This window comes from Nicotiana tabacum, chromosome 23 (assembly GCF_000715075.1).
Source record: "Nicotiana tabacum cultivar K326 chromosome 23, ASM71507v2, whole genome shotgun sequence".
NCBI lineage: Eukaryota > Viridiplantae > Streptophyta > Magnoliopsida > Solanales > Solanaceae > Nicotiana > Nicotiana tabacum.
In genome coordinates, this window is record NC_134102.1 from 97475394 (window position 1) to 97547482 (window position 72089).

Consider the following 72089-nt stretch of genomic DNA (forward strand, 5'->3'; position numbering starts at 1 on the left):
GACAGTTGTATTTAGAAGTTTTCTAGCAAACACCTTGTAGAGCTTATGACTGTACTATCTATTTTGGGAATTTTAAGAGATTCTATTTAAATAATGTTATTTTAATTATTGTTAGGCTTACCTAGTCCCTAAGACTAGGTGCCATCACGATACCCAAACGGAGGAAAAATTGGGTCGTGACAGGTATGAAACCCCGGATTTTTGTATAATTCTACTATTTTGAGGTGACGCACATGCTAGGTGACAGGCATGTGGGTGTACACTATTGGGGATTGTGACTTGGTCCGTCCCGTAGCAATTGTAAAGTTGCATATTTTGTGGAAATTATATGATACTTGTATGTTTTAGAAAGAGTTTCTGTAAATTGGGCTGAATGCCATGTTTGGGCCTTATGCCACTGTTGTTTGGACCCTTAGGGGCCTTTTATTACTATCCTCTCTCTGTTTTCGATTGAAAATCTATACTCAGCCATGATTATACTTGTTTACTGCATAACTCAGTTTTATGACTCTATTTTGATGCATATAAATATTCTTTTGGGTTGAATGCCCTTTTTTTTACTGAAATGCCCGGATGGCTTGAGAGGTTTATGACTGAGTGAGGCCGAGGGCCTGGTTTGTAAGGATATTTATGGGATCGGGTTGCACGCCGCAGCATGTTTGATATAGGCTGAGGGCCTGAGTGATTTATGCCATGATTTGGCTTGATATAGCGCTTGGGCTGAAGGAGTCCCTCCGGAGTTTGTACACACCCCCAGTGAGCGCAGGTACCTACTGAGTGCGAGTGCCGAGTACTGAGTGACTGTGAGTCATGAGTGATTGTGAGGTATGCCTGAGTGGCAAGAGTGATGGTGAGGCATGCTCGAGTGGCAAGAGTGATTATGAGGTATGCCCGAGTGGCACGAGTGACTGCGAGGTTTGCCCGATGGGCTGTTTATGATTTTATCATTTTTGCTCACCTTTGCATTGAGCCTTTGTTTGAAAAACTGTTGAAAAATATCTTTAAATGATTTTTACTGGAACCGGGTTTAAACGAGATGATTTGATTCAAACACTGATTTTTAAAGCATGCCGTACTTTACTGATTTTTTGTGATATGAACTTGATATGCTTTATTGCTCGTCACTACCGCTCAATCTTTATTTATTGTTGTTACTTGCTGAGTTGGCGTACTCACGTTACTCCCTGCACCTTGTGTGCAGATCCAGGTGTAGCTGGATACGGTAGCGGTTGTTGATTATTCTGGTTGCAGATTTTCTCGGGAATAGCAAGGTAGCTACTTGGCGACCGCAACCCCTGCTCTTCTCCCTCTTATCTTCCTTTAGTTGTATTTAGCTATTTTCCAGACTATGTTAGTCTTGATATTGTCAAATAAATGGTAGTAGACGTTCATGACTAGTGACACCCCGATGTCGGACTTTTCTTTTTCGCACTTTTGTTTTGATTTGAACTCCTTTACGAAGATTTTTATGTTGAATAGCATTGAAATTTATCTTTGAAATGAAAATATCGGTTTGTTTTGGAAATGAGTCGGCTTACCTAGTTTCACGATAGGCCATCACGATAGGGGTTAGTTTGGGTCGTGACAGATTGGTATCAGAGCCTGGGTTACATAGGTCTCACGAGTCATGAGCGGGTTTAGTAGAGTCTTGCAGATCGGTACGGAGACGTCTGTACTTATCTTCGAGAAGATGCAGAACCATTAGGAAGATTCCACATTCTTGAATTCTTATCGTGCAAATCTGTTGATTCTAGTAACTAAACATCTGTTGTTTCATTCTCTCACAGATGGTGAGGACTTGTACTACCGGTCAGGAGGGCCAGCCACCAGTACCACCAGCCAGGGCCGTGAGAGGCCGAGTCTGCGGTAGAGGTCATGGTAGGGGCAGAGGTGCAACTCGTACAACAGTTGGGGTAGTACCTGCAGATCCACCAGTTGTTTCAGGTCAGGACCAGGTGTCACGACCCCAAATTACCTCCGTAGGATGTCGTGATGGGACCTAGTCTCTAAGACTAGGTAAGCCTATCAATGCAGAATAATAATAAATATCTGAAATAAATAAACTACAATTCAAACAATTTCAACTCCCAAAACCCGGTAGAAATAAGTCACAAGCTTCTAAGAATTTATTCTCAATGTCTCTATATGTCAAGGTCTAGATAAAATATAAGGAAGCAACATAAAATGATAGAAGGGGACTCCGGAGTCTGCGGACGCTGGCAGATATACCTCGAAGTCTCCGTGCGCAGGTAACTCAATGACGTCTAGGCTGGTAAAATGTACTTGAATCTGCACAAAAAGATGTGCAGAAGCGTAGTATGAGTACACCACAGCGGTACCCAGTAAGTGCCAAGCCTAACCTCAGTAGAGTAGTGACGAGGTCAGGTGAGGCCCTACTGGAATATAATAATGGCATGGTAAAATATTTATCAATGTAGTAAAATAAAATGACATTGAAAATGATCAAATAGTATGTCACATTTAATGACACCAAATAATTGCAAATAATATCTCGTGAAAATCAAAACAGAATTTCCTTCAACTTTATGAAAATCACAATAATAATCAAAGGCAACTACGGCCATAAATCAATATCAACAAGGGCACTCCTGAGGTACCGCCTCGTAGTCCCAAATCATAAATAAATTCACAATATCTCATTTTCTTATATCACCACGGGAGCCTTCACAATTTATTTAAAGAAAATATTTTTCCCGAAATAGCATCCCGCGTTTTAGCCACCCTTATCACACCGCATGACTTCTAGTAGTTCCCCTACTAGCCACGCGTATCAAGCCACCCTTATCTCACCGCATGCGTTTCAACACTCAGACCTTATATAACCGCATGCGTATCAATATCACAATATATCACAATTTGCACCTCAAGTGCTCAAATAATTTAACTTGCCAAAATAATTCAACAACAATATTTTTTTACAATAAAGAGCTCACGACTCATGCCAAAATAAATCATCAATAATAGTTTGCCACAATAAAGAGCTCACGGCTCATGCCAAAATAAATAATCAATAATAGTTTGCCACAATAAAGAGCTCACGGCTCATGCCAAAATAAATCATCAATAATAGTTTTCCATAATAAAGAGCTCACAGCTCATGTCAAAATAATTCATCAATAATATTCTTCCACAATAAAGAGCTCACGGCTCCCTCACAATGAGTATAAAAATATTCAGGAGTAAATAATTTAGGAAAATAATATTTCAAAATCTTTACTACGTTGCTTCAATATCAAATTTAAAAATGTCAAATACTTCATATTAATAATATTTAATTTAAAGAAAATCAACCTTCAAATAATGCACATAATAAAAGAAACCAAGTTTCAACTAAACAGGTAAAACAATTAGTAAGAAAAGATCAAACAAATTTGAAGTATATATCTCACATCAATGATAAAGAATATAACAAGATAAAATAATTTAATAAATGCGCAACAGTGATCTACACAATTTAAAAATATAATCTTTCGCAATTTAACCCGTGTACACACTCGCCACCTCGTGCACACGACTTTCAACATATTTTTAATAATCACATCAATACCAATCCTAGGGAAAATTTCCCCCACACAAGGTTAGACAAGTCACTTACCTCGACTTGCTCCAATTTGACCAAGTATTATGCTTTTTCCTCGAATTTCCAACTCCGATCGACTCGTATCTAGTCATAATTAATTCGATACAGTCAAAAAAAATTATAGTAATCACTTTCATAAGAAAATATTATATTTTCATTAAAATCCGAAATTAGCTCAAAATTTGTCCGCGGGGCCCACATCTCGGAATCCGGCGAAACTTATAAAATCCGACAACCCATTCAATCACGAGTCCACCCATACCAATTTTACCAAAATCCGATAACAACTCGACCTCCAAATCTTAAATTTTCGTTTTTGGAAGATTTTGCAAAAATCTTTATTTCTTCCATTTAAATCCGAAATAAATGATGAATATGACCATGGATTTATGAAATATAATCACATTTGGATATAGAACACTTACCCAAGTTGAAGTCTTGAAGAAATCCTCAAAATCGCCCAAGAACCGTGCTCCAAAACTCCAAAACGAAATGAAGGAAATAACCATTTTTGGTCCTTAAGTTTCTGCCCCAAAAACACTATTCCGGTCACTAAAAGTCCAATCCCGTCGCTAAAAGTGTCACATCTGGTCGCTAAAGGTGCACACCAAGACTATTTACACCAACAGTTTTATTTCACTAAAAAGGCTCTAACTCCATCATACGAACTCGGAATTCGACGATTCTTGTTCCTATGAGTCACAAATAAAACTACAAACCCATTCGTTCAATAGAAACTCAATTCGGAGCTCATTTGCTCAATGTGATACCAATTTCGCTCGTTAAACAATTAACTCATATTTTCCGCTTAAAACTCAATCTCGACTTGATGAAATTAGACCAACCTTTCCAGATCACTCCTATAATTCATTATCAAAATGTCAAAAGTCTGAAAAAATCGAATTTCGATCTCTAGAACTAAAAATGGACTTTTGGATCATTACATGCTTATGTTGAAAATATCAAACTCTTCCTCGATAGCCTGTAGTGTATCAATCATAACTTCTTGTACTCAACTCCAACTGCCAAACGGTTTAAAGTTCTGCAAATTAGATACAAAGTACTACAACTTTTATGTTTTGCTCATCGCCCAGCTCCTTATAGATTGCGAGATATAAGCTCCCAAAGTCAACCCTGTGCAGCAGAAATTTCTGGCGATGCACACTGCTGTAGCAAAAATCTGCAGTAGCAGCTTTAGTCAATCGATCATAACATTTTGTATAAATGTCTGAATGATAAATGGTTTATCATTCCGGAAATTAGAATCAAAGGGCTACAACTTTCATGTTTTGAAAATGTTCAGATTCCTTATAGATTTCGAGATATAAGCTTCCAAAGTCAGCTCTGCGATTGCACCGGTTGCTGTCCAAAAACAGCTTCTGCAGCAGAAAAATTCCAGCAACTCCTTTTTGTCCGAAATTCATTCCGTTAACCTTACGAAATCCACCCGAGGCCCTCGGTACCTTAACCAAATATACCAACATGTCCCAAAATACAATATGAACTTAGTTGAGGCTTCAAACCATGCCAAACAACGCCGAAATTATGAATCGCGCATCGAATCGAATTATGAGTTTTCAAATCTTCCAACTTCTATATTTTGCGCTGAAACATATCAAATCAATTCTGATTGACCTCAAATTTTGCACACAAGTCATAAATGACATAATGGATTTATAAAAAATTTCAGAATCGGATTTCGACCCCGATATCAAAAAGTCAACCCCTCGGTCAAACTTCCCAAAAATTCAACTTTCGGCATTTCAAGCCTAATTCTACTACGGACTTCCAAATAAAATTCCGATCACGCTCCTAAGTCCAAAATCACCATACGGAGCTGTTGGAATCATCAAAATTCTATTCCGGGGTCGTTTGCACATAATTTGACATCTGGTCACTATTTGAACTTAAACTTGTTAATTTTTCATCAAAATTCCATATCTCTGGCTAGGGACCTCGGAATTTGATTCCGGGCATATACCTAAGTCCCAAATCACGATACAGACCTACCAAAATTGTCAAAACACTGATCCGAGTCTGTTTTCTCAAAATGTTGACCAAAGTCAACTCAGTTGAGTTTTAAAGCTCTAATTCACATTTTAATCCATTTTTCACCTGAAAACTTTTTTGAAATTTTTTTACGGACTGCACACTCAAGTAGAGTAATGGTAAATAGTGCTTAGATCACATAATTAATCATTAAATTTAACGATGACATTTTGGGTCATCACATTCTCTACCTTTAAAACAAACGTTCGTCCTCGAACGGAGTTAGAAAAAGTACCTGAGCTGGTGAATAAGTGTGGATAGCAGGTGCGTAAATCATTCTCGACCTCCCAAGTCGCCTCCTCGACCGGATGACCCCTCCACTGAACCTTTACAGAAGCAATATTCTTTGACCTCAGCTTTCGACCCTGCCTATCTAAAATAGCCACTGGTTCCTCAACATAAGATAGATCCTTGTCCAACTGAATCGAACTGAAGTCTAACACATGAGACGGATCGCCATGATATTTCCGAAGCATAGAAACATGGAATAACGGATGACCGGCAAGGAGACTAGGTGGTAGTGCAAGTTTGTAAGCCACTTCTCCAACTCTCTCAAGAATCTCAAAAGACCCAGTATACCTAGGGCTCAAATTGCCCTTCTTTCCGAACCTCATCACACCCTTCATAGGCGAAACCCGGAGCAATACCCGCTCACCAACCATGAATGCAACATCACGAAACTTCCGATCCGCATAACTCTTCTGTCTAGATTGGGCTGTACGAAGTCGATCCTGAATCAACTTAACCTTTTCCAAGGCATCCTGAACCAAGTCTGTACCCAAAAGTCTAGCCTCGCCTGGTTCGAACCAACCCACCGGAGACCGGCACCGCCTACCATACAAGGCCTCATACGGAGCCATCTGGATGCTTGACTGGTAACTGTTATTGTAAGCAAACTCCGCAAATGGTAAGAACTGATCCCAAGCACCTATCACACACGCACGAAGCATATCCTCTAGTATTTGAATAGTGCGTTCGGACTGCCCGTCCGTCTGAGGGTGAAATGTTGTACTCAACTCCACACGAGTACCTAACCCTCTATGTAAAGCCCTCCAAAACCGTAAGGTAAACTGTGTACCCCGGTCAGAGATGATGGATATCGGTACACCGTGAAGTCTGACAATCTCGCGAATATATACCTGAGCCAGCTGCTCTGAAGAGTAAGTAGTAATCACAGGAATAAAATGAGCTGACTTAGTCAATCTATCCACAATCACCCAAACTGCATTGAACTTCCTCCGAGTCCGTAGGAGCCCAACAACGAAATCCGTAGTGATTTGCTCCCATTTCCATTCTGGATGCTCATATTTCACCTGCTGACAATATAGGCACCGAGCTACATATTTCATTATGTCTTTCTTCATCCGCCTCCACCAATAGTGTTGTCTCAAGTCTTGCTACATCTTCGTAGCACCCGAATGTATGGAGTACCGCAAACTGTGAGCCTCCCGGAGAATCAATTCACGAAAACTATTTATATTTGGCACACATAGCCTGCCCTACATCCGTAATACATCTTCATCTCCAATAGTGACTTCCTTGGTATTGCCATGCTGAACTGTGTCCTTAAGGACAAGTAGATGGGGGTCATCATACTGACATTCCCTGATACGATCATAAAGAGAAGACTGAGAAACCACACAAGCCAAAACTCGACTCGGCTCGAAAACATCCAAACTGACAAACTGGTTGGCCAAGGCCTGAACATCCAAGGCCAAAGGCCTCTCTGCTACCGGTAAATATGCTAAGCTGCCTAAACTCTCCGCCTTACGACTCAAGGCATCGGCCACCACATTGGCCTTCCCAGGATGATAGAGAATGGTGATATCATAATCCTTAAGCAACTCCAACCACCTCTGCTGCCGCAAATTAAGATCATTATGTTTAAATAAATGTTATAGACTTCGGTGATCGGTGTAGACCTCACAATGGACACCGTACAAATAATGCCGCCAAAATTTTAAGGCATGAACAATAGTTGCTAACTCCACGTCATGTACATGATAATTCTTCTCATGCACTTTTAACTATCTGGACGCGTAGGCAATCACCCTACCGTCTTGCATCAACATCGCGCCGAGACCAATACGCGATGCGTCACAATACACAGTATAAGACCTTGAATATGTAACTAATACCAACGCTTGTGTCGGAGTCAAAGTGATCTTGAGCTTCTGAAAGCTTAACTCACACTCGTCTGACCCTGTAAATGAGGCACCCTCTTGGATCAATTTGGTCTTAATAGTTGTTCATAATCAATTACAGAATCGTCATTTAACCTCATGTTAACAAAAATCTCGTTGCAAACCTTCACAATACTGATAACTAGATGCGAGGCATGAAGACTTCATAATTATTTACTCAAATTAACGAGTCACATTTAACGCCACCTAGGCGGGCACCTACCTCATAGGTTAAAAATTAATAATTACAGCACGAATTTGAAAACTATGCATAGAGAATTTCATATAAGAATTTTCAAATAAGCCTAACATGCCTGACTCCCTATTAGTACTATAGTACAAATTTAATTTCATAAGGGACAACTTAAACATAAGAATTTTCCTCACAAGGATCTCGTCCTTATATAACTTCTACCGCAGCTCGTAGCCCGGTTTAAACATATCAATTTACATAAAAATGTGAGGATCTCGTCCTCAGTTCTGAATCACAAGTAATATGCACATCGTGCCAATTGAAAATTTCTATTTTCTCCTTTTAAATAATTTCGGTTACACCAAATCACAACACATAATGAACCCCACACCGGTAGGGCATATAATTCATAATTTGCAATTAATTATTCGAAATTTACATAAAAATTTACCGAAATGAGTAACAGAAAGCCACATTTAGCCTCGCAGCTCTTATTAGTGACCAACACGAAATGATAGGCGTAGTTATCTCCATAAAATCTCCCAACAGGGGTAAACACATAAGTAGATTATAGAATTATGAAGCTCACTCATAAGTGGAGCACAATAGGAAGACTCGTTTCGATATTGAGAACCGAATCAACTTAAGGAAATTATTCCTTTATATTAAATCGAGGTCGTACCTGTAACGACACCATCTGATGTAGCGACCTCCGCCATACCGTAAAACAAATATATCAACGGCTGGGTCTCCACCTCTAGGACGCCTTTTACTCATATGACCTTCACCCCTAACTGGTCGTGTGGGTGGTGTAGTAACTGCAATGGGGCACGTAGCCTGAGTGCTTTGATGAAATAAGTCTCTCCTAAGTTTTTGACAATTTTTCTCATGATGTGCCTAGTATCACCATATTCATAACAACTCCTTTGCGGGTTAGGCTGCTCATATTGAGTCTGTGCCAGATAACAGAAATAACCATTGTAGGAACTCATGTCGGTGGTGCATTAAAAGAACTTGCTGGAGCACCCCGAGTAATCCGATGTGTAGACTGGGCTGGACGACTGCCTGAGCCAAGTGGGCGGTGTTGCATTGGCTGGTCTGCCCTCTTCATAGGCTTACCACGAACACTGGTGGAGAATTATATCTCCCAAGGCAAATTTCTTCTTTTGTTATGCTGACTCAACACTGTTGAGCTGACCCATTTCTTAACATACTCTTTGATTCTTCTTTGGGGTAACCCTTACCCCTATTTATACATAACGATCACAAAAGTAGAGCTCCATACAGACAAATCTTGGCACGAACCACATAGTCCAGAATCTCGTCAACAACTATACTTACTCCGAAGCACTCCAAAATCCACAACAATGACGTCCACGCTGAGTAGATCTTCTACAAATTTAGAGTTGTTTCTATAACTCCTTTGCTATTGAAGTATAGTATTATTAAGGAGGCGGACATACCGCAAGTCCCAACCTTATCCTCTACAAAATTTCAGGTCTTAAACATGTGTAAATTTAGGGAACCTTTCAGTACCACATATATACATTTCAGGCCAAAACTGATATAATACATGACCCCGCAATCCACCCATTGGTAGTGGACTCCCCCTACTCAGCGCGAAGTCATAGGTCACAACGTCCGATAATCCACAATAATAATCTTCACCGCTTGTATAAATCAACCAGACGCCAATGTCCGTTGCACCCCGTACATGATTCACTAGGTGATCTCTCAATATGCCCACATCTTCAGTTGGAACCACACGTTAAGGAAATGTTTGAGCATCTCTGGCTCCCTCGTAGTCCATCTGCGGCATCACGAACTGTCGACACACAACTGATATTGAGTGCGCAATGTCATATACGAGTGGATACAAAGGAATATGAGATATATGTTTCACGCTAAATCAATGCCGCACGATAAGGAATCAAGGAAGTGAATATTTTCTTAATAGTTCCATAGCCTCCCGAAGATAAGTACAGACGTCTCCGTACCGATCCACAAGACTCTACTAAACCTGCTTGTGACTCACAACACCTATGAACCTAGTGCTCTGATACCAACTTGTCACGACCCCAAATTCCCTCCGTAGGATGTCGTGATGGCACCTAGTCTCTAAGACTAGGTAAGCCTATCAATGCGGAATAATAATAAATATCTGAAATAAATAAACTACAATTCAAACAATTTCAACTCCCAAAACCCGGTAGAAATAAGTCACAAGCTTCTAAGAATTTATTCTCAATGTCTCTATATGTCAAGGTCTAGATAAAATATAAGGAAGCAACATAAAATGATAGAAGGGGACTCCGGAGTCTGCGGACACTGGCAGATATACCTCGAAGTCTCCGTGCGCAGGTAACTCAATAACGTCTAGGCTGGTAAAATATACTTGGATCTGCATAAAAAGATGTGCAGAAGCGTAGTATGAGTACACCACAGCGGTACCCAGTAAGTGCCAAGCCTAACCTCAGTAGAGTAGTGACGAGGCCAGGTGAGGCCCTACTGGAATATAATAATGGCATGGTAAAATGTTTATCAATGTAGTAAAATAAAATGACATTGAAAATGAATCAAATAGTATGTCACATTTAATGACACCAAATAATTGCAAATAATATCTCGTGGAAATCAAAACAGAATTTCCTTCAACTTTATGAAAATCACAATAATAATCAAAGGCAACTATGGCCATAAATCAATATCAACAAGGGCACTCCCGAGGTACCGCCTCGTAGTCTCAAATCATAAATAAATTCACAATATCTCATTTTCTTATATCACCGCGGGAGCCTTCACAATTTATTTAAAGAAAACATTTATCCCGAAATAGCATCTCGCGTTTTAGCCACCCTTATCATACCGCATGACTTCTAGTAGTTCCCCTACTAGCCACGCGTATCAAGCCACCCTTATCTCACCGCATGCGTTTCAACACCCAGATCTTATACCACCGCATGCGTATCAATATCACAATATATCACAATTTGCACCTCAAGTGCTCAAATAATTTAACTTGCCAAAATAATTCAACAACAATATTTTTTCACAATAAAGAGCTCACGGCTCATGCCAAAATAAATTATCAATAATAGTTTGCCACAATAAAGAGCTCACGGCTTATGCCAAAATAAATCATCAATAATAGTTTGCCACAATAAAGAGCTCACGGCTCATGCCAAAATAAATCATCAATAATAGTTTTCCATAATAAAGAGCTCACAGCTCATGTCAAAATAATTCATCAATAATATTCTTCCACAATAAAGAGCTCACGGCTCCCTCACAATGAGTATAAAAATATTCAGGAGTAAATAATTTAGGAAAATAATATTTCAAAATTTTTACTACGTTGCTTCAATATCAAAGTTTAAAAATGTCAAATACTTCATATTAATAATATTTAATTTAAAGAAAATCAACCTTCAAATAATGCACAGAATAAAAGAAACCAAGTTTCAACTAAACAGGTAAAACAATTAGTAAGAAAAGATCAAACAAATTTGAAGTATATATCTCACATCAATGATGAAGAATATAACAAGATAAAATAATTTAATAAATGCGCAACAGTGATCTACACAATTTAAAAATATAATCTTTCGCAATTTAACCCGTGTACACACTCGCCACCTCGTGCACACGACTTTCAACATATTTTAATAATCACATCAATACCAATCCTAGGGGAAATTTTCCCCACACAAGGTTAGACAAGTCACTATCTCGACTTGCTCCAATTTGACCAAGTATTATGCTTTTTCCTCGAATTTCCGACTCCGATCGACTCGTATCTAGTCATAATTAATTCGATACAGTCAAAAAAAATTATAGTAATCACTTTCATAAGAAAATATTACATTTTCATTAAAATCCGAAATTAGCTCAAAATTTGCCCGTGGGGCACACATCTCGGAATCCGGCAAAACTTATAAAATCCGACAACCCATTCAATTACGAGTCCACCCATACGAATTTTACCAAAATCCGATAACAACTCGACCTCCAAATCTTAAATTTTTGTTTTTGGAAGATTTTGCAATAATCTTTATTTCTTCCATTTAAATCCGAAATAAATGATGAATATAACCATGGATTTATGAAATATAATCACATTTGGATATAGAACACTTACCCAAGTTGAAGTCTTGAAGAAATCCTCAAAATCGCCCAAGAACCGTGCTCCAAAACTCCAAAACGAAATGAAGGAAATGACCATTTTTGGTCCTTAAGTTTCTGCCCTAAAAACACTATTCCGGTCGCTAAAAGTCCAATCCCGTCACTAAAAGTGTCACATCTGGTCGCTAAAGGTGCACACCAGGACTATTTACACCAACAGTTTTATTTCACTAAAAAGGCTCTAACTCCATCATACGAACTCGGAGCTCATTTGCTCAATGTGATACCAATTTCGCTCGTTAAACAATTAACTCATACTTTCCGCTTAAAACTCAATCTCGACTTGATGAAATTAGACCAACCTTTCCAGATCACTCCTATAATTCATTATCAAAATGTCGAAAGTCTCGAAATCGAATTTCGATCTCTAGAACTAAAAATGGACTTTTGGATCATTACATGCTTATGTTGAAAACATCAAACTCTTCCTCGACAGCCTGTAGTGTATCAATCATAACTTCTTATACTCAACTCCAACTGCCAAACGGTTTAAAGTTCTGCAAATTAGATATAAAGTACTACAACTTTTATGTTTTTCTCATCGCCCAGCTCCTTATAGATTGTGAGATATAAGCTCCCAAAGTCAGCCCTGTGCAGCAGAAATTTCTGGCGATGCACACTGCTGTAGCAAAAATCTGCAGTAGCAGCTTTAGTCAATCGATCATAACATTTTGTATAAATGTCTGAATGATAAATGGTTTATCATTCTGGAAATTAGAATCAAAGGGCTACAACTTTCATATTTTGAAAATGTTCAGATTCCTTATAGATTTCGAGATATAAGCTTTCAAAGTCAGCTCTGCGATTGCATCGGTTGCTGTCCAAAAACAGCTTCTGCAGCAGAAACATTCCAGCAGCTCCTTTTTGTCCGAAATTCATTCCGTTAACCTTCCGAAATCCACCCGAGGCACTCGATACCTTAACCAAATATACCAACATGTCCCAAAATACAATATGAACTTAGTTGAGGCTTCAAACCATGCCAAACAAAGCCGAAATTACGAATCGCACATCGAATCGAATTATGAGTTTTTAAATCTTCCAACTTCTATATTTTGCGCCGAAACATATCAAATCAATTCCGATTGACCTCAAATTTTGCACACAAGTCATAAATGACATAATGGATTTATAAAAAATTTCAGAATCGGATTTCGACCCCGATATCAAAAAGTCAACCCCTCGGTCAAACTTCCCAAAAATTCAACTTTCGGCATTTCAAGTCTAATTCTACTACGGACTTCCAAATAAAATTCCGATCACGCTACTAAGTCCAAAATCACCATACGGAGCTGTTGGAATCATCAAAATTCTATTCCGGGGTCGTTTGCACATAATTTGATATCCGATCACTATTTGAACTTAAACTTTTAATTTTTCATCAAAATTCCATATCTCTGGCTAGGGACCTCGGAATTTTATTCCGGGCATACACCTAAGTCCCAAATCACGATGCAGACCTACCAAAATTGTTAAAATACTGATCCGAGTCTGTTTGCTCAAAATATTGACCAAAGTCAACTTAGTTGAGTTTTAAAGCTCTAATTCATATTTTAATCCATTTTTCACCTGAAAACTTTTCCGAAATTTTTTTACGGACTGCACACTCAAGTAGAGTAATGGTAAATAGTGCTTAGATCACATAATTAATCATTAAATTTAACGATGACATTTTGGGTCATCACATTCTCTACCTTTAAAACAAACGTTCGTCCTCGAACTGTGCCTATTGTGATTCCAGGCCTTCAGGAGGCCCTAGCTTAAATTCTGATAGCGTGTACTGGCCTTGCTCAGGCGGTCTCTATCTCGACGGCCGCAACCACTTCTCGGGCCAGGGGAGGCACCCAGACTCCCGTTGCTCGCACACCCGAGCAGGTTGTTCAGGAACTTCAGACACTGGAGGCACCACCAGCCCAGCCAGTTGCAGTTGCTCAGAATTATGTGGTTCCTGCTATGCCTGAGGATGATCAGCATAAGTTGGAGAGGTTTGGGAGAATCCAGCCACCACCTTTCAGTGGCACAGAGAGAGAGAGAGGATGCTCAGGACTTTTTGGACATGTGTCAGAGGATACTCCGTACTGCTGGTATTCTGGAGACTTGTGGGGTCTCCTTCACTACTTTTCAGTTTTCTGGGGCTGCACTCAGATGGTGGGAGACTTACGAGAGGCGTAGGCCTGTTGGCACAACAGTTCTCCATGGTCTTTTTGGAGAAGTTCGTGCCTCGATCCCGCAGAGAGGAGCTGCGCAGACAGTTTGAGCGGCTTCGCCAGGGTGATATGTCTGTGACTCAATATGAGATGCGATTATTAGAGTTGGCCCATCATGCTATCTGGTTGGTTCCCACGGACAGGGAGAGGGTCATGAGGTTTATTGATGGTCTCACTTATCAGCTACAATTGCTCATGACCAGAGAGAGGGTTTCGGGTGCTACTTTTGATGAGGTTGTCGACATTGCTCAGCAGATTGAGATGGTTCGCGGTCAGGAGAGGGTTGAGAGGGAGACCAAGAGGCCCCGTGGTCAGGGTGGATTCAGCGGTGCTCCTTTTGGGGGTCAGTTCCAGCACGGTAGAGGTCATCATTTTAGACAGGCTCAGTCAGCTCGACCATTTCACTGAGGTGCATCATCTGGCCATGGTTCTTACAGTTCTCATCAGGGCCACTCATCACTTAGTTCCCTTCCACCTTAGAGTTCGTCCCATGCTCCACCTGTTTAGGGCTCTTCCATGCCAGGTTCTTCTACCAGTTATCCCGGTGCTAGGGGTTCCCTTCAGTTCCCGCCACCAGTACTAGAGAGTTATTTTGAGTGTGGGGAGTTTGGGCATATGTGGAGGCATTGTCCTCATCATCATAGAGGTCTATCTCAGCAGAAGAGTCAACCTCCGACATCAGCACCAGTTACCTCACCACCCGCCCAGTCAGCTCGGGGTGGAGGTCAGTCAGCTAGGGTCGCCCTAGAGGGGGAGGCAGATCAGGGGGAGGCAGATCAGGGGTGGCCAGGCCCGTTTCTATGCCCTCCCTGCCAGACCAGACGCTATTGCTTTAGATGCTATGATTACAGGTATTGTCTTAGTTTTTCACCGAGATGCCTCAATATTATTTGACCCTAGTTCCACGTATTCATATGTTTTCTCGTATTTTGCCTATTTTCTGGATATGCTCCGTGAGCCTCTAGTTTCTTCTGTTCATGTATTTACTCCTGTGGGAGATACTATTATTGTGGACCACGTATATCGGTCATGTGTGGTGACTATTGGGGGTCTGGAGACCCAAGTGGACCTTTTGTTGCTCAATATGGTTGGCTTTGATATGATATTGAGTATGGATTGGTTATCTCTATGTCATGTTGTTATAGATTGTCACGCTAAGACGGTGACGTTGGCTATGCCGGAAATTCTGAGGGTTAAGTGGAGCGTTTTTGTAGATTATGTACCAAGTAGGGTGATTTCATATTTGAAGGCTCAGCGCATGGTTGAGAAGGGTTGCCTATCTTATTTGGCTTTTGTGAGGGATGTTAGTGCAGAGACTCTTGTTATTGATTTTGTTCCGATGGTACGTGATTTTCTGGATGTGTTTCCTGCAGACCTGTCGGGCATGCCGCCTGACAGGGATATTGACTTCGGTATCGATTTGGTGCCGGACACTCAGCCCATTTCTATTTCACTGTATCGTATGGCACCGACGGGGTTGAAGGAATTGAAAGAACAGCTTCAAGAACTCCTTGATAAGGGGTTTATTCGGCCTAGTATTTCACCTTGGGGTGCACCGGTTCTATTTGTGAAGAAGAAGGACGGTTCCATGAGAATGTGTATTGATTATAGGCAGTTGAACAAGGTCACAGTCAAGAACAAGTATCCTTTACCTCGTATTGATGATTTATTTGGAAAGATTTAGGGAGCGAGGGTGTTCTCCAAGATTGATTTGAGGTCCGGTTATCACCAACTAAAGATTCGAGATTCAGATAATCTTAAGACGGCTTTCAGGACCCGATATGGCCACTATGAGTTCTTAGTGATGTCTTTTGGGCTGACCAATGCCCCAGCAGCGTTCATGCATTTGATGAACAATGTATTCCAGCCCTATTTGGACTCATTCGTTGTTGTATTCATTGATGACATCCTGGTGTACTCTCGTAGCCAGGAGGAGCACACTCAACATTTGAGGATTGTATTACAGAGATTGAGGGAGGATAAGCATTATGCAAAGTTCTCCAAGTATGAGTTTTGGATCAGTTCAGTAGCATTCTTGGTACACGTGGTGTCCAGTGAGGTGGATCCGAAGAAGATAAAGGCGGTGCAGAGTTGGCCTAGACCATCCTCAGCCACGGAGATTAGGAGCTTCCTTGGTTTGGAAGGTTATTACCGTCGCTTTGTTGAGAGATTTTCATCTATTGCATCGCCTTTGACCAAATTGACCCAAAAGGGTGCTCCATTCAGGTGGTCAAATGAATGTGAGGATAGCTTTCAGAAGCTCAAGAATACTTTGACCACAGCTCCAGTGTTAGTTCTGCCATCAGCTTTAGGTTCTTATACCGTGTATTGTGCTGCCTCGAGGATATGCATTGATTGTGTTTTGATGCAGGAGGGTAGGGTGATTGCCTACGCCTCGTGCCAGTTGAAGACCCATAAGAAGAACTATCATGTTCATGACCTTGAGTTGGCAGCCATTGTTCACGCCTTGAAGATTTGACGTCATTATTTATATGGGGTTCATTGTGAGATCTATACTGATCACCGGAGCCTGCAACATCTGTTCAAGCAGAAGGATCTTAATTTGCATTAGCGGAGATGGTTGGAGCTTCTTAAGGACTATGATATCACTATTTTGTACCACCCGGGGAAGGCCAGTGTGGTGGCCGATGCTTTGAATCGCCGGGCAGAGAGTTTGGGGAGCTTAGCATACCTTCCAGCAGCAGAAAGACCTTTGGCATTGGATGTTCAGGCCTTAGCGGGCCAGCTTGTGAGATTGGATATTTCGGAGCCTAGTCGGGTATTGGCTTGTGTGGTCTCTAGGTCTTCTCTTTATGACCGTATTAGGGAACATCAGTATGATGACCCCCACTTGATCGTTCTTCAGGACAGGGTTCAGAGAGGTTATACTAGGGATGTGACTATTGGTGATGACGGCGTGTTGAGGATGCAGGGCCGGATATGTGTGCCTAATGTAGATGGGCTTCGAGATTCTTGAGGAGGCCCATAGCTCGCGGTATTCTATCTATCCGGGTGCCGTGAAGATGTACCAGGATTTGAGACAACACTATTGGTGGAGGCGGATGAAGAAGGATATAGTTGGGTTTGTAGCTCGGTGTCTCAACTGTCAGTAGGTTAAGTATGATCATCAAAGACCGGGTGGCTTGCTTCAGAGATTAGACATTCCGGAGTGGAAGTGGGAGCGGATCACCATGGACTTTGTAGTTAGGCTCCCACGGACTTCGAGGATGTTCGATGCTATTTGGGTTATTGTGGATCGGCTGATCAAGTCCGCGCACTTCATTCCAGTTGGTACTACTTACACTTCATAGCGGTTGGCTGAGATTTACATCCGAGAGATTGTTCGCCTGCATGTTATCCCAGTTTCCATCATTTTCAGATAGGGGTACCCAGTTCACATCGCAGTTTTAAAGGGTCGTGCAGCGTGAGTTGGGTACTCAGGTTGAGTTGAGCACAACTTTTCACCCTCAGACGGATGAGCAGCCCGAGCGCACTATTCATATATTGGAGGACATGTTGTGCGCTTGTGTCATTGACTTTGGGGGTTCATGGGACCAGTTTCTGCCACTCGCGGAGTTTGCATATAACAACAGTTATCAATTGAGTATTCATATGGCTCCGTACAAGGTTTTACATGGGAAGAGGTGTAGATCTCCGGTTTGATGGTTTGAGCCGGGTGAGGCTAGGCTCTTGGGTATAAACTTGGTCCAGGATGCATTAGATAAGGTGAAACTGATTCAGGATCGGCTTCACACGGCGCAGTCTAGGCAGAAGAGTTATGCGGACAAGAAGGTCCGTGATGTATCTTTCATGGTTGGGAAGAAGGTTTTGTTGAAGGTATCAGCCATGACGTGTGTTATGAGGTTTGGGAAGAGGGGCAAGTTGAGCCCCCGGTTCATTGGGCCTTTTGAGGTGCTTCAGAGGATTGGGGAGGTGGCTTATAAGCTTGCCTTGTCACCCAGCTTGTCGAGTGTGCATCCAGTATTTCATGTTTCCATGCTCCGGAAGTATATTGGAGATCTGTCCCATGTTTTGGACTTCAGCACGGTTCAGTTGTAGGGTGATATGACTTATGATGTGGAGCCGGTGGCTATTTTGGATCGGCATGTTCGAATGTTGAGGTCAAAGGATATAACTTCAGTGAAGGTGCAGTGGAGAGGTCATCATGTGGAGGAGGCCACCTGGGAGACCAAGCGGGAGATGCGAAGCAGATATCCACGCCTATTCGAGACTCCATTTATGTTTCTAGACGCGTTCGAGGACGAACGGTTGTTTAAGAGGGGGAGGATGTAACAATCCGGCCGGTCGTTTTAGGAGTTATAGCCCCATTTTCTCCATTTATATTTCCTTTATGCTCTTAAGGTATATTATGATATACCGGGTTAGTTGATTCGGGTCCAGAGTGGAATGAGACACTTAGCCTCTTATTAGAACCTTAAATTGAAAAAGTCAACAAGATGTTGACTTTTGTGTAAACAATCTCGGATTTGAATTCGGATGGTTCTGTTAGCTCTGTTAGGTGATTTTGGACTAAAGAGTGCGTCCGGAATGTGATTTAGAGGTCCGTAGTAGAATTAGGCTTGAATTAGCGAAATTGAAAATTTGGCGATTTCGATCGGCAATGGAAAATTTGATATCGGGGACGGAATGGAATTTCGAAAGTTGGAGTAGGTTCATAGTGTCATTTGTGACGTGTATGCAAAATTTGAGGTCATTCAGACGTGGTTTGGTTGGTTTCGGCATCGGTTGCCGAATTTGAAAATTTAGAAGTCCTTAGGCTTGAATCCGAGGGTAATTTGGTGTTTCAATGTTGTTTTGAGTGATTCGAAGGTTCGACTAAGTTTGTATGTTGATATATAACTTGTTGGTATTTTTGGTTGAGGTCCCTAGGGCCTCGGGGTGATTCCGGGTGGTTAACAGATTTGTCGAAGTTGGAAGATGCAGCTGAAGCTGCTACTTCTGCTATTTCCGCACCTGCGGAAGAAAGAATCGCAGGTGCGGGGCCGCTGGTGCGTATGGGGGTTCGTAGGCGCGGGCAATGCTGGGCCAGGTAGGATGCGCAAGTGCGAGAAGGCTATTGCATCTGCGAGCTCGTAGGTGCGAGACCTGGGGAGCAGATGCGGAAGGAAGGAAGAAGGTTGGCTTCGCAGATGCGGCGCGCCACGCGCAGGTGCGCAAGCATAGGTGCGACAGGTTGGCCGCAGATGCGGAACCTGGGCGTTTAAGTGACTTGCACAGGTGCGGTCATGCGGGTGCGAGTAAAAGGTCGCAGGTGCGATCAGCCTGGGCAGGAGGTACATATTGCACACTTCGCGAATTTTGGTGCATTCTTCACCATTTCTATTCGGTTTTGGAGCTTTTGGGAGAGATTTGAAGAGGGAGTCAAGGGAATTTTCATTGAGGTAAGTTACTTGAGCCCTAATACTCGTATATATGGTGATTTTCCGTTGTTTAATCATATAATTAGTGAAAATGAGGGGTTAGGGCTTGGGATTGTTGGAGAAGTAATTTAAAGATTTGAAGGACCAAACGATGTCGTATTTTTATGAATTTGGTATGGTTAGACTCGTGAGTGAATGGTCTTTCTAGTTTTGCAAATTTTGTCGGATTTTGATACGTGGGCCCGAGGGCCGAGTTTGAGCCAATTTTGGGTTTTGCTCTAATTTTATAACTTTTCTTGTGGAATTCATTCCATTACCGCATATTGATGGTATTGTACTGATTGTGAATAGATTCGGAGCATTTGGAGGCCGATTCCAGAGGCAAAAGCATTGCAGGGTAGAGATTTGACCGATTTGTGGTAAGTATCGATTGTAAATCTAGTCCTAAGGATATGAAACCCCGGATTTTTGTATCATTCTACTATTTTGAGGTGACACACATGCTAGGTGACGGGCGTGTGGGCGTGCACTGTTGGGGATTGTGACTTGGTCCGTCCCGTAGCAACTGTAAAGTTGCATATTTTGTGGAAATTATATGATACTTATATGTTTTAGAAAGAGTTTCTGTAAATTGGGCTGAATGCCATGTTTGGGCCTTGTGCCACTGTTGTTTGGACCCTTAGGGGCCTTTATTACTATCCTTCTCTCTGTTTTCGATTGAAAATCTTTACTCAGTCATGGTTATACTTGTTTACTGCATAACTTAGTTTTATGACTCTATTTTGATGCATATAAATGTTCTTTTGGGCCGAATGCCCTATTTTTTTTTTTTTTTACTAAAATGCCCGAGTGGCTTGAGAGGTTTATGACTGAGTGAGGCCGAGGGGCTGGTTTGTGAGGATATTTATGGGATCGGGCTGTACGCCGCAACATGTTTGATATAGGCCGAGGGCCTGAGTGATTTATGCCATGATTTGGCTTGATATAGCGTTTGGGCTGAAGGAGCCCCTCCGGAGTCTGTACAAACCCCCAGTGAGCGCAGGTACCTACTGAGTGCGAGTGCCGAGTGCTGAGTGAATGTGAGGCATGAGTGATTGTGAGGTATGCCCGAGTGGCAAGAGTGATGGTGAGGCATGCCCGAGTGGTAAGAGTGATTGTGAGGTATGCCCGAGTGGCACGAGTGACTGTGAGGTTTGCCCGAGGGGCTGTTTATAATTTCATCATTTTTGCTCACCTTTGCATTGAGCCTTTGTTTGAAAAACTGTTGAAAAATATCTTTAAATGATTTTTACTGGAACCGGATTTAAACGAGATGATTTGATTCAAACACTGATTTTTAAAGCATGTTGTACTTTACTAATTTTTTTTGTGATATGAACTTGATATGCTTTATTGCTCGTCACTACCGCTCAGTCTTTATTTATTATTGTTACTTGCTGAGTTGGCGTACTCACGTTACTCCCTGCACCTTGTGTGCAGATCCAGGTGTAGCTGGACACGATAGCGGTTATTGATTATTCTGGTTGCAAATTTTCTCGGGGATAGCAAGGTAGCTGCTTGGCGACCGCAGCCCCTGCTCTTCTCCCTCTTATCTTCCTTTAGTTGTATTTAGCTATTTTCCAGACTATGTTAGTCTTAATATTGTCAGACAAATGGTAGTAGATGCTCATGACTAGTGACACCCCGATGTCGGATTTTTCTTTTCCGCACTTTTGTTTTGATTTGAACTCCTTTACGAAATTTTTTATGTTGAATAGCATTGAAACTTATCTTTGAAATGAAAATATCGGTTTGTTTTGGAAATGAGTCGGCTTGCCTAGTTCCACGATAGACGCCATCACAACAGGGGTTAGTTTGGGTCGTGACAAGTTTGAAGCGAAACAATCAAAAAAAGAAAATTTTACTAAAAATAAGTTCGTATATATTGAAAATTATAATTAATTAAAAATACAAATAGCTTAAGTGTTCAAAATGTAAAAAATTAATCACAAGTAATTGATATATAGTATTAAGTAATTTACAGTCATTTCCTATTTACGAATTTGAAAAGTATATACATTTTTTAAAAATGCTTATTTTACTTTTTAAACAACAATGTGGATAAATATTTATTTGCTTTCTTAAATTTCATCTAAATATGTAATTTTAATTTGTCATTTAGTCATTATATGTTAATATACTTGCTTAGAGATATAGTTTCTCGTGTTGTATTTTTGAAATGGCAAAGGTTAAGTATTAGAGCGGTGACTACAACTCCTGTTAATAATGAATTCACGTGTGCTTGTGATGTATTTACGTATGTAAACATATTTTCTTGTTTTATTTGGCAAATGGAGCCAGCTAGTGCTATTCTGAAAATGATGCACTCTTTCCTCTCATATGCAATTTCTTTATATTCCTTGGCAATGCAAAATCATCATATATATATTTGAGTAGACCATTGGCAACTATCTCATTCTCCGCAGTACATAAAGGAAATAACTTCATTATTTTGTTGTGTTCATTGTTTATTTTATTTATTAATAAAAGAGTTTCATTTTTTTTCATATGGTGGCATTGGGAATGCAGTAAATCTCTTTTTCATATTTTTAAGTTTTTAATAATACAAAAAAAAAAACAATTGAACTTTGTCTAATATTTGTAGGACTTTAAATTAAACTATTCAACTCTTCAAGTATATCAATAAGTTTCTTGGTAACAAAATCGAGGTAGTATATTGAAATACATGTCTTATACCTTATTAACTTGAAATATAAATTATCAATATAAATAAGAGTCTGAAACCAAATTAACGTGTAAAACACTAAAATAAACTAAAATATTGTGCAAAAAAAAAAAACATAACAATGTTACATATAGTGCATGCCTAGCATGCGTTATACATGACTGGGCTAACGGTCGGTACTCAGGTCAGACTACTGTGTGGGTGCCTCTTCATATTCATGTTATCGTGTTGGTGGTTGGGTTTTGGTAAATTGGGCTTTGCAATAGGCTACTCGCAAAGCTCCTAATGGTTCATCACTTATAACTGTTGCTTTTGATTTAAGCAATAAGATATTCTCACATGTGCCGGTACTTATTACTCATGGTTTTATTTTGTGAAAACTTATTGCTCTTAGAAATTGTCTTTCTGTATTCAATATGAGGGACGTTTGGATGATGAGAGACTATCCAACTAAGGAGTCATGGACCAAAATTACATTTAAAGCACCAGATACCAAGTATGATTGCACACTCTTGGTATATAAAGATATTTATACTTCTTTTCACATATGAAAATATGATATTCAGATTGGCAAGCCAAAGCCTTGAAAAAGTACTGATGAAATACTGCATTTAAAAGGTCAATTACTCCGAAATTTAAATAAAAATAAAATTGTGATGTTGGAATCTTGGGTAGAGACAAATGATATTTAGTAAATAAATTAACATCCCATGTTGTGAAAGAATCGTCGCATGCCCTAGAATATAGATCATTGCAAGTGATTTGATAAGAGAAGCTGATTATCTATAATATGAAAGAGGATCAATTGAGGAATCTGATGGTTGATGAATCAACTTATATTTCTGAAGGAACATGAACTTTCATGGAGAGTCTTATATGTCCTCAAGGACAGTGAGTGTTACTTTGTGCAATATTATGAGATATGTTGTATTCAAGTATTACGTTAATAATTATGTAAGTTCTTATTTATTTTTAGTATTTTTTTCCACAATATTTTGTGATTAGGGACACAGAGAGATTTATTAATGGTAATTATTTTGTCTTCATTGAGTTGCGTCAATAGTAGTTCTTTAGAGTTAATCAACTGTATTACATGAAAAACTCGATTTTGCCGCTTGCATTAATTCCGCATCATAAATCCTAGTGCTTGGGGGAGACGGGGAGGGGATAGTTATATTTTAAGCATATATTGTCTTAAAAAGAGTAATTTCCTGATTTTTTTGCCTTTTCTTTGAATTATAAGTTAGTCTTACAATGAACTAATGTAAATTTATTAACCACTTATCTCACAGTGGATTACTTTAAATTATTATAACCACTTCTATGCATATATTTTTAAGCAATCGGTCTGCAAAAGGCTTATTTAATGGTTCTAAATACAGAAATAACATTTATGTTGCTACTTGCTTGATTGTGTAATTGTCAAGATCTACTGATACATACTAGAGATTAATGTGGCTAGTATTAATACTATTTATACTATCCTAAAAATGGAAAGCTCCAAATTCAACCCCATAAGTATTTTCAGTCATTTATGAGTTACATTCCGTCTCTGAGCACTTTTTCAATTCTATTTATAGTTTTTTTTTAGCCCATCGGCTGAAATTAATTACGGACGCTAGCCAAATATATAAAATATATATATTGATTATGTATATAATTAGTATATTATAGGTATATTTTTGTATACTTAATATATAAAACTATATTTTTCCAAATATTAATAAGTTTTAGGGCGGCCAAAAAATATAATTATTCTTATTTTTTATCTCTATTTTATCTTCGTGGAATTAAAGAAACTTTTAATATTTTGTAAGAAGATAAAGAGATTAAAGTGTACATTTTAAAAAGAAAGAGTAGAATATGATGTAGATTGTAAAAGAGAACATGCACTAACGCCCCGTTTGGTTTGCCGCATAAGACAAATAATCATGATATAAGAATCTGCATTATTTTTATCTAATATTTGGTTTGAAGTTTTAATGTATAACTAATCTAGATATAACTTATACACCAATTTCAATATTATTTCATATCAAATCACATGGTATAACAATGCCAAAATTAACAATACTGTTATAAAATAAAGACTATAAAAGAAATAAGTTGAAGATAAGTATAGAGAGAGATTGATATTTTATTCAACTTTCAGAGTTATATTCATAATGAACTGAAAACTTCTCTATTTATAGAAGAAAGGAAACAGCTGCGAGGCTTTTCAGGAAGCAGCTGCAAGGCATTTCCTTAGCTGCTTGTAAGTTGTCTGCATGAGCTGCTTGCAACCTGCTTGTTTAATAAGAAGTTGCTGCAAATCATTTCATTGAGTTGCTTGCAACCTGCCTGCATCAGCTGCTTGTAAGTTGTCTGCATGAGCTGCTTACAACCTGCCTGTTTAATAAGAAGCTGCTGCAAATCATTTCATTGAGTTGCTTGCAACCTGCCTGCATCAGCTGCTTGTAGATAAATTTCAACAGAGTACTAAATGGATAATCTTCTTCAGGAAGATTATCTATAGCGGAGTAATGAATGGACATCCACAGTATAATATTTTCATATCACTCCCCCTTGGATGTTTATTAAAAGATAATGTGCCTCGTTAAAACCTTACTAGGAAAAACCCAGTAGGAAAAAATCTAGTGAAGAAAAAAGAGTACACATATGTAGTAATACGCATTTTTAGCCGCCTCATTAAAAACCTTACAAGAAAACCCCCATGGAAAAACAAACTTAGTAAGGAAAAAAGAGTACAATGCGTATTTCACTCCCCCTGATGAAAACCTTATTTCAAATATTTGAATCTCTGCATTCCAATCTTGTATACCATCTTCTCAAAAGTTGAAGTTGGCAAAGACTTAGTGAACAAATCTGCCGGATTGTCACTTGAACGGATTTGTTGCACATCAATGTCACCATTTTTCTGAAGATTATGTGTGTAGAATAATTTTGGTGAAATATGCTTCGTTCTATCTCCTTTTATAAATCCTCCATTTAATTGGGCTATGCATGCAGCATTGTCTTCGCATAAAATTGTGGATCTTTTATCACATTCCAAACCACATTTTTCTTGAATAAAATGAATCACTTATCCCAACCATACGCATTCCCTGCTTGCTTCATGAATAGCTATCATCTCAGCATGATTTGAAGAAGTAGCAACAATTGATTGCTTTGTGGAGCGCCATGATATGACAGTAACTCCACATGTAAACATGTACCCGGTTTGAGATCGAGTTTTATGGGGATCAGATAAATAACATGCATCTGCATAACCAACAAGATCTGCACTACCTTTGTTAGTATAAAACAAACCCATATCAAATGTTCCCTTTAAATATCATTCCAATGTCTCCGTGTAGGAGAAGAGCTATATCTTGCAAGTAAATTAATAGAAAATGCTATGTCAGGCCTTGTAGTATTAGCAAGATACATAAGTGCACCAATTGTACTGAGATAGGGTATTTTAGGACCAAGGAGTTCCTCATCTTCTTCTGGATGTCGGAACGGGTCCTTATTCACTTCAAGTGATCGAACAACCATTGGTGTACTTAATGGGTGCGCTTTGTCCATGTAAAAGTATTTTAAGATATTTTCTGTATAGACAGATTGATGGATAAAGATACCGTCTGCTAAATATTCAATTTGTAGACTAAAACAAAGTTTTTTCCTTTGGAGCTCTTCTGGAGTTCCTATGAGATTTATGTCATTAACATAAACAACACGTATAACAAACTCTAATGTTGTTTTCTTTGTAAAAATGCATGGACAAATGCCATCATTTATATAACCTTCATTCATCAATTCAGTGAGGCGATTATACCACATGGGCCCTAATTATTTTAAATCATACAAAGATTTTTGTAATATGATTGAGTACATTTCTTGAGACTTTGAATTATATGGTTCAAGCATTTTAAATCCTTCAGGAATCTGAATGGCATGACATATAGGTTATGACTTGCATCTAGATGGCATGACATCTTCAAGTGTCTGGACTACAGGTCTGATCCTCACAATATTGTGCACTATTTTATATCAAATCTATCGTCGACGATCATTTTGTATCGGTTCGCAAACGATATAACTTGTTGAGATCTTATCACTTTATTTATTTTCAGGTACCTGAACTTCTTCTAGAGTTTCATGCAATGTTATGTTGTGGGCTCTTCCAGAGCTTATTTCCTCCTTATTATGATCATTTTAATCATTTGCTCCTATCCTTTTCAAGGATTGTTACCTTTGGAACCGATCGGTTTACTACGCTTCATGCGTACGGTAAACTTTATCCTTCGGGACTTTAATTTTAATAGGAGCATTTGCAGCTGAAATATGATATTTAATTTTGGATTAGCAAATGGTTCTGGCATTTGACTTGAATTATCTTCTAAGCGAAGATCATATTAATGATAATTCGATTCATATAGCATATTTTTCAGCTGTTTTATTCCATCCCCCAAATATTAGAAAAACTAACTCATATCCCTAATCTTCTTTGGGAAACATATCTTTGTGCATTGTGGTAGAAAAATTAATCATATACCATACATCAAAAGTTATTAGATAATAAAGATATTTGATTTTTGATCCTAAACCAATTGTGAGGGGAGGACTTATCATATTTTGTTTGTCTGATGCATACAAGTACTGCTGTATGTAATTTAAAAAATCTTAGACCAACACATGAGACTTTGTTCTCTTAAGTAATAGTTTAGCCATTAATATGAGGTATTCAATGCTAAACTAGTTTGGATATAAACCAGCATCATCAAGATGAACTATCTTGATTTCATAATCTAAAAATTATGCTCTTAATTGAGAAAGATAATTTCAAATGCCAAACTGCAAGTTGACAATAAACATATATGTAACCATCTTATATATGCATCTATAAGTGGTTCACATGATGGGTGAATGAGCCCATATTCACCTTTTATATATTCTAGAATTCGGGAAATTTAGTCCCAACTTTAGCTGGTATAATCAAGCTATTATGAGAACAAGCAACACAGGAGAATTCTTGAAGAATCTTCTAGTTCTTCAGTATATGCTTATCTGAATTCTCAAATAGCTCATTTAAAAATGGCAAATAAAAACTTCAAGTTTATCATGGTATATGCTATCTCTTAGTAAGCTTTTGGTTTACTATGGCACAAACTTTTGCATCAGTAAACTTCTGATTTACTGTGGCTATTTTTGCATCAGTAAATTTCTGGTTTGCAGTAGCTACTTTTGTCTTAGTAAAACTTATGATTTACTATGACTGTTTTTGTATTAGTAAACTTCTGGTTTACTGTGATACATGATATAGTACAAATTGAAGAATAAGGCGGGTCACTTCTCACATACATATTATTTTACCCCCTATGATTGTGGAAACATGAAGATTTTCAATCTTTCAGTCATTTGTAGTCTCAATATGATAGCAATTTGTATTAGTAAACTTCAGGTTTACTACAACATATGTTTTGACCATAATCATATAATATGAATTATATATTTGTATATAAGCTCTTCGAGAGCCTTCATTTATTATCCACAATCTAATATTTATCAGACACTACTGGTGTCATATGTCTTCTAGACAAACAGTTAGCTCTTCAGGAGTTGTTGATACATTTTGTACTATTAAATATTTTTCAGACACTTCTGGTATCATGAGAGAAAATCATATTCAAATAAACAATATAAAATAATTGTTTAAGCACAAGAATACACCTCTTCATAATATTTTCCTACTTCATGAGGAAATTTCAATTGCGTTACTTCTTCATGAGCAAATTTAAAATACGAAATATTGAGTATATATTCTCTCAATCATATAAATCTTCTAGAGGTGAATTGTAATATATTTACAACAAGAGCGCGTTCATATTTATGACTTTATTAATATTATCACATTCACTTCAGGGAATAGATTAATATTTATTAAAAATTTTCATCCTTCAGAAAATCGAACATAATTATCTGAACGCGCATTAATCACATCAAATTGTGATGCTTCAACCTCTTTTAAAATATTTACTACTTCAGGAGCAAATCAAGGCGTACATGTAATATAGAGAATATTTCTCTAGCTTATCTTTAATTGTAACCCTAGAAAGCCTAAATTATCACTTCTGGTGGTCATAGGCATATACCACTTCTGGTGGTTAACAAAATTTAGCCACAATGAGATATACGAAATATAACCACTTATGGTGGTTGTATATTTCTTACGAATTCTGTTGGAGTTTAAGTGGATCTAACAATGTTATTCACGTTGTAATCATTTATTAAGATAATAAGGATGAAAACAAATACCAAAATAGGTACTGTATACGTAACATATAACCAAGCAATCGATGATAAAGATATTAAAATATAAGCAAAATGCTCAAATTAAATTACGCAAATTTGGCCACTCCATATGTAAGTGATATCTATATCACTACTGCCAAGAAGAAAAACTCACCACCTCAAGGATATAATCTGCCTTTTGATGCTCGGAATGAACAAGATCTGACCACGGACATAAGAGTGTCGCCTTACATCGGAGATGAACACTGAAATAGAAATTAAATTGGATGTAAGTGCTCAAAATAGCGGAGTCTCGTGTTGATAACGTGTTATAAAATAAAGACTATAAAAGAAATAAGCTAAAGACAAATATAGAGGGAGATTGATATTTTATTCAACTTTCAGAGTTATATTCATAATGAACTGAAAACTCCTCTATTTATAGAAGAAAGGAAGCAGTTGCGAGACTTTTCAGGAACCAGCTGCAAGGCTTTTCTTTAACTGCTTGTAAGCTGTCTGCATGAGCTGCTTGCAACCTGCTTATTTAATAAGAAGCTGCTACAAATCATTTCATTGATTTGTTTGCATCAGCTGCTTGTAAGCTGTCTGCATGAGCTGCTTGCAACCTGCCTGTTTAATAAGAAACTGCTGCAAATCATTTCATTGAGTTGCTTGCAAACTACGTGCATCAGCTGCTTGTAGATAAACTTTAATAGAGTACTAAATGGATAATATTCTTCAGGAAGATTATCTATAACTGAGTAATGAATGGACATCCACAATATAATATTTTCATAACAAATACCTGAATAAATATTGAGAAGACAAAACTATATTTTCATAACAAATACCTGAATAAATATTGAGAAGACAAAACTGCATTTGAGGTAATAGAGCAATGCCGTTGAACTAATTGCGAAGTGCGAAACATCATATTTCACTAAAATCATACCCATGTAAAGTTTGTTTCCTTAGGCAACATCGAACCAACTAAACAAATACAAGGGATTAGGCATAACTAAAAACAAATTTTTATACAGTCTTAAATCAAACATAGATTTTAATTATTATAGTATTATACTGTATTGTATATCTATTTTTTAATACAATGAATCATACATGCCATAAAAATAATCACTTCATTATAACCTCCCACTTACTAATTCATGTATTTCTATCCCTACATAATTTAGTAAACCAAAATGAATATAACTCTAATCATAGTATTGTCCTTTTCTTCTTCTCCGTTATCTTATTAAAAAAAAAACAAAAGAGAAAAGAAAAACAGAGCTGTATGTGAAATAGCTATTTCTTTTGCAAAGCTAACACTTTTAGGAGAGATCTCATCAGCACAGCTTTACACTTTTGGGAGAGATCTCATCTTTATTACAATTTCAGATCCATTTTTCAGTTAGGCAGATCCAACCATGGATTTCATGAAGGTCTTCGATCAAACGGTCCGCGAAATGTAAGTTTTTCTTTGTAATTAGATTTGCATTCTCTTTTTAGTTAATTTTTTGAAATAAGATTAGTTTTACTTTAATTTGTTTTATGGGTTAAATTTTTACTGACATTTTTGCAGAAAGAGGGAGGTGAATTTGAAAGTGTTAAAGATCCCTGAAATAGAGCAAAAGGTAAAATAATTAAAAGGAAAATTAAATACATTCAGTTTTTTTTTTTTTTTTTTCAATTGTGATTATTCAGTACATGTTTCTTGATGTTGTAGATTAATGTCTGATTAATTAAGTTAAAGAACTACCTGGTTCAAGTTAAGGACATTTGAGTGATTATTAAATTCTAATTGTATTGAGTGCTCTGGATTTTCTGAGGTAAAATTGTGTTGCATTTCGTTTCCTAGTTGTTGAGTAGAAAATTAGCGAACCATATTGTATTGAACCATGGAACGAATCTAAGAACATGTAGAGAACTCTATGGGAATGAACCATGGGAATGAATCTATAAAATAATCATTTTATTTGGCAAAATTTTCCATTCTCTAATCCATGTCCTAATTGCTGCTCAGAATTCCTTCTGCTCCACCTAGATACTCAATGTGTCCCAATTTATGTGATACTCTTTAGTTTGTCCTCAAAAGAGTGAAACCTTTCTATATTTAGAAACAATTTGATTTTGGACTTCCGATTTTACTAATGAGATGATTTATAGCCACCGAAATGTCTATGGCTTTTAGACGACAAGTTTCATAAGTATTTCTTTATTTCTTGAACTTTACGCCAAGGCAAACAACCTCACATAAATTGGGACGGAGGGAGTAATTGATCACATGTTGGGACCTGGGCCGGTTAAATGAAGTCTAGTAAGCTAATGTCTTTATGAAAGCATCATTCATGAAAAATTGAGACACGTGAAGGTATATAATGGTTTTTCAGATGTCATACATGGCTATGCACTTTGGCATACGTTTTAACTTTACATAGCTCAGGATTTTTATTTGTTTAGGCATAGGCTGGTGGTTATTCTTTTTTGAAGGTTAGGCATATTATATAGAAAGAGGTGCATAGAAAGTAGATTGGATATTAGGACTATCTTTTATTCTTTTACTTCTATCAGTTTGAATGATGATGTGATATATTTCAACATGGAACTAGGTATTGGATGCTACGGATGATGAGCCTTGGGGCCCTCATGGTACTGCTCTGGCTGAGATAGCACAGGCTACAAAAAAATTGTACGGCTTAGCCATTATATTTTCCGGATTTAGTTGAATAATTCTTTGTTTGTCTTTTCATCAGCTGGCTGATCTATTGAGGTATTTTGCAGCTCCGAGTGTCAGATGGTCATGAATGTGCTCTGGACAAGATTAACTGAAACCGGAAAGAACTGGCGTTTTGTTTATAAGGTAGGAAATATTTTTCTAATGGCATCAACTTGCGTAGCTAAGCGAGTTAAAAACTTTAGTACTAATAAAATATAGTAAGACAAAAGGAGAGCAAAGACTTAAGCTTCCGATCGTCAACTTTGTTGTCTCTTTTGAGTTTCTATTCTATAACTTTTCAAATAATCTCTTATTTAAATAGTTATGGATTAATGTTTGTACCAGTCGTTGGCTGTTATAGAGTACTTGGTGGCACACGGATCTGAACGCGCAGTTGATGACATCATAGAACATACATATCAGATCTCTGTACGTATTCTCATGTTATTTCATCATATTTCTTATTTTCTTTTGCCAGTACCAAAACATACAGTTTTTTCCTAGTCTGACCGAACCAAGTATGGTCCTTTACCTTCTCCCTTTATGTCTTATATATTTATTGTTTCAATTATTCTACTCAAGTCTCTCACGAGTTTCGAGTATGTTGAGCCAAGTGGGAAGGATCTGGGCATTAATGTGAGGAAAAAGGCGGAAAATATTGTGGCACTATTAAATAACAAAGAGAAGATACAAGAGGTTAGGAATAAAGCTGCTGCAAACCGTGACAAGTAAGTATCTGATTTAAGGTCTGACTTTACTTTTGATTACTCAAGAGTTCCTAGAAACTTTAGTTGCATAATTGCACGCTGATGATATTAGATGTCACCTTTTAGGTACGTTGGAGTATCATCTTCTGGAGTGTCATATAAGTCAAGCTCTGCCTCTTTCAGTAGCAGCGGCGGCAGCTTTCGGAGTAATGAGCGATATGGAGGTTTTGGAAATAAAAGCGATGGCGATTCATTTAAGGATAGTTACAGTGAAAAGGATCGATATGATGAAGAAAAGATTGATCAAAGTACTTATAAGTCAAAGAAGGGATCTTCTCGTTATGGCAGGTCTGTGCACCCTGCTTCTTTATCTATTTATTTATTTATTTATTTATTTTTCTTAGGTAAGTATAGCTAACTACCTTTTATTCTGCACTGCTTTTATCCCATTTAGCTGTTTAATCTTGGGGGTTTTGCATGAAAAAGACTCATGTTTGGGGTTTGTGGCCTAGGGTAGTTCATACTTTCACATAGCTGCTGAACCTGTTATCTGGTGCTGCAGAACCATTCAAGTGCATACTCTTTCAAAGCTTATTGCAGAAGAATGGAACATATATTAGCAGCAAACATGGCAAAAATTAAATTGCCGTTGGTTCATGAGACTAAGGGTCTAGTTATTATCTTCCCAGATGTTCATGTTGTTGCTAACACAAACTGGTGATGCATAACCATTCATGTTTTTTCAATAGGTTGCTCCATGGTCTACGCCATTCTTGCTTTTGGCTCTCAAATTGTTTTTGGCCTGTCATCATACTTTAAGCTGCTATATAGAGTTTGTTTGAACTTTAGCTTCCCTCTTTATTTAAATCATAGATTAAATTTTGCACTGGCATTGACTTTAGTTCAAATAAGCTGTTTCTCTGGGAATGGTAGTTTTCTTCCATGTTTTAATTCATGTCTCTTTTCGGTTAACATTAATGACATCTGCAGCAAAGTTCAGGATACTGTTTCCGCTAGTGGATCAAAGATGATGACGAAGATAGGTGAGCCTAAAAAGTCTTCTTCACAGAGATCAACTGTACCATCAAGCAATTACGAGGAAGATTTTGACGATTTTGATCCTCGGGGGACTTCGAGTGCTAGTAAGTATCTGGTCTTCTATTTTGTGTTTTATAGGAGGCCCTCGTTATGCACAGTTCCCTATAACATGTTTTGTTTACAAAGGTTCTGTAACTTTACAGCTTTGATGGTTTGGGCAAAAGAACTTCTATAACTTTTTTGCATGTGCACGGGTGGGTATTCAACAAATTAGAGAACTCTATTAAAGGTAGCAGCATAAGTTGTGTGTTACATCAAAACCTATGTTCTTTTTGAGCCTGGTAAAAATTTATTGGTGTCCTGGTTGACCCAAAAAATGCTAGAGGTCAAACAAAGTTTTATTATCTGGCTGTCCTATTGTGTTGGAGACAATCATTAAGGAACTAGGGCATATTAACATTAGCAATGGTAAAAAACAACAAATTATTGACGTGGACTTGATTTCCTCTCCATGTACTTCTGAAGTACATTCTTAATACATCATTAATAAAATATCTTACCTTATGAAAAAAAACAAAAACAAATTATTACTCAATCTTTAAGACATCTATTTGATAGAGAAGACATCTATCTTTAAATGAAATTATTGTGTAGAAGTGCACCAGACCTTTTAGATGTGGCAAAGTTAAAAAAGTTGTCATAAATCTTTTGGTGCGGGATGGGAGAGGGGTAATAACACAACTGAAATGAGAGCACATATGCGTGTTGGAAATGAAACCATTGAGGTCCTAATCTCATGTAGACTGCAACTTACTGCTTGATTTGCTATTTCTCGTTTCGAAATTTACTTTAACTTATTTTGGCTGTCAAACAGAGCCTTCTACAGGAAATTCTAACCAAGTAGATCTATTTGGGCAAAATTTGATCGGTGACCTCTTGGATGCACCGACACCTGCTCCAGCTGCTACGTCTACTGTGAACACTGATCCATCAGAGGTTGATTTATTTGCTGATGCCACTTTTGTATCAGCAAAACCACAGATTTCGGGTGTAGCTTCCCAAACTCCAGTATGAATCCCTCCATCACCCTGTTTAAACTCTTGCTCTTAATATTGGTTGGTTCGTTACAAAGTAGCCATTTGTCTTTTCTGCAGAAGGGTGTGAATCTGTTTGCCTCCCAGCCTGCCCCTTCAGCTGCAGCTTCAACAATAGATTTTTTCGCTGCACCAGATCCTGTTGTACAGTCTAATAACGGATTTTCAAAATCACAGATTACGGGTGTAACTTCCCAAACTCCAGTATGAATCCCTCCATCACCCTGTTAAAATCTTGCTCTTAATATTGCTTAGTTTGTTACAAAGTAACCATTTGTTTTTTCTGCAGAAGGGTGTGGATCTGTTTGCCTCCCAGCCTGCCCCTTCAGCTGCAGCTTCAACAATAGATTTTTTCGCTGCAGCGGATCCTGTTGTACAATCTGATAACAGATCTTCAAAACTAGACCAGATGAACATTAACACTGTTGATCCATTTGCTTCAGTTCCACTAAATACTTTTGATAACTCTGATCCTTTTGGTGCATTTGTTTCTCAACCTGTATCAATGCCCGATGAAAATGCTAGCAATGGTGGGAGTCATGATGCTCATGACAAATTAAGCAAATCGTCTGTTGAAGCTAAAACACCGCCAAAGAAGGATACATTTCAAGTCAGGTCTGGAATATGGGCTGATTCACTGAGTCGTGGGCTGATTGATCTGAATATAACTGCACGTAAGTTGAGTGCTGGATATCATCACTTACATTTTTGTTTAATTTTGAAAATCATGTTGCTATTCGTATTTAGTGGCATGTAGTCATGTACTGCTTTTTCATCAAGGGTCGATTTTTGAGGTGTTCTGAAAACTACATTTAGAAAAAGACTGCCTCCTGGTTGTCCTATTTGATCTTTAGATGACCTTGGTGCAATTTTCAGAGACCTGGTGGGCGTACTCAGATTAGCGAACTCTTTCTTTTTTAGTTCCTTTCTTTTTTCGATTCATTGATTGGATACTCACCAATGTCAATTACAAGGACAGCTTAATAGCAATATGGAGCAGTCCCTTTCTTGTGTTTTCCCCAGCTCACTTGTTGCCCAAAGATGGTCGTAGGGTCACTACTGAGCACAGACCCTTATCGACTACATGAATTGTGCCGATTGCTCCCAATATTTGATGGTTTGACCATACTTGTGTCTTGTGGACATGTTGAAAAGATGTAACAACTTGAATGACAAAAAACACTAATAAGTGGTATACTGAAGCTTTTTGTCTTGGTCGACTTAACTTTTCTGGTTACCTGATGGGATATACCTTTTGAACTTACTCCTTTCCCCCCTAACTTGCAGCCAAAAAGGTCAACCTTGCAGATGTTGGCATCGTAGGAGGATTGACTGATGGATCAGATGAGAGAGAAAAAGGGCCTACTACTTTCTACACTAGCAGAGCAATGGGTCAAGGAATCGGACATGGCAAATCTGGTTTCCCGTCAGCAGCAACAGCTGGAGATGACATATTTTCAAGTCTTAACACACAAAACTATCAGTTTGGCGGCTTTCAGAAGTGAATAATTGTCTTATTGCACCTTGCAACAGATATTAATTCGCCTATTTTCACTCAAGATATTCATTTGTGAGCTTGACGAATCAAGACCAACGTTACATTAGGGAAGTGACCAGATATTGGGTAACCAGCCACTATTTGAAGTACCATACACCTTTTACGCCAATCGCCTCTTGTTTTGATGTTTTCTACTCTTGAGGAGCTTCCTTGTATCCTATTTTCAAAAACATACTTTAAGGTCTTTGTCATATACATCAATAAACAACACTTAATATCTTAGATAGCTGGTTGCTATTTCGGCAGTATGTGGTTGCTCACGCTAGCTGAACCTGTAAGCCAGTTTGATAGTCGTGGCTATGTATTCAGATATTCATTGCTTGTATTAATGTTTCTATATGGAGCGGCATCTTATTTGACTGCCTTCATTATATCTTTCACAGTTTTCACAGTTTTGAGAAAACAATAATTCAGAACTGGAGATGAAACCTATAAATCAAGAATTGTTTTCGACATCAAAGTGATTGAAAACGTTTGTGATTAATGATATTTTCTTCGAGATTCAAAGTGTGTCTGGACTTGCTAGCAAAGGAAAAAGATAGCAGCAATCGCTGAAGACTCACTAAACCTCACCAGTAACCAAAACACTGTAACTAGTGAGCAATCAAATTTTGAACTGTAGCTGCCAAACTGCTTATTTATGGTACAACAGTACAAGGGCAAGTTTTATGTTCTTTTCCATCTTTTCAGAGTCTAAAGATACAATATAAGTCCTGCATGAACTTCCTGCTTAGAAATCTAGTTTCCCCCTTAGAATGGCTTCGGCTTTTCTAGCCTGCTTCACTGGTCCAATGATGAAAACCTGCACCAAAGCAATCCTAGGTGAGACAAGTAAACAAGTAGACTACAACTGCAGTAGGAACTTGAAGACCTTCGATACGCCAAAAGTATCGATAAAACAACATATAAATTGAACAGCTCTAAGTAATTCAACATTTTTTTACAGCTTTAAAGTGGAAAAACTCTGAACTGTTTGCAATTTTGCATCTAAGATGATTAAATCATGAAAACAGGCAATCAACCACCTGAGGATCTCAAAAGGTACACAGTAAACTTGGTAAACAGCTTCACCCATGGTGGTTGAGCCAATACCACATTTAGGTTAAAGCTGCATGGTCTTGTTTATGTTAACCCCGGGAAACTTCAGCAGCAGATCAGCATTGTAATTAATTCTTTTCTTGGAACTCTTAGAAGTTAAAAAGAAGAAATAGCATATTTATGGATGTAAACACTTTTGGTGCAAGGAAAATTTCAACAGGTATAATAGCATTCAATCTTTGACACTATAGCACTAACCTTATCAGCAGGACCTTTAGCACCTCCTATGAATATTTCAGCACTGCAAATGAAAAGATTGTCAAAGTCAGAAAACTTGATTACTTCATCACTAGTAAACCTATACATAAATCCCGGCAGAGACAAAAAATACTAGCTGGTTTCTTCCAATCTAGCTAAGCCATGGTGGGCAGAGTTACCCGGTGCCTGTACTAGTGGGAGGTAGCAGGTAACTTGTGGGTGCGCACAAGGTGGCCCGGAAGCCACCGTCATGGAAATAGATAAACCTATACATTTTCCGAACTCTACTAACTGCTGTACATTGAGAGTCAGATTGCAAAACCAAAATATTCTTGGACAGGTATACTAACCTTTCAAAAAATTAGTTTCTGGTGACCAATTTTCCTTTGAAATACTATATTCTCTTGTTTCCTCTTCTTTCAAAACAATCTTTTTCCCACAAGGATAGAGAATGACTAAAGCTGTCGAAGCACAATTATAAATGTTCTGACCTCAGGTATTATTGACTTAAAATATTATCATACCAAGCTCATCAACTGGGTTAAAGGGGCTACGGTCCAGCACACGTGATAAGACATAATTAATAGATACACAGAGCTACAATCAACTCAGTCCATCATTTTAATTAAACTAAGCTCAGGTAACAATCGGGCAATATGTTGTTTGACATGCTCATTCTCTCTTTACTCTCTCTTTCCCATTCTCTCTATGCATGATGCATTTGTTCTATAGTTCAACAATGGGATATAAAACAAAAGAGGAAATTAGTACATTGGAGCAGATGGGATCTATGAGAATGCACGGGAGAAAATTTATATTGATCAATTAATTATAATACAATGAGCCCTATTTATAACTATACATAATACAGATCCTACTCCTATTCAATAAGGGACTCGGACTAATTACATATTAACCATATAACTATCTAAAAGTCCCCCTCAAGCTGGTGCGTACAAATCATATGTACCGAGCTTGTTACACATGTAACTAATACGGGGATCAGTGAGGGACTTGGTGAAAATGTCTGCAAGCTGATCATTCGACTTCATAAACTTTGTTGCAATATCTCCTGATAGCATCTTTTCTCTGACAAAATGACAGTTAATCTTAATGTGTTTAGTTCTCTCATGGAACACCGGTTTTGATGCAATATGAAGGGCAGCTTGATTATCACACACAAGTTCCATCTTGCCGATCTCACCAAATTTCAACTCATTAAGCAAATGTTTGATCCAAACTAGCTCACATGTTTCCACGCCATTGCTCGATATTCTGCTTCTGCACTAGACCGAGCAACCACATTTTGTTTCTTACTCTCTCAAGACACTAAATTACCTCCTACTAAAACACAATATCCAGACGTAGAACGTCTATCAGAAGGTGATCCTGAGTACCCAACAATTTGCTCATGGCCTCAATATTCAAATAATAATCCTTTGCTTGGAGCTGATTTTATATATCGAAGAATGCGGACAACTGCATCCCAATGACTATCACAGGGAGAATCTAGGAACTGACTTACCACACTCACAGGAAAGGAAATGCCGGGTCTAGTCACAGTGAGGTAATTTAATTTACCAACCAGCCGCCTATATCTTGCAGGATTGCTAAGCGGCTCCCCCTGTCATGGCAGAAGTTTAGAATTCAAATCCATAGGAGAGTCAACAGGTCTACAACCTGTCATTACTGTCTCCTCAAGAATGTCTAAGGCATACTTCCGTTGTGATACACTACCCGAGCTAGACTGCGTGACCTCAATACCTAAAAAATATTTTAATCTGCCCAAATACTTAGTCTGAAAGTGCTGAAATAGATGTTGCTTCAACTTAGTAATACTATTCTGATCATTGCCGGTAATAACAATATCATCAACATCAACCACCATATAAATACTGAGATTTGAAGCAGAATGCTGATAAAACACAGAGTGATCAGCTTCACTACGAGTCATGCCAAGCTCCTGAATAACGGTTGAACTTACAAAAAAAAAGGCTCGAGGAGACTACTCTAGACCATAGAGGGACCGATGCAACCAACATACAAGGCCACTAGACTCCCCCCTGAGCAACAAAACCAGGTGGTTGCTCCATATAAACCTCATCCTCAAGGTCACCGTGAAGAAAAACATTCTTAATGTCCAACTGATAGAGAGGCCAATAGCGAACAACAGTCATGGATAGAAAAAGGCGGACTGATGCTATTTTAGCCACGGAAGAGAAAGTATCACTGTAATCGAGCCCAAATATCTGATTATACACTTTGGCAACAAGACGAGCCTTAAGTCGATCAACTTGGCCATCTGGACAAACTTTGACTGCATACACCCAACGACAACCAACAATCGAGAGGAACAAGCTCCCAAGTACCACTCGTATGTAAAGCAGACATCTCGTCAATCATAGCCGACAACCACCCTGGATGAGACAATGCTTCACTTGTAGACTTAGGGATGGAAACAGAGGACAAAGATGATACAAATGCATAATGGGGTGATGGCAAACGATGATAACTTAAACCGACATAATGGGGATTAGGATTAAGTGTGGACCGTATACCTTTCCGTAGTGCAATCGGTTGACTAAGAGGAGACAAGCCCGCAGTATTAGCATGGTTAGGTGCAGGACGTGAATCAGTCGGGCCTGATGCTGGGCGCGGACGACGATGATAAGTCAAGAGTGGTGGAGCTCTAGAAGGTTGAACTGGACTAGGTGGTGGAGTGGGAGCTATAAGTGGTGGAGCTGCAACTAGAGCTGTAGGTGGTGAAGCTGGAGTTATAGAGGAAGATGAATGGGAGATCGTGACTGAATCTCCAAAAGATGGAACTGGTAGCACCTCGGAAATATCTAAGTGATTACCTGGACTTGTGAAGTATGATTGGGTTTCAAATAAGGTAACATCAGCAGACATAAGATACCGCTGGAGTTCAGGAGAATAACATCGATATCCCTTTTGCGTTCTCGAGTAGCCCAAAAATATGCACTTAAGAGCACGAGGAGCTAACTTATCTTTTCCTGGAGTAAGGTTATGAACAAAACATGTGCTCCCAAAGACACGTGGTGAAAAAAAGAACAAAGGTAAATGGGGGAACAGGACGGAGAATGGAGGCTTGATTCTGGATGGCTGAAGATGGCATACGATTAATAAGATAGCAAGATGTAAGAACTGCATCCCCAAAAACGCAACGGAACATGAGATTGTATGAGTAGGGTACGAGCAGTTTCAATAAGATGTCTATTCTTTCTTTCAGCTACCCCATTTTGTTGGGATGTGTACGGACAAGATGTTTGATGAATAATCCCACGAGAGTTCATAAACTGCTGAAATGGGGAAGACAAATACTCTAGGGCATTATCACTACGAAATGTGCGGATAGAAACCCCAAATTGATTTTGAATTTCAGCGTGGAAGGCCTGAAAAATAGAAAACAACTCGGATCGATTTTTCATCAAAAATATCCAAGTGCACCTGGAATAATCATCAATGAAACTGACAAAGTAGCGGAATCCCAAGGTAGAACTGACCCGACTAGGACCCCAAACATCTGAATGGACTAAAGTAAAAGGTGACTGCTCGATTATAAAGACGCCGAGGGAAACGGGAGAGGGTATGTTTACCGAGCTGACATGACTCACACTCTAGAGTGGACAAGTGAGATAGACTATATACCATTTTCTGAAGCTTTGACAAACTGGGATGTCCCCCAACCGTTTATATAATAAATATGGTGAATCGGTAACAAGACAAGTTGTTGAAGAAAGACAAGATGTGAGTCCATGTGATTTTGCAAGGATAAGGTAGTAAAGTCCATCTGATTCACGTCTGGTACCAATGATCCACCCCGTACTGCGTTCCTGTATAAAAACAAGGTCATCAAGAAATAAAATAGAGCATTTAAGTGATTTGGCTAATCGATTAACGACTATGAGATTAAAAGGACTACCAGGAATATAAAAAACTGAATCTAAAGGTAAGGAAGGTAGTGGACTTGCTTGGCCTATTCCAGTTGCCACAGTTTGAAACCCGTTGGCCATCGTGGCTGTTGGAAGAGATTGAGAACATGAAATAGTAGTGAAAAGAGATTTATTAGCAGAAATGTGATCAGATGCACCTGAATTAATGACCCAAGATTCGGAGGTTGAAGATTGGGAGACACAAGTCACGCTACTACATGTTTGAACAACGGAAGCTATCTCTGAAGATGTTTGTTTACATGCTTCGTACTGAAGGAACTCAATATAATCTGATAAAGCAACCATCTGGATTGGATTCAATGCATTGGATCCAACGGATTGCGAGTCAAAAGCTTCTGATACGAATGACATTATAATGTTCACGCCGGAAAAATTGGAAACCCTTCTGGAAATTACTATTCACGTCAGAAAAATCAGAAAATTTTCTCAAAATCACGGTTCACACCGAAAAAATATAAAAGTTGTTGGAATTTGGTTTAAATTGGATGGGTAGGCTTGGAATTGCAAGGCGATGACACTGTCCAACATAAACTTTTTCAAATTATGGCCAGAACAGTCCTCGCGCCGGCGCGTGGGACAGACGCGCCGGCGGATCTCCGACAGGCGCGTGAGGGGGCTTTTTCAGGAGAATCTTTCTGGGGTTTGGTCGCCTCTCTTGGGAACCTTGTGGTGGTGTTGGATTTCGCACAACACTGATAATTAGTGACTTTGACGCAAACAACCACTTAGGTCACCGAAAAATCGCACAGTGACTGAGTTCTTTCTTCCCGAATGTCGCTGGAATGATGCACATCGATCTCTTCTCACCGATGATCTGATACCATGTGAGAATGCACGGGAGAAAATCTATATTGATCAATTAATTATAATACAATGAGCCCTATTTATAACTATACATAATAAAGATCCTACTCAATATGGGACTCGGACTAATTACATATTAACTATATAATAACTATCTAACAGGATCATCATATTATCCATGTTGTTTAAGCCCAAAAGTTGAACATTTAAATAACGTTCGGGAAATTGAAAGTGAGTTTTTATCCTCACATAGGCACACATTAACCAATGAAGCAGAGAAACATACTTGCATGACTCCTTTATCGACAATATAGAAGCTCCCCTTCTGCCAATAACACGTCCCATTTTCCCCGAGGGAACATCAATAACAGACAAGACTTCTTCCTCAGGCATACATCCATCAGCAGCAATATTTTCTGCAATCACAACCCACCTAATATTAGTTCTTCTGCTCTAAAAGGTACAAACATAAGAATTTCATCTGGGACGTGCTTTCTTCAGTCTGAGTTCTACACCCCAGCAGTTACATATTTGGATGTATGTCTATGTTGATCATATAAAACAAACATCTGCTTGGTTCAAGAACTGAATAACTACATAGTTCATTGCTTTATCAAGTGAAATTTTCTTGACAACCATCAATAGAAGGTTTTACCAGTTTAAACCTCCTTATCTCAGGTCTAGATAATTTTAGAAGTCATGCTTCTTAAAAAGGTACTACTTACAAATTTCTGTCCTTGTGGAACCCATCAAACTTTTATCAGCATGCTTATAACTGCCTATATGCTTCAATCAATCAGCTAAATAAATCCTTCATATCCATTCCACTCTATTCAGATCCACTTCAGTTAAATACTAAATAATTTATCTTTTAAGGCAAACTAGGGTTTCTCTAAACTAGCGGTTCTCTAAATCTCACATTTACTCGTATAAGCATATGGTTAAAAGATTACAATCATTTCTAAGAGATAGACCACAAATGCTTTTTATATATACAGCAAGCTTAGGGTTGAACCATGTAACTAAGAGAAATCCTTTCCACCTTTTTTTATTTGATCTTAGAATAATGAAAAGGTACTACAGAAAATGAAAGAACATAGGTCACATAGCCAAGGATATTCTTGTATTGCCAAAAAATAAAACCATTCAAATATATATGTACAAATTCAGATTTAAGAGTCAAACAAGACCAGTCAATACAAAGAGAGACAGGGGAGAAATAACCTGGAATTGGAGGTAGAGGTGGCCAGTCTGCAAAATCATTGTCATTGATGCAGAAACAGCGACAATAGAGGGCACCACGCACAGCTAGGCGCCATAAGGACTTGTCATTCAACTTTTGCACCATCTTATGATATATAAAAAGAAGAAATCGAACATCATCTGCCGCGGCGCGTATCATCTGTTCAGACAATGGTCTATATGTCCAATATTTAGGGTCCTGGAATGTGAAAGACACAATTAACCAGAGAAACTTTAAGTAGATTTAGTGACTGAAAAACTGCACATATATCTATATTTTCAAGCACAAAAAGAGACATGAAAATAGTATAATAATTTCACTTCTGTTAGTCTATCTGCTAGTTTTAGATGCAAAACAGGCTTAGACAAAGAATTCATCAGCTGAACGATCTCGCTGTTGACCTTCCAGTAATTTATTTGAAGCTTTAGGAATCGAAACCGGACCAAGCTCGCGCACACAAGCCTGCTACCAAGCAGGAGCAAAAAAAGGAATATGTTGAATTGGGACAGGAAACCATCATAAGCCAGCCAATAAGCAAAACGAGTTCTCATTCACGGATAACTAAGCTTTGACAAGGGAGAGGGGGACCCTTCTCATACCCGCCCTTACAGGAGCCTAACGGAGAAAAGGCTATGCCCAATAGGGGAAGATTGTGGTAAAAGGATGTCCATTTGTTGATGGCTAGCTCGTACACGCAAATATTGAACCTAGGTTTGTTGATGGATCTGGTCTTGTCGAACAGGTCCGGATTCGAGGTTCGAACACAAAAGCCCACTAGCCGAGCTAAACTGGTTAGTGATGGAAGCAATTCCCACGAATTGAGAACAAAAGGATGTACTTGCCCCCTTCCCCAGCCATTACCGCTGGGGAATTTCTTGCACGTGCTACTATTTAACACTTACAGAATGTCACTGGATGAAATGAGAAATACATAGTTAAGGTAAAAGATAGCTTTCCTAGAGTAATAAAGGGAATTCACACAACATGAGAAAGATTCTTCCATCTTTTAGCTATAGAAACTTCGGCCAGGTAAGAGAGATTACAAAACAGAAGAAAACATAGAACCTCTTGTCTCTCTCGTGGCTAGGACCTTTGGCACAAATAGCAAAATCTACTACTCAGCGTGTGAAAGGACACATCTAATGCTATTTTCTTAGGCAAGAAGATAAATAGAGACAAACATGTGCTGTTTATTTCCTTCTCTTTAAATTTAGTAGTTGGCTCTCCAAATTGAGGTGCAAAATTTTGACAAAATCCGCACCTTGTCTTCCCCTTAAAAGGCAGAAAGTACACATATTAAGGTCTCTAACTATGTTAAATGGATCCATTATTTTCTTCGACATACCCGCTGTTGAACGGGTGTCATTTGTTAATGGGAACTTCATGCAAATTCTTCAAAATACACTAAAAATGAGCAAAAAACTGCACGTACCCATACCAGATAATTATGCACACCCCATATTAAATACATACCCGGAAATAAATCCATGTAACATAGGTCTCTAACATACATGTAGCTACATAGGGAAACAATTTAATCCATGAAGAGAAACAACAAAATGGAAGCAATGGACATGTTCAAAGCAGGAAAACAGTTTTTCATTGCTGTGTGCAAGCAAAATTTTAACTCACCTGTCTTAGAAGAACTCTGACTTCTTCTTTCTCATCATAAGATATTCCTGCCCAAACAAGCAAGAAGAAGTTTAGTTCCCACAAATTCCAAATCTGCATCTGCTAAAAACTTACACCCTAGTAGAGAAGTTCAAGATAAAAACACAATAGACAATTGGTTTAGTAGGGCGCAAAAAGACTTTATGCATATACTGTTAGCATATACTGTTATTCTGTGGCAACAACAACTAACTTTATCTCACGAAAAAAGTTTGATGTGTATAATTTTGTGAAGAAAAGGAGAAAACAATAAGAATCTGCTTTTCTGAAGTTTCAGTTATCCTAAGGAAGATAGTTGAATTTATCCGCTTTACAAGACAGAAGTAATACTCCTTTTCAATCTACACAGAGACCCTTCATCAAAACCATTGCAAGGCTGATCTATCCAAGGACCTTAAAATCTAAGCTCCTTCTAGTCAGATAGATACTTCCTCCACTAAATACCGCGTCCAAACTCAAATTGTTCCTACCCTTGCAGTTGCTTTAGGGTGTGAATGAAGAACACAAAAAAGGAAGAGTATTCCAGCCATCCGGGACAGAAATTAAATTAGAAACAGCATTTTTATAGTTGTCACGAGGGCCAAAATAATCCCTTTCCTTGATACTTTTTCACAAAGCTCTTGAACTTTACGTTAACTCATCTATGCTTTTTTAGAAAGTTGTTCATGATAAACGACAGTATTCCTTATCATAAGAAAAAATGGTTCCTGGCAGTTATTCTTTTCTTTCTGACAGGCAAGTAAAGGATATATTGATAGAAAAAAAAAATCTAGCACTAACATGGTGCTAGTACATCAACATAGTCAGAACCCTTCTATACAAAAACAAAAAGAAAGAGTTCCTTCTGTACAATTCCTATCCCTGTAGTGAGCCGATGAGATATACCAAGCTATTTTCATCTTTGACATCCTGAAGATTACACCAAAAAGTCAAAAGCCAAAAGCATCTAAACAAGTTCCTGGAAGTTATTTGAGACACTTATTCTTATTTTAATCAGTAACAAAGACTCTTTTGATCAATCAAGATGAGGAATTACATTTCGACCATAATTGGATAAAAAGAAATGAGTTCCCTTTTCTACGGCTCTTCCCGTTTGAGTAAAACTGCAGCCTATTATACACAAAAAAGTGAGAATTTATATAAAACAGGCATTATGACAGTGCCAAAATAATTAAAGGTAGTTTGACAAACTATGTCATACGTGAATAACTTAGTCAGCAAAATCTATTCCAGATAATCCACAACTAAGACAACTATCAGATAATTAGTTATGATCTTATTAAAGATTTAAAACTCGTTATGCCTTCCATCAGCACTGCTTCCCTAAGCCAAAATAACATAGAATACACATTCACCACTCAGCCCAGCCCTTTAGCCCTTAGACAAACCTAGCTTAAAATATGACCTCCATCAAGTTTTCTCCTCCCCTTCCTGAAAGATATATTCACTCCACTGACGAAGAAATAAGAAGAGTCAGAGGGAAAGAATTTAGTATGAGTTGGTTAAAAAGAAAAAAGAAAAGGAAAATGTCTTAGTCTACATAGCAAGGAAAAGATCCCATTGTCTAGATAAGAGTGCAGAAAATTCACAGCAAATGACTGCGAATAAAACGGATATGCCTACTCTGGTAAGCAGGTATGCAAATGAAAGTGGACAAAATTCTTGACGGTTCAACAAACACAGAGCTGGAATGCTAGAGATCAGGGACAAAATGTAAAGATCATAAAGCTCGTAGGTGACAGCAATTTGAACGAGGAGCAGAGAAAGTAAAATGTTCAAAACTGCAAAAAGATGAAATGGAAGAGTCCAATGATCACTGAATCCACCAAAAAAAAATTAATAAGCAATAAAGCCACAAAACAAAGTATTAAGGGATGCCAAACAACTTGAGTACAAGCTCCAGCTGATGGAACTCATTAGTTTCAAGCTAATTGCATTTTTTAGAAGACAAAGGTAATTGCGAGAATTTTAGTTCTGCTAATAATGTTATTATTTACCCTTTGGCACTTGTTATATAATTTTACAGAAAAATGCATTCAAAATACATGATAGCTTCCATTAGATGATAGGTTTCCTTCATCCTTGCTTACAAGCTCATATCTAAGTAGCAGGATCCACAGAACAGGCTGCAGAATCCAAGGCACACATAAGCAAGTAAAAATTTCAAAACAGAAGATAGATCAATACCACAATAACGTGGGTCAGCAAGTAGACCAACAAATGATATGTAGTCATCTGGGACCCGTGCACGCCCTTCTTGTTCACTGATCAAAGAATATGCAATCTGCTTGAGGAGAGAGTATAAACATTATAATCCAAGTGCATCAAACTGGTCATAACCATACTACTCTCTATTATCACTTCCAGGCAAATAAACCCTAGTTAAAGTCAGTGTAACATATTAATCAGTGTCAAATTATAAAAAGAACGGACATGCAAACGAACATATTCTGGGAAAATAAAAACAGAAAGATAGAGAACAAATGATGGAAGATGTGACTCATTTAATTGACAGTAATGTTTTCCGAATCAGTCCATTCAATCCACGGAATGTGCAATCACAATTATTAACATCACACCACCTACCAGTTGGGAAGAAGAAACTACCTTGAACAATCTAAAGCATGATCATTCACAGTCAGAAGAGGTTGAGGAAAGAAAACTAAATGAAGGACCCAAGTGGAGTATAAGAACAAACCAAATATAATTGAATGGACTGAAAACCCAAGAGTTTTACTTTTACCCTTCACAATACTTGGCAGTAAGACAGTAACACAAATTAAAAAGGCCCTCACAGAACCTGGTATCATTAGTTGGTTTGTCAAGTTTACAGATTCATCCATCCCAAATTATGTGACATACTGTCGGTTAGTCCGCCCAGTTGCTTGACCACTTTCTTGTCTATGTCCGATATTCAAACTACATAAAAGACCAACACTATTATTAACTCTAGTTTAGTCTTTCAACAAACAGGGCCATCTATACACATCTTAACTATTATTTATAACATATACTACTAAATACTAATAATTGTATTAACTCCACTTCTAATATGACATTCTTTCCAAAAACTGTTTCCAGTTTTACACATTTCAACTATTAATACAACATCTTAAAGTAATGGCACCTAATAGTCCATCAAACTCAGGTCTCAGTATTCTACTTTTCAGACTAGTCAAACTATATGGTGCTTGGTGGAAAATCAAGTACGCTGAGACAACTTCAAGTGAGAATGCTTGCCTGTGTATCCACAACATTGTGCAACTTTATGCCAAACTGAAAATATAATGCCTGAAAGAAGAATGGTCAAGTAAATTAGACATGCAACAGCACTTCATATATACAACAATTTGAAAAAGAGAAGAAACCAATAAGAGACCTCACTATCTCGTTTGCAATCATGAATAACTTTTGTGATGTAACTAGACTCAAGTGCAGGCTTACAGGCTTCAATAACAGTCTCTCCACCTTGAATAGCGTCAACCAAATATATCGCATCAGGAAAGGCAAGCTGCACAAACAAAATTTTATGAACAGGAAGCTTCTTCTTTTTTTTGGTTCGGATAAGTGTTATCAACTGAAAGCATTATGACACTAAGTTATGCTGCAAGCAGCAATGCTGGTTTGATCTCAAATAAGCTAGAAGAAACAAGCTGACAAACGTAATAGAAAATCTGAATATACCACAGCCTTAGAAGCCCTTTGTGGATAGACTTAAGCTTTCAATCCACTCGAGAAGAAAAGAGAAATTTAACATCAGGGCTTAGAGGCCAACTATTTGAGATTCAATGTTTTGATGCCAAGGATACAAGCACAGGGAATTAGATTTAGCACAAGGCCTAAGTTGCTCCGACACGGTAGTTTAGGGCACACGTGTCGGCACGACATTAGTATGGGTGTGGGTATGGGATCCATACCGAATTTGGTCAAACAATTTTGGGTACTTTGACCACGACGAATGGAAAAATTTGAGACGAGATACAATTTGATTCCCAAAATCAGAACCAAAACTAGGGTAAATCTGAAGAAAATAGTATACGTTATCTAAATAATTAATCCTTTACTTATCTACAACTTGAGAATAAAAAGGAAATCCACACTTTACAAGCTATACGTAAGTATTCCACAAAACTTCTCATAATTTTGAGATATTTTTATTTTTTTGAATTATGTTTAGCTGGATCCCCGCACCTGTATCTGTACTAGGATCCGTATCCCAGAATCTTAGAATTTACATCTTGAAGGATTCGATCTCTAGATCCGCACCCGTGTTAGACACCCGCTACCCGTGTCCGAGCAACTTAGCACAAGGCACATTTAAAATTACACTTGATAATTCCCAAAGTACACTCTAACCCCAATCTAAATGACCCAATTTGACTAATATGAAGATTTGGAAAGAAATTTAGCATGCTGCAGTCAGTTAGAGGTATGTCTAAAAACAATAGCTTTGACTTCGTATGAAAGTCTGGTACTATGCTGAGAAGATACCACATCAGCACTAGAAAATACACAGTATTACACTCCTAACCAATAAAAAGTGGTATTACCGTACATTAATTTGAATTCTTGGATACAAATTTAGAGGGGTCAAAGTCAATTGAAACAAACCAAAAAGCAGCGGAAGTTAGCTGCATTTGGAACGTATATAAAATCATGAAAGTAAACATTGGGAGTGCGCGGAGAACAAAAAAAGTAAGAGAAAAAGCAAGGAAACAGTAATAATAGCAGAAAAGGATATGATCATATCATTCCTTTTTCAAAAAATACATGCTGCCACCACATCGCAAGTTTTGAAATTTAGCATAAGAAAGCCTAAAAAGAAAGTCAGGCTGATGCAAAACTGGCTACATAAATGCTTAATTGCATCAAATACACTTTTTAAGGCATGTAGGTACTCTAACCCCAGCACTCCACACTCCACCACACTCTTGTAAGTTGAGGATTTACTTCTGAAAATATTCATATCCCTCTTTTCTTCGTTCACTAAAAATTTCCTCCTCGAACCTGCTTTTTTCACAATTTTCAAAGTAGCAAGATTTTCTGAAATGGAAAGCCTAAAGGGATTCCGGCTAATGCACATCTGGCTATATAACAGCTTTATCATATCAAATACACTTTTTAAGCCATGTAAGTTCTCTAACCCCAACACTCACCACATCACCCCATTCCTCAAAGTTGAGGATTGACTTCTAAAAGTTAGTGCTCTCCCTTTCTTGTTCCTTCACTAAAAAGTTCCTCCATGATCTCTCTTCTGACACATTTTTCAACTGCTTACTCTTCAGTCCACCATCAGCTCTTCCTTCAGTGCTGGTAAAGGATTGAGAAAAAGAAACAAAGAAGATCCAATGAAAGTGGCTGTGATATCTCAATGTTGAACATGCCAGGGATGTCTATTCTCATATTTGTCTTCCAATTCATCCGTCTCCTCCTTCCTTCTCTAATAAACATAAAAGCTCCCAAACAGCCAAGAGAGACTTTCCATATGCTGCTCACAAGACTATTAGTGTTAGTCTTGTATTCTTTTATTGTTAGATCTCTATTACTACATGTTGTTCCTTCCGCTTTGGTTTTATATTATCTTGTCGTTGTTACTGCTTGTTGCTACTGCTTTCTTTTCATCTTTTCTTGAGTCGGGAGTCTATCGGAAACAACCTCCCAACCTTCAAGGTAGGGTAAGGTATGCGTACACACCACCCTCCCCATACCCCACTTGTGGGATTATACTGGGTTTATTGTTGTTGTTGTTGTTGCCCACAGTGAAAACGTTAATTGCATTGCCCGTGTGTATCATGACATCTTAGACCACCATCAGAGAATGTAAGAGGTTCTCCAATGCCACATGCCAGTTTTCTTCTACCACTATAACCATTTCAAAATACTCCATTGGTCGATTGGGACATCTGAGCCTACCGCTGATGTTTAGTACAAAAAGAATGCATTTGGAGAATATTAAAAGCACATGTACCTCGTATAAAGACAAGAAACTATAGCTTTTAGCCTAAAACCCTGATGTGATCTGGGGAGTACAGGATATGGGCATGGAAAAAGTAAATATTTTCCAGGAGAACCATCTTGGTTATGCCCTAGTTCATCTTGTTGCTAATATAGAGCATTCAAAAGATACTTCTCCAAAAGAAGCGCCAATAATCATTCCCTTCCAAACTAGGATTACCACACTGAGTAAAACAAAAATTTGAGCAAAATACATCAAGTCTGAACTCTACATTTACTAATTACCAACCAAAGGTGCACAGTACACTTACAAGCTCATAACTTCAAAGGCTTACCTGTGTCCATAAAATGTATGAACATCAAATTGCATTAGGCTTTTCATTAATCTAGAGTTGTATGGATGACTACTTCTTCAATACAACAACAACAACAACATACCCAGTATTATCCCACACCGTGTAACCACAAAATATTGCACTATTGCAGGCCATGTAATTTCATAAAACGAGAAATTTAATTAGCAATTTTAAGGCCGCATGACATGATGCACATTCAGATTTTGGATTTACCTGCATAATACAAAGAGTCCCATGGCGACAAAGATCAACACCCTCACAATCAAAACCAATAACCAGTTGCGACTCAGGAGAAGGCTCCAAGAATTCAACAGGTAGTTGAGATGGATTAGTGACAACATGGATTGGAACTGAAGAAAAATTTGCCTCGTCCCCTCCGACTTTGTCACCTACGAAAACCAACATCATAGAACCTTGAGTTTTCATTCACATCCTCCTTTATCTTTCCTTTTCGCTATGACAAAATTTTAGGTCAAACTACAACATGCCATAGTTAGTTATGAAGCAAAGAGTAACATTCGTGGGTTAGTATATCTATACAAACAAGAACACATAAGAATAGGAAGTCCAATGGTTAAACTAAGTGCTGAGTCTCATCGGAACATCTATTGCAACCTTTCTTTTATGCAACTTAAAATGATAGAATCTGTACTAATGGACCTAAAGGCCTATTAACAGGATATCAATGCAAACAACAAGAAAGTCATAAACATGAAAAAATTAGAACTTCGGTGAGTTGCCTACGTCTGATTGATGCAAAACCTCCAAGATTAATGCGACAAGCGAATTTGCACATACAAGGTAACCCCCCCCCCAAACCATCACCAAGAAAGCATGAACGTTAAAACCCCATTTCATTAAAATGGAGAATTGTACTGCCCGCATAATAAAAACCCAAGAAAATCCACAACAGAAAAGGGGGAAAAAAAGCGTTTTGATCTGTAAAATCAGGAAATGAAAGATTAAAAGGGGTGAAAACAGCAAACCAGGGTCAGGAGGCAAAGGAATGTGTGTTTGTTGAGAAGACGCCATGTGATCGGACCATCCAAAGCAGATCGGGGCAAGTTTCAGAGGGAAATACACATTTCTGCGTTTATGTAATGTAACGTTCACTATTTATTAGAACCGTACTTGGAATCCTGAAAGAAGATTGTCTCGGTAAGAATCCACTTAGAATTTGGAAAAAATTGGATGGTACTTAGCCATGTGCCAATCACGTGACTCTTTACTCTCTTTTTTTATTTTTTTATTTTTTTTTGGCGAAATGGCCGAGGGGCCATTAAACTTGCAGCTGTCGTGTCATATAAACTTACACTTTTCCTATTTTAGTACCTTAACTCATATATTTGCAAACTAGTAAACATATATTACGAGCGTGGTCTTCAAGCACTATGACACAAATGATATGTCATAAACTTATCCTTTTATGAGTTGTCACGTGTAATTTGTGGGTCCCACTTTATAAAAAATAATTTACTCACAAAAGTTTTATTTTTCGTCCATTCTCTTCGTCTAGGACGACATTGAGCCACCATTTTTCATAGTAAATCCACCATTTTCAATCGTAAGAATCCAAATTTGATCCTTTAGATTCTAATCAAACCTCAATAAAAAAAAATAGCCTAAAAATGGTTATAACACTCTAGAAAAGACCTCCAAAATTACACCGACGAGATTGCCGCCAGTAAAAATGGCAACCATACAAAGAATCACACAAAAACGTCACTGCTTCACCTTTTTGCCACCAGCCTGACACCTTCCTTATCACTTTATCTTCGTCACCTCCTTTTCAACAAGCTCACTAACAATAGACCAAACCGATCTGAAACACCACCATTTTAATTTCAATACTCTTTTGCCACCAAAATTAAAAAAAGAAAAAGAAAAAAGAGAGACGAGCAATAATCAAATCGATATAATTTTCGGGTTGTGGAGGAGTTTGAGGGTGTGGGAAAACAAAAGGGAGGGAGGGGAGGGGAAGCTGGGAACGGGAACATGGATGAAGAATTAAACAAGGGAGGGGTTTCTTCATTTTTTTCTCTCTTTATATTCCCATGATTTTATCTTTCTTTTTTTATTTTATAATTTTTTTTAATCAAATTAATTCATTCACGCGCCTAATTAACGAGATTTGCATCCATTTTGGCCACGTCAACTAGTATGTCGCCATGTAATCATAGTCAACGGTCAAACGTGTTTATTAGTACTCGGCTCATCAAGTTTAGGTGCTCAAATGAGAAATGTGTATGTTTATATACTGGAATGACAAATGGGTGCAAGTTTAGGTGGTCGTTAGGTCATTTTGCCTCTTTTTTGTGTGTATGGGGGAGGGGAAGGGTTAAATATCATGAAAATATTGGTATGTGTTATAAAAATAATTATATTATAGATTTTTATTTATTATTCCGCTATAGATAATCTTCTTGAAGAAGATTATCCGTTTGGTACTCTATTGAAGTTTATCTACAAGCAGCTTATGTAGGCACGCAGGTTGCAAGCAACTCAATGTAATGATTTGCATCAATTTCTTATTAAACAGGCAGGTTACAAACAACTCATGCTGACAGCTTACAAGCAGCTCAAGAAAAGCCTCGGAACTGCTTCCTTCCTTCTATAAATAGAGGAGTTTTCAGTTCATTATGTACATCAGTTTGAAGTTGAATAATATATCAATCTCTCTCTATACTTGTCTTCAGTTTATTTACTTTATAGTCTTTATTTTATAACACGTTATCAGCACGAGACTCTGTCATCTCGAGCAAATACTCCAAGGTACGAAGTTTCTTTTTCTAAATATATGTTTATCATGCATGTTCATCACGTCTTTCTAGCCAACTAATGATGCAGGTGTCATTTTACTTGGATGCGGTCTCGCAAAATTGGAAAGAAAATTTGATTTTACTTAAGCTATTATATGGTCGCGAGACTACACCAGTAGTTTATGTGGCAAACAGTTAGGAACTATGTATACTTATACAATTGCTATTTTTGTACTTATTTTCCTCCTTGATCGTTTAGTGAAGAATTAAAAGGTGAATAACAATGTCAGATCCATCTAAACTCCAGAAGAGTTTATGAGAAATATATAATTACCAACAGTGCTAATATTCCTAAGTCTCGTTATGACTTAACTTCATGGTTCACTTGAACTCCAGCAGAGTACGACCACCAGAAGTAGTTATGTTTCATATAACTCATTGTAACTAAATTTTGATAACCACCAGAAGTGTTATATACGTATGACCACCAACAGTGATAATTTAGGCTTGCTATGATTACAATGAAGATAAGTTAGAGAAAATTCTCTATATTATATGCATACCTCGATTTGCTTCTGGAGTATCAAATATCTTAAAAGTGATTCGAAGCATCACGATTTGATGTGATTATGCACGTTCAGATAATTATGTTCTATCTCCTGAAGGAAGAGAACTTTTGATAATATTCATTCACTTCTTGAAGTAAATGTGACAATATTAAATATGAACGTGATGTTGATGTAAATATATTACGATTAACCTCTAGAAGAGATAATACGATTGAGAGAATATATTCTCAATATTTCATATTTCAAATTTCTCCTAAAGTAGTAAATAATTAAAATTTTCTTATGAAGTAGGAAACTATTATGTAGTGGTAAAAATATTAAAATTCTTAATTTTCGTCATTTATAAATTTAGAATTGTCTTTATATTGTTCATTTGATTATGATTTTCTCTCATCACACCAGCAGTGTCTGAGCAATATTTGGTAGTACAAAATTGATCAAAAGCTCCTGAAGAGTTAACTTTTTATCTAGAAGACACATGACACCAGTAGTGTCCAATAAATATTAGATTGTGGATAATAAATGAAGGCTCTCGAAGAGCTTATATACAAATATATAATTCATATTATATGATTATGATCAAAATATATGTTGTAGTAAACCTGAAGTTTACTAATACAAATGGACATCATATTGTCAAGACCCAAAATCTCACATGTCGCGATGGCGCCTATCTCAATACTAGGCAAGCCGACAACCTCAATAAACCACATTTCTTTTAAATTGAAAACATAATGATTTAATTCAGCGGAAGAAATCTCACAAGTACAAACATAAATACTCCCAAAATCTGGTATCACTGAGTACATGAGCATTTAATCTGAATACAAGTCTGAAAAAATACGATCTAAAATAGTCTAAAACTAAATACTGTAAACAATGAGATAGGGAAAGAGAGACAAGGTCTGCGAAACACGGCAGCTACCTCTAAATCTCCGAAAAAGTCAATTGTGCGAGAGAATCAACACTCGCTATGTCCGGGAGCACCTGGATATGTACATGAAGTGCAGGGTATAGTATGAGTACAACCAACTCAGCAAGTAACAATAATAAATAAAGAACTGAAGATAGTGACGAGCTACACAACTATAGTTTATTTTCAGTAATTCCAGCAAAGAATAAACATGTTCTCAAATCCAACAGTTTAAGTCAAATCAAATTTATACAGTTTAAGTTCATGTAATCCGGATATAGAATTCTTCAGGAATTTCACAACAATAACAGATAGCAACTAAGTGCATCAACAAATGAAAAACAAGTACAGCCTCTCAGGACAACAATCACTCCCTGGGCTCCCAACCCTCAATACTCACTTGGTTCCCAGCCCTCAACACTCACGCTCAATGGGTACCCGCGCTCACTGGGGGTGTACGGACTCCGAAGGGGATCCTACAGCCCAAGCGATATAATCTGTACGGACAACTCACGTGCTATAATATAAATATCTGGATATGCACAACTAACTCACGTGCTATAGTATAATATTTCACAATCAACCCCTCAGCCTCACTCAATCATAAACCTCTACAGTCTCTCGGGCTCTCAACAGTCATAAAATCAGCCCAAACAACAATGATATGATACATCAATAATGAACAAATAGAGACTGAGATAAAGTAATCAAGTAAGTTGTGACTGAGTACAAAACAATAATTTAAGCATATAATTCAATATGTATACGACCTCTGTGGGTCCCAACAATACCAACATATAGCCTAAGCATGGTTTCTAGCATGACTTATAGTCAAATTTTCACGGGACAAACCAAGTCACAATCCCCTCGGTGCACGCCCACACGCTCATCACCTAGCATGTGCGTCACCTCCAAAGTAATCACATGATACCAACTCAGGACCAGATTTAAAATTGTTACTTACCTCAAACCGTGAAATTCTTATTCCACTAAGCCCTTGCCTCGTGAATTGGCCTCCAAACGCCTCGAATCTAGCCACAAATAATTCGTTTCAGTCAATAAAATTTATTAGAATTAATTCCATAAGAAAATATAATTTTTCATAAAAATCTGAATTTTAGCTCAAAAATTGCCCATGGGGCCCATATCTCGAAACCCGACAAAAGTTACAAATTCTAAAAGCCCATTCAATCACGAGTCTACCCATACCAATATTTTCAAAATCCGACCTCAACTCGACCCTCAAATCTACAAATCTTATTTCCAAATTTCTAAGTTCAAATCTCCGATTTACACCTCAAATTCATGTAATCTTGTCAGATTATTCAATGATAATTCAATATTATGGAGTAGAAATGATCACAAGGTACTTATCTCAAGTTTTTCTTGAAAATCTATCAAAAATCGTCTCTCCCCAAGCTCCAATTTCTCAAAAATGGCGAATGGGACGAAGTCCCTGCTTTATAATTCTGCCCAGACCGCCTCGGTCCTGCCTCGATCTTGGCCTTCGATCGTGGTCATCGATCTTGGGTCTCGATTCTGACCCTCGATCCTAGCCCTCGATCTTGGGTCTCGATCCAGGGCCCCGATCCAGTGTCTTAGATCGTGGCCCTCGACCCTTGGCTCGATCGTGGCCCTCGACCCTTGGCTCGATCGTGGCTTCAATCCTGGTCCTCGACCTTGCCTTCGATCGTGGCCCTCGACCCTGGGCTCGATCGTGGCTTAACTCTAGGTTCATTTTTTAGGCTCGATTCTGGGCTCGATTTCTGGAAGAAGGAATTTTCAGGAGAAGGAAATTGCAGCAACTGTTGTAGTTCAAATTTTGATTCGTTAACCATCCGAAACTCACCCGAGGCCCTCGGTACCTCAACCAAATATACCAACAAGTCCTAAAACATCATACAAAATTAGTCGAACCTTCAAATCACCTCAAACAATGCTAAGACCATGAATTATACCCCAATTCAAGCCTAATGAATTTTGAAATTTCTAATTTATATAAACAACTCCGAAACCTATCAAATCACGTCCGATTGACCTCAAATTTTGCACACAAGTCATAAATGACATAACAGAGGCATTCCAATTTTCAAAATCAGATTTCGGACTCGATATCAAAAAGTCAACCCCCGGGTCAAACTTCCAAAAAATTTAACTTTCGACATTTCAAGCCTAATTCCACTACGGACTCCCAAATAATTTTTCGGACACGCTCCCAAGTCCAAAATTACCATATGGAGCTGTTGGAATTATCACAATTCAAATCCGAGGTCTTTTACACATAGGTCCACATCCGATCAACTTTTCTAACTTAAATTTTCAATTATGAGACTAAGTGTCTCATTTCACTCTGAATTCCTTTCGGACCCGAACCACCTACCCCGGCAAGTCATAAAAAAAATATAAAGCATAAATTGAGCAGTAAATGGGGGAACATGGTTATAATACTCAAAACGACCGACCGGGTCATTACATTCTCCCCTCTTAAACAAACGTTCGTCCTCGAACGGATTTAGAATAATACCTGGAGTCTCAAATAAGTGTGGATATTTGCTCCGTATCTCCTTCTCAATCTCCCAAGTAGCTTCTCCGGCTGGTTGGCCTCTCCACTGCACCTTCACTGATGTTATGCTCTTTGACCTCAGCTTTCTAACCTACCGGTCTAAAATAGCCACCGGCTCCATATCATAAGTTAAATTGCCGTCCAGCTGCACTGTACCAAAATCCAGAATATGAGACGGATCCCCGACATATTTTCAGAGCATGGATACATGGAACACTGGATGAACACCTGAGAGACTAGGTGGCAAAACAAGTTCATAAGCCACATCTCCAATCTTCTTAAGTATCTCAAAAGGCCCAATATACCGAGGGCTCAACTTGCCCTTCTTCCCGAACCTCAACACACTCTTCATGGGTGAAATCTTGAGCAGAACCTTTTCCCCAATCATGTAAGCAACATCACGGACCTTCCAGTCGGCATAACTCTTCTGTCTAGACTGTGCCGTGCGAAGCCGTTCCTGAATCACTTTGACCTTCTCTAAAGCATCCTGAACCAAGTCAGTACCCAATAGCCTAGCCTCACCTGGCTCAAACCAACCCACCGGGGACCGGAACCGCCTCCCATACAAAGCCTCATACGGAGCCATCTGAATACTCGATTGGTAGCTGTTATTGTAGGCAAACTCCGCGAGTGGCAGAAATTGATCCCAAGAACCCCCAAAATCAATGACACAAGCGTGTAGCATATCCTCCAATATCTGAATAGTGCACTCGGACTGACCGTCCATTTGAGGGTGAAATGTTGTACTCAACTGAACTTGTGTGCTCAATTCTCGCTACACTGCTCTCCAAAATTGTGATGTAAACTGTGTTCCTTGATCTGAAATGATGGACATTGGCACACCGTGTAGGCAAACAATCTCGCAAATATAAATCTCAGCCAACCGCTTCGAAGAATAATTAATACCAACTGGAATAAAATGCGAAGATTTGGTAAACCGATCTACTATCACCCAAACCACATCAAACTTTCTCAAAGTACGTGGAATCCCAACTACGAAATCCATGGTAATACGCTCCCATTTCCACTCCGGAATTTCATGTCTCTGAAGCAATCCCCCCGGCCTCTGATGTTCATACTTTACCTGTTGACAATTTAGGCACCGAGCTACAAACCCAACTATATCTTTCTTCATTCGCCTCCACCAATAGTGCTGCCTCAAATCCTGATACATCTTTGAGGCACCTGGATGAATGAAGTACCATGAACTGTGAGCTTCCTGGAGAATCAACTCACGCAAACCATCTACATTAGGCACACATAGCTTGCCCTGCATCTATAATACACCATCATCTCCAATAGTGACTTCCTTGGCATCACCGTACTGAACTGTGTCCTTAAGGACAAGCAGATGTGGATCATCATACTGGCGCTCTCTCATGCGATCATATAAAGAAGATCGAGAAACCATACAATCCAAAACTCGATTCGGCTCGGAAACATCCAATCTAATCAACTGGTTGGCCAAGGCCTGAACGTCCAAGGCTAAAGGTCTCTCTGCTACTGGTAAGTATGCTAAGCTGCCCAAACTCTTCGCTTTACGACTCAAGGCATCGACCACCGCATTAGCCTTTCCGGAATGATAGAGAACAGTGCTGTCATAATCCTTAAGCAACTCTAACCACCTTCGCTGCCGCAAATTAAGATCCTTCTATTTAAATAAATGTTGTAGACTCCGATGATCGGTATATACCTCACTGGACACCATACAAGTAATGCCACCAAATTTTCAAGGCATGAACAATGACTGCAAACTCATGATCGTGGATTGGATAATTCTTCTCATGTACCTTTAACTGTCTGGATGCATAGGCAATCACCCCTACCGTCTTGTATAAGCACTGCGACAAGACCAATACGGGATATGTCGCAATACACAGTATAATACTCTGAACCTGTAGGCAACACCAATACTGGAATTATAGTCAAAGCTGTCTTGAGCTTCTGAAAGCTCTCTTCACATTCATCCGACCACCTGAACGGAGCACCTTTCTGGGTCAATTTAGTCATAGGCGATGCAATAGACGAGAAACCCTCCACGAAGAGACGATAATAACTGGCCAAACTGAGAAAACTCAGAATCTCAGTAACTGAAGTTGGTCTGGGCCAAACCTGAAATGCCTCTATTTTCTTCGGATCTACCTTAGTTCCTTCACTAGACACTATATGTCCCAAGAATGCCACCGAACTAAGACAAAACTCACACTTAGAGAATTTGACATAAAGTTTCTCCTCTCTCAGCCTCTGTAATACAATACCCAAGTGTTGTGCATGCTCCTCCTGGCTACGTGAGTACACTAGAATATCATCAATAAATATAACTAGAAATAAATCAAGATATGACTGGAATGCACTATTCATCAAATGCATAGATGTTGCTGGGGCATTGGTTAGCCCAAAAGACATCACAAGAAATTCATAGTGGCGATAACGAGCTCTGAATGTCGTATTTAGAATATCCAAATCCTGAATTTTCAACTGGTGATACCCTGATCTCAAATCAATTTTGGAGAACACCCTCGCTCCCTGAAGCTGGTCAAATAAGTCATCAATACGCAACAAGGGATATTTATTCTTGATTGTAACTTTGTTCAACTGCCTATAATCAATGCACATCCGCATAGTACCATCTTTCTTTTTCACAAACAGAATCGGTGCACCCCAAAGTGACACACTAGGCCTAATAAACCATTTTTCAAGGAGTTCCTGAAGTTGCTCTTTCAATTCTTTTAACTCAGTTGGCGCCATATGATATGAAGGAATAGAAATGGGCTGAGTGCCCTGCACCAAGTCAATACCGAAATCAATATCCCTGTCGGGTGGCATACCCGCCAGGTCTGCAGGAAATACATACGGAAAGTTTCGAACGACCGGTACTAAATTAATAATAGGAGTATCTGCATCAACATCGCTCACAAAGGCCAAATATGACAAGCATCCCTTTCCAACCATACGTTGGGCATTCAAATAAGAAATTACCCTGCTAGGAACAAGATTTAGAGAACCCCTCCATTCAACCTTTGGCAACCCCGGCATCTCCAACGTTACTATTTTTGCATGACAATCCAGAATATCATGACATGGAGACAACCAATCCATACCTAGTATTACATCGAAATCAACCATACTGAGTAATAAGAGATCAACTCTAGTCTCCAGTTCCCCAATAGTTACCACACACGATCGATACACATGATCCACGGTGATAATATTGCCTACCGGTGTAGATACACAAACAGGTGAAACTAAAGACTCACAAGGCATATCCAGAAAATGAGCAAAATACGATGATACATATGAATAAGTGGAACCAGGGTCAAATAATACAGAAGCCTCTATATGGCACACTGAAACAATACATGTGATCACCGCATCTGAGGCAACAATATCTGGCCTCGCCAGAAAAGCATAGAATCGAGTCTGCCCGCCACCTGATCGCCCTCCCCCTCTTGGGCGACCCCTAGCTGCCTGACCCCCACCCCGTGCTGGCTGGGCGGGTGGTGGAACTACTGGTGCTGTCAGTCGAGGACTCTGCTGTGGAGCCCCACTCAACAGCCTAGGACACTCTCTCTTGAAATGACCAAATTCTCCACACTTGAAATAACCTCTCATCTGACGGAACTGCTGCTCCTGATAACTCGAGGAATAACCTGTAGAAGCCTGAGTGAACGAGGCATGATGAGAACTCTGCGCTGATAGTGCACTGAATGAAGACTGGCATGAGTTAGCACTGTAAGAACAGTGGATGGCTGATGCGCCATGATGAGCTGGACGACCCGTCTGAGCGTGTATGTAAGAATTACCCCTACCGCGGTAAACCTGAATCACGAGGCCTCTTATCCTCCCTCTCTCTCTCTCTCTCTCTCTCTCTCTCTCTCTCTCTCTCTCTCCATGTTCCTGGCTACGAACCATCTCTATCTGCCGAGCAATGTCCACTACCTCATCAAAAGTAGCACCAGATACCCCCTCCCTAGTCATAAGTAACCGCAACTGATATGTGAGGCCATCAATGAACCTCCTAATCCTTTCCCTATCAGTGGGAACTAACCAGACTGCGTGACAAGCCAACTCAGAAAATCTCATCTCGTACTGCGTCACGGACATATCACCTTGGCGAAGCTTCTCAAACTGTTTGCGCAGCTCCTCTCTGCAGGACTGAGGCACGAACTTCTACAAAAAGACCACGGAGAACTGTTTCCAAGTAAGGGGTGATGCGCCAATAGGCCTACGCCTCTCGCAAGTCTCCCACCATCTAAGTACAGCCACAGAAAATTGAAAAGTAGTGAATGAGACCCCACTGGTCTCCAGAATACCCGTTGTCTAAAGAATTCATTGACAACTATCCAGAAAACCCTGAGCATCCTCTGACTCAGTACCGCTAAATGGTGGAGGTCGAAGCCTCTCAAATCTCTCAAGTCTCCTCTGCTCATCATATGCCATAACAGGAACTACCGGGGCCTGAGCAGCTGCAACCGGCTGGGCTGGTAGTGCCCCCGATATCTGAAGTCCCTGTACTACCTGGTATGGAGTACGGGCAACGGGGGTATGAGTACCTCCCCCGGCCTGAGAAGCGGCAGATACGACTTGAGCCAAAACCACCTGAGCCAGACCAGTGCAAGCTGCCAATATCTGGACCAAAGTCTCAAGAAGGCCTGGAATCTCAATGGACACAACTGGTGCCTGAGCTGACCCTGTCGGTTCAACTATATCTGGAATCTGCTCCTGAGATGGAGCAACTGGTGGTACTACAGGTGCTGGTCCAACTGTGGTACGAGCTACACCTTAACCTCTACCTCGACCCTGACCTCTACTACGGCCCCGGCCTCTCGCGGCCCTAACTGGTGGCTCATTGTCCGATCCGATAGTACGTGTCCTCACCATCTGTGAGAGAATAAAATAACAGAAATTTAGTTTTCGGAATCAACAAATTCACACGATAGAATACAAGAAAGTGAATTTTTTCTAAGGGTTCTGCAGCCTCTCGAAGATAAGCACAGTCGTCTCTGTACCGATCCTCAAGACTTTACTAAACTTGCTCATGACTCGTGAGACCTATGTAACCTAAGCTCTGATACCAACATGTCACGACCCAAAATCTCACCTGTTGTGATGGCGCCTATCTCAATACTAGGCAAGCCAACAACCTCAATAAACCACATCTCTTTTAAATTGAAAACATAATGATTTAATTCAGCGGAAGAAATCTCACAAGTACAAATATAAATACTCCCAAAACCTGGTGTCATTGAGTACATGAGCATCTAATCTGAATACAAGTCTAGAAAAATACGGTCTAAAATAGTCTACGAAAAAATACAGTAAACAAGGAGATAGGGAAAGAGAGACAAGGTTTGCGAAACACGACAGCTACCTCTGAATCTCTCAAAAAGTCAACTGTGTGAGAGAATCAACACCCACTATGTCCGGAAGCACCTGGGTCTGCACACGAAGTGCAAGGTATAGTATTAGTACAACCAACTCAGCAAGTAACAATAATAAATAAAGAACTGAAGATAATGACGAGCTACATAATTATAATTCATTTTCAGTAATTCCAGCAAAAAATAGACATGCTCTCAAATCCAGCAGTTTAAGTCAAATCAATTTTATACAGTTCAAGTTCATGTAATCCGGATATAGAATTCTTCAGGAATTTAACAACAATAACAGATAACAACTAAGTGCATCAACAAATGAAAAACAAGTACAGCCTCTCAGGATAACAATCACTCCCCGGGCTCCCAGCCCTCAGCACTTACACTCAATGGGTACCCGCGCTCACTGGGTGTACAGACTCCGGAAAGGCTCATACAGCCCAAGCGCTATAATCTGCACGGACAACTCACGTGCTATAATATAAATATCTGGATCCGCACGGCCAACTCACGTGCTGCACGACCAACTCACGTGCTATAGTATAATATAAGGATCTGCATGGACAACTCACGTGCTGCACTGACAACTCATGTGCTATAGTATAATACCTCACAATCAAGCCATCGGCCTCACTCAGTCATAAACCTCTCCAGTCTATCGGGCTCTCAACAATCATAAAATCAGCCCAAACAACAATGATACGATACATCAATAATAAAAAAATAGAGACTGAGATAAAATAATCAAGTTGTGACTGAGTACAAAACAACAATTTAAGCAGATAATTCAACATATATACGACCTCTGTGGGTCCCCACAATACCAACATATAGCCTAAATATGGTTTCTAGCATGACTTATAGTCAAATTTCTACGGGACGGACCAAGTCACAATCCCCTCGGTGCACGCCCACATGCCCGTCACCTAGCATGTGCGTCACTTCCAAAGTAATCACATGATACCAAATTCCGGGGTTTCATACCCTCGGACCAGATTTAAAACTGTTACTTACCTCAAACCGTGAAATTCTTATTCTGCTAAGCCCTTGCCTCGTGAATTGGCTTCCAAACGCCTCGAATCTAGCCACAAATAATTCGTTTTAGTCAATAAAATTTATTGAAATTAATTCCATAAGAAAATACAATTTTTCCATAAAAAATCGAATTTTAGCTCAAAAATTGCCGTGGGGCTCACATCTCGGAACCTGACAAAAGTTACAAATTCTGAAAGCCCATTAAATCATGAGTCTACCCATACCAATTTTATCAAAATCCGACCTCAACTCGACCCTCAAATCTACAAATTTTATTTCCAAATTTTTAAGTTTAAATCTCCGATTTACACTTCAAAATCATGTAATCTTGTCGGATTGTTCAATGATAATTCAATATTATGGAGTAAAAATGATCACAAGGGACTTACCTCAAGTTTTCCTTGAAAAACTATCAAAAATCACCTCTCCCCAAGCACCAATTTGTCAAAAATGGCGAATGGGATGAAGTCCCTGCTTTATAATTCTGCCCAGACCGCCTCGGTCCTGCCTCGATCTTGGCCTTCGATCGTGGTCCTCGATCCAGGGCCTCGATTCTGACCCTCGATCCTGGGCCTCAATCCAAGGCCTCGATGCTGGTCCTCGACCATGCCTTCGATCGTGGCCCTCGACCCTTGGCTCGATCGTGGCTTCGATCCTGGTCCTCGACCCTGCCTTCGATTGTGGTACTCGACCCTAGGCTCGATCGTGGCTTGACTTTGGGCTCTATTTTTAGGCTCGATTCTGGGCTAAAATCTGGGATCGATTTCTGGTTGAAGGAATTTCCAGCATAAGGAAATTGCAGCAGCTATTGTAGTTCAATTTTTGATCCGTTAACCATCCGAAACTCACTCGAGGCCCTCGAGACCTCAAACAAATATACCAACAAGTCCTAAAACATTATACGAACTTAGTCGAAATTTCAAATCACCTCAAACATAGCTAAAATCATGATATACACCCCAATTCAAGCCTAATGAACTTTGTAATTTCTAATTTCTACAAACGACTCCAGAACTTATGAAATCACGTCCGATTGACCTCAAAATTTGCACACAAGTCATAAATGACATAACATAGGCATTCCAATTTTCAAAATCGGATTCCGACCCCGATATCAAAAAGTCAACCCCCCTATCAAACTTCCCAAAAATTTAACTTTCGGCATTTCAGGCCTAATTCCACTACGGACTCCCAAATAAAGTTTCGGACACGCTCCAAAGTCCAAAATCACCATACGGAGCTGTTAGAATTATCAGAATTCAAATCCGAGGTCTTTTACACATAGGTGCACATACAGTCAACTTTTCTAACGTAAATTTTTAATTATGAGACTAAGTATCTCATTTCACTACGAATTCCTTCCGGACCCGAACAACCTACCCCGACAAGTTATAAAATAACTGTAAAGTATAAATTGTGCAATAAATAGGGGAACATGGTTATAATACTCAAAATGATCGGTCGGGTCGTTACACGTAAGACTTGAAGATTGAAAATCTTCATGTTTGCACAATTATAGAGGGTAAAATAATATGTATATAAGAAGTTACCCACCTTATTCTTCTATTTGTACTACATCATGTATCAAAGTAAACCAAAAGTTTCCTAATGCAAAAGCAGTTGCAGTAAATCAGAAGTTTTATTGCGGCAAAAATAGCTACAGTAAAACAAAAATTTGCTGATACAAAAGTAGCCACAGTAAATCAGAAGTTTACTAATACAAAAGTTTATGTCATAGTAAACGAGAAGTTTACTAAAAGATAGCACATGCCATGATAAACTTGAAGTTTATATTTGCCGTCTGGTTTAAATATGATGAGCTAATTGAGAATTATGATAAACCTAAATTGAAGAACTAGAAGATTTTTCAAAAAATTTCTTGTGTTGCTTGCTATCATAATAAATTGATTATACCTGCTAAAGTTGGGACTAAGACCCCTGAATTTTAGAATATATATAAAAGGTGAATATGGGCTCATTCACCTATCATGTGAACCACTTATAGATGCATATATAAGATTGTTACATATGTGTTTATTATCAACTTGCAGTTTGGCATTTGAAATTGCTTTTCTCAATTAAGAGCATAATTTCTAGAATATGTAATCAAGACAATTCATCTTGATAATGCTGGTATAGTCAAGTTGGTTTAGCATTGAATGTCTTCTGTTAATGGCCAAATCATTTCTTATGAGAACAAAGCTTACCGTGTTGGTCTAAGATTTTCTAAATTACATACAACAATACTTGTATGCATCAGACCAACAATATATAATAAGTCTTCCCCTCACAATTAGTTTAGGATGAGAAATCAAGTATTTTTACTATCTAATAACTTTTGATATGTGGTATATGATTAATTTCTCTACCACATTGCACAAAGATAGGTTTTACAAAGAAGATTGGGGATATATGTTAGTTTTTCTAACATTTGGGGGATGGAATAAACAACTGGAAAATATGCTATATGAATCGAATTATCATTAATATGATCCTAACTTAGAAGATAATTCAAGTCAAAATGCCAGAAGCATTTTGTGATCCAAAATTAAATATCATATTTCAGCTGCAAATGCTCCTATTAAAATTAAAGTCCTTGAAGGATAAAGTTTACTATACGCATGAAGCGTAGTAAACCGATCGGTTCCAAAGGTAACAATCGTTGAAAAATTATAGGAGCAAATGATCAAATGATCATAATGAGGAGGAAATGAGCTCTAGAAGAGCCCACGACATAACATTTCATGAAACTCCAGAAGAAGTTCAGGTACTTGAAAATAAAAAAAGTGATGAGATCTCAACACGTTATGTCGCTTAAGAACCGATACAAAATGATCGCCGACGATATATTTGATACAATATAGCTTACAATATTGTAAACAATTGTGAGGATCAGACATGTACACGCCTGAAGATGTCATGTCATCTAAATACAAGTCATAACCTATATGACTCATTTGATTAAGTCTATGTAACGACCCAGCTAGTTATTTTGAGTGTATTAGACCCGATCCCCTATTTACTGCTTTCCCCGTATCTGTTTCTGCTTATGTGACTTGCCGTGAGATCTTGTGTTTGGTTTCATAGTGTTTTGGGACACTTAGTCCCAAAAACAGAAGTTTAAGTCTTAGGATTTTGATCGTAGTCGGAACGGAATGAAGACGACTCCAGAATAGAGTTCTGTCAGTTTCGTTAGCTCCGTTAGGTAATTTTGGACTTAGGAGCGTGTCCGAACTGTGAATTTGAGGTCTGTAGTTGATTTAGGCTTGAAATGGAGAAAGTCGATTTTTTGGAGATTTTGACCGAAAAATGACTCTTTGATATCAGGGTCGGATTTCGATTCCGGAAGTTGGAGTAGGTCCGTAATGTTGAATATGACTTGTGTGCAAATTTTTAGGTCAATCGGACATGATTTGATAGGTTTCGACATCATTTGTAGAATTTAGAAATTTCGAAGTTCATTAAGTTTGGATTGGAGGGTGATTCGTGATTTTGTTGTTGTTTGACGTGTTTTGAGGGCTCGACTAAGTTAGTATGGTGTTTTCAAAGATTTTCAAGGAAAACAACGGGGTAAGTGTTCTTAACTCATTATTGGTCAAATTACCCGAATCCATGGTTGTTTTTATTTTACATTAATGGGCGAATTAAGTTGGAGAGATTAGAAAACCCTCTTGGTTTAAATTGAAGATTTGAGGGTCGAGTTGAGGTCGGATTTTGATAAAATTGGTATGGATAGAGTCGTGATTGAATGGGCTTTCGGATTTTGTAACTTTTGTCGGGTTCTGAGATGTGGGCCCCACGGGCAATTTTTAAGTTAAATTTCAAATTTTTATGGAAAAATTAGCATTGTTTATGGAATTAATTCCAATAAATTTTATTGACTGAAATAAATTATTTGTGACTAGATTCGAGGCATTCAGAGGCCAATTCTTTAGGCAAAGGCATAGCCGAGTAAAGAATTTTACGCTATGAGGTAAGTAACAGTTTTAAATCTGATCGTGAGGGTATGAAACCCCAAAAAATTTGTGTCGTGTTATTATATTGGAGGTGACACAAATGTTAGGTGACGGACGTGCGGGCGTGCACCAAGGGGATTGTGACTTGGTCCGTCCCGTGGAACTGTAAAGTTGAATAACTTGTTGTTAGCTATATGCTCTCTATGTGTTGAAGAAATTTGACTGTAAACCATGTTAGGAATCATGCTTAGGCTATGTGATAGTACTATTGGGACCCAAAGAGGTCGCGTACTTGTTGAATTATTTGCTAATTGATGACTTGTACTCGGTCATGATTTTACTTGTGTATCATACCTCAGTCTTTCTTGATATTTGTTGATTCGCTATGTTATCTTTGTTTGGGCCGATCTTTGTGATTTTCCGAGAGCCCGAGAGACTAGAGAGGTTGGGGACTAAGTAAGGCCGAGGGCCTGTAGGTGAGGTAAGGATATTATGGCACGTGAGTTGCCCGTGCAGGATATTATAACACATGAGTTGTCCGTGCAACACGTGAGTTGTCCGTACGAATTATGGCGCTTGGGCTGTAGGAGCCCCTCCGGAGTCTGTACACCCCCAGTGAGCGCGGTTACCCATTGAGTGTGAGAGCTGAGGGCTAAAAGCCGAGTGGTTGAGTTGTTGTGTCGAGTGGAGTGACTCTTGCCTTGAGAGGTTGTACTTGCTTTGTATTGTTGTTGCACTTAGTTGCTATCTGTTGTTGATACCCAATTTTGTCCTCATATTTTCTCAAATAGTATATATATTTTCAAAATATCACTTGGTGTCATTACTTAGTTTACAAGCATTTTCTATAATATTCCATAATTTTTAAAGCTAAAAAATTAATTTCTTTCTACATTTCTATTATATAAATATTTAATAATTATCCTTCAAAATTATTTTGGGATGACCTAAGTACCTAAAATTATTATTTTCATCCATAAGACATATTTTAAATATTTTCACTTTATTTTGTAATTACAGTGGTATTTTAAGCTATTTGCACAATCTTGGAGGCATAACCTATATTTTGCATTTGTCATTTTGGTCAGGGTCAAAATAATATTTTACATTTTTGTAATCTCCTACTATTATTTTAAAGTATTAATTTGCATAAATAGAATTTTTATATATTTATTTAATTATTTTTTATTAAATTATTTCCCTTTTAATCTCCTATTTAAAAATTAGCCCAATTCTAGGCTAATTTTCGGACCAATCTTGGCCCAAATCCTAAGCCCACACCCTCTCCCCTCTCGGCAGCCCAAACCATCCCAACCCTTTAATGAACTCGGTCGTGACCCATTTTAAACGACCCGTCACACTCCCCTTTCGATCTTGACCGTTGATCTCAAATGACCAACGTCCCATAATAATCCCCTACCTCTCCTTATAACCCCTCAACCCCAAACCCTAACTTCATTTTACCCGTCCGCCGCCCCCAAATCCTCTCGAAGCTTCTCTTCTCCTCACAAACCCTAACTGTCGCCTCCCCAATCTTCTCCAAATCCGAGTAAATCATGGATTCCCTCTGTGATTTATTTGCCTTTTACGCGTTATCTCGTTGTTACTTGCAAGATTATGGTGTTACTTGGTACTTGCCTAAACATGGCAAGTACTACCTCTCTGATTCTGTCTGAATGAGTCCTATTTCTTGAATCTGGACCGTATTTCGTCTACACACGTCTGTAACTACACTGTGAGTCCGATTTCGTTAGGATTTCTGCTGATTTACACTTTCCTTAAAAAACTAAGGTTTATCGGATTTCTCTCTTAAATTAATTTCAAATTAATTTGCATGTTGTCTTCCCTTATTTGGTGCTTAATTTACTCTGTTTTCTTATGTGCTTGCTCGATTTTTGACTGCTATATAAACCCCTCCCCATTCCCCTTTGAGGCAGACCTGAATCGCTAGACTTTCACTAAAAATTAGAGTTATTACTCTATTGTTCTCTTATTCTCTTGTTCTATACTCTTGATTCTTGGCCGGCTGAAAGCCAAGGCTACCAGATTTTGATTTTTCAACTTTTCTTGGTGCGAGCACTGCTCGGGGTTCATTCGAAGCCCTTGGGAACTCTAACACACTGAGATTATGGGTTCTCACTCTTTGATTGATATTCAAAGTATTGTGGAGTTGGTTCTTTCTTGTTGTCTGTTTTTGTCAATTGATAATTGGTAAGTCTTTTGGCTTTTACAATTTTGTTCTGTGTTCACGATTTACATACTCTTACCTCTGAAATTCATGACCTAATGTGTTCTGGGATATTTATGTGTGCAGCTTTGTTAGTTTTGCACTTGTCTTGAACCTCTTTAGCATTTGATTTTAAATAAAGCTACCAGTTATGAGATATGTTATTTGAATATGTTTCACCTAAATAATTTAGACCCTATTAAGCTTAATGTGTTGATACCTGAATGTCTATATTTGCTGTTTGACATGAGTTTGTTTTTCCTACTCTTTTCTGCATCTCTATAATGAATGCCTCACATCTGTAATAACCTGTGTTAAGGCCTTCACTGTTAACTATGACTGGTTTCTTTGCTATTGTGTCACTCAACTTGCTCGCTTGATCTCATACCCCTTTAATGATGGGCTTTCAATCTTAACAGTTACCTCAACTTGTTTTCCCTGTCCCGTTTGAACCATTTTGTTTTATGGAATAACTTAGATCTTCCTTAGTTAATTAGCCTATTGTGTCAATCCCAGAATCCCTACATGTGCTATTTGGTATGAACTTGCTACCTCACTGCTCTGAATCTCTGCAATGTTTGTCTTGCATGTACAATGTGTTTCAATTTGTACTAAGGCCATTCTCTATGATCTTGCTTCTGTGCCAATATGTTCCCCAGCATGTCTATGGTTCATTCGATATCCTGTTCTTTCAGTGATTATTTTGCTTGTTACAATGTGCATCCCCCATCATGTCTAAATACTGATTAACATGACACTAAGATGTGTTTAGCATCATCTCTTAGGTTTTAACTTGTTTGTATTGTGCATCTGTGACTGCAAACTTGTTTCTCCCCTGACCCTTCCCACATGTAGTTTTGTCATAAGTTGTGTTCCCTATCATGTCTCAATGCAGCAATGTTCCTGATGAGAGTTAATATGTTTATCTTATTGATGCTAAGATATATACTTAACCTAAATTGGACTTCTTAGGTCTCAACGTGTTTGTGTTAACTTTTGTCAAGTTTTATAAACCTGTTCCTCCCTTTAATTTCCCCAATATGGGTTTGTTATGTGCTACTTTGCTAAATGTTGAAGTTCTACTGAACAAAGTCTTGTGATCTGCTTGATTAGTTGTTTCTAGCATATATACTAGAAATCATGGTTGAGTAAACTGATTCTGGATTCCTTTATGGATCCCTGAGTCGTATATCAAATGTGGCTCTTTATTGAAGGCCCAGAAAATGCTGGGTATTTATTTCATTTGGGCATGCTGTGGGCCTCTTATCACTGTTATGTAATATTTGTTAATTTACTCATTATTGAGAATGTAATAATCTTTGTATAAACAATTGGGGTTGTTAGTAAAAGGGAATGAGGTAGATTTTAACATTCACATGTGTTGGGTAGATAACATGCCTATAGGACTTAATGATGTGTTTGCTATATGTGTCGTTCACTCTCTATGTACACTATAGAAATCATACCATTAGGAGAAGCACACACT

General features: G+C 38.5%; 2 protein-coding genes across 2 annotated transcripts; one reads left to right on the forward strand and one right to left on the reverse strand.

Moving 5' to 3' along the window:
• The first annotated feature begins 30004 nt into the window (after positions 1 to 30004).
• Positions 30005 to 36278, forward strand: LOC107830669 (clathrin interactor EPSIN 1). Its single transcript, XM_016658297.2, has 12 exons — positions 30005 to 30262; positions 30377 to 30428; positions 31404 to 31483; positions 31576 to 31654; positions 31856 to 31939; positions 32093 to 32238; positions 32344 to 32565; positions 33208 to 33359; positions 34130 to 34323; positions 34410 to 34553; positions 34639 to 35023; positions 35637 to 36278. Exons 1-12 carry the CDS (start codon positions 30222 to 30224, stop codon positions 35852 to 35854), a joined length of 1797 nt encoding a protein of 598 aa, XP_016513783.1. The 5' UTR covers positions 30005 to 30221; the 3' UTR covers positions 35855 to 36278.
• Positions 36279 to 36353: 75 nt separating this feature from the next.
• On the reverse strand, positions 36354 to 52351 carry LOC107830681 (uncharacterized). The gene is made up of 10 exons (XM_075246275.1): positions 52193 to 52351; positions 51420 to 51595; positions 48275 to 48406; positions 48136 to 48186; positions 47083 to 47179; positions 44857 to 44903; positions 43206 to 43422; positions 42268 to 42397; positions 37204 to 37246; positions 36354 to 36709 (listed from the first exon to the last, which is right to left on the reverse strand). The coding sequence occupies exons 1-10, from the start codon at positions 52236 to 52238 to the stop codon at positions 36638 to 36640; spliced, it is 1011 nt and encodes a 336-aa protein (XP_075102376.1). The 5' UTR covers positions 52239 to 52351; the 3' UTR covers positions 36354 to 36637.
• Between the last annotated feature and the right edge of the window lie 19738 nt (positions 52352 to 72089).

Excerpts from the sequence above, each read along its gene's own strand:
- LOC107830669 (XM_016658297.2), top strand. The coding sequence starts at position 30,222 with ATGGATTTCATGAAGGTCTTCGATCAAACGGTCCGCGAAAT. Across the intron at positions 34,554-34,638 it reads GTGTAACTTCCCAAACTCCA|AAGGGTGTGGATCTGTTTGC; the intron begins GTATGAATCCCT and ends TTTTTTCTGCAG. Across the intron at positions 35,024-35,636 it reads TGATCTGAATATAACTGCAC|CCAAAAAGGTCAACCTTGCA; the intron begins GTAAGTTGAGTG and ends CCTAACTTGCAG.
- LOC107830681 (XM_075246275.1), bottom strand. The coding sequence starts at position 52,238 with ATGGCGTCTTCTCAACAAACACACATTCCTTTGCCTCCTGACCCTG. Across the intron at positions 48,187-48,274 it reads ATTGCAAACGAGATAGTGAG|GCATTATATTTTCAGTTTGG; the intron begins GTCTCTTATTGG and ends TTCTTCTTTCAG. Across the intron at positions 47,180-48,135 it reads ACAATGTTGTGGATACACAG|ATTGCATATTCTTTGATCAG; the intron begins GCAAGCATTCTC and ends CTCCTCAAGCAG.